General features: G+C 39.0%; 3 protein-coding genes across 3 annotated transcripts; 2 read left to right on the forward strand and 1 right to left on the reverse strand.

Annotated features, from left to right (window-relative positions):
- Window positions 1–3,165: 3,165 nt before the first annotated feature.
- On the forward strand, window positions 3,166–4,110 carry LOC116861296 (olfactory receptor 2H2-like). Its single transcript, XM_032847844.1, has one exon. It carries the CDS (start codon window positions 3,166–3,168, stop codon window positions 4,108–4,110), a length of 945 nt encoding a protein of 314 aa, XP_032703735.1.
- Window positions 4,111–18,467: 14,357 nt separating this feature from the next.
- Window positions 18,468–19,412, reverse strand: LOC116861297 (olfactory receptor 2B11-like). The gene has a single exon (XM_032847846.1). It carries the CDS (start codon window positions 19,410–19,412, stop codon window positions 18,468–18,470), a length of 945 nt encoding a protein of 314 aa, XP_032703737.1.
- A 3,248-nt stretch (window positions 19,413–22,660) lies between these two features.
- On the forward strand, window positions 22,661–41,267 carry LOC116861298 (olfactory receptor 10C1-like). Its single transcript, XM_032847847.1, has 2 exons — window positions 22,661–22,722; window positions 40,299–41,267. Exon 2 carries the CDS (start codon window positions 40,302–40,304, stop codon window positions 41,265–41,267), a length of 966 nt encoding a protein of 321 aa, XP_032703738.1. The 5' UTR covers window positions 22,661–22,722; window positions 40,299–40,301.
- The last annotated feature ends 30,822 nt before the right edge of the window (window positions 41,268–72,089 follow it).

A 72,089-nucleotide genomic window follows, 5' to 3' on the forward strand; every position in this document is an offset into this window, starting at 1 on the left:
TTTTTTCATGTGCCTGTTAGCCATTTGTGTGTCTTCATTGGAGAAGTGTCTGTTCATGTCTTTTGCCCATTTTTTGATGTGATTATCTGTTTTGTGGGTGTTGTGTTTGAAGAGTTCTTTATAGATCTTGGATATCAGCCCTTTGTCTGTATTGTCATTTGTGAATATCTTCTCCCATTCCATGAGTTGCCTCTTTGTTTTGTTGACTGTTTGCTTTGCTGTGCAGAAGCTTTTGATCTTGATGAGGTCCCAAAAGTTTATTTTGCTTTGGTTTCCTTTGCCTTCGGAGATGTGTCTTGAAAGAAGTTGCTGTGGCTGATGTCAAAGAGGTTAATGCCTGTGTTCTCCTTTAGGATTTTGATAGATTCCTGCCCCACACTGAGATCTTTCATCCATTTTGAGTTTGTCTTTGTGTATGGTGTGAGAGAATGGTTGAGTTTCATTCTCCTATACATAGCTGTCCAATTTTCCTAGCACCATTCATTGAAAAGACATTTTTCCATTGTATATTTTTTCCTGCTTTGTCAAAGATTATTTGACCACAGAGTTTGTAAGAAAGAAGTTAAACTCTCTCTCTTCACAGATGACATGATACTTTATATGGAAAACCCAAAAGACTCCACACCCAAACTACTAGAACTCATACAGCAATTCAGTAATGTGGCAGGATACAAAATCAATGTACAGAAATCAGTTGCTTTCTTATACACTAACAATGAAAATATAGAAAGGGAAATTAGGGAATTGATTCCATTTACTCTAACATCAGGAACCATAAGAAACCTTGGAATAAACTTAACCAAAGAGGTAAAGGATCTGTACTCAAGGAACTACAGAACACTCATGAAAGAAATTGAAGAAGACACAAAAAGATGGAAAAGGATTTCATGCTCATGGATCAGAAGAACAAACATTGCTATCAGACACATGAAAAAATGTTCATCATCACTAGCCATCAGGGAGATTCAAATTAAAACCACATTGAGATATCACCTTACACCAGTTAGAATGGCCAAAATTAGCAAGACAGGAAACAACATGTGTTGGAGGGGATGTGGAGAAAGGGGAACCCTCTTCCACTGTTGGTGGGAATGCAAGTTGGTGCAGCCACTTTGGAGAACAGTGTGGAGATTCCTCAAGAAATTAAAAATAGAGCTTCCCTATGACCCTGTAATTGCACTACTGGAGGAATTAAATGTGAAAACACAAAGAAAACAGAGAGAAAGAGAGAGAGATACAAGTAAGAGGTAAGAGAGGTAAGAGAGATACTTACCCCAAAGATACAGATGTAGTGAAAAGAAGGGCCATCTATACCCCAATGTTTATAGCAGCAATGGCCATGGTCACCAAACTGTGGAAAGAACCAAGATGCCCTTCAACAGACGAATGGATAAGGAAGATGTGGTCCATATACACTATGGAGTATGATGCCTCCATCAGAAAGGATGAATACCCAACTTTTGTAGCAACATGGACGGGACTGGAAGAGATTATTCTGAGTGAAATAAGTCAAGCAGAGACAGTCAATTATCATATGGTTTCACTTATTTGTGGAGCATAACAAATAGCATGAAGGACAAGGGGAGATGGAGAGGAGAAGGGAGTTGGGGGAAATTGGAAGGGGAGGTGAACCATGAGAGACTATGGACTCTGAAAAACAATCTGAAGGTTTTGAAGGGGTGGGGGGTGGGAGGTTAGGGGATCCAGGTGGTGGGTATTGGAGAGGGCACGGATTGCATGGAGCACTGGGTGTGGTGCAAAAACAAGGAATACTGTTATGCTGAAAAAATATATATATATATTTTATAATACATAAAAAACAATGAATACTGTTATGCTGAAAATAAATTTAAAAATTTTAAAAAAAGAAGAACAAACATTGTTAAAATGTCTATACTGCCCAGAGACATCTATACTTTCAATGCCATCCTAATCAAAATTCCACTGGCATTCTTCAAAGTGCTAGAACAAAGAATTCTAAAATTTGTATGGAACCAGAAAAGACCCTAAATTGCTAAGGAAATATTGAAAAAGAAAAACAAACTGGGGAATCATGTTGCCTGGATTTCAAGCTTTACTACAAAGCTCTGATCACCAAGACAGCATGGTACTGGCAAAAAAAACATATAGGCCAATGGAACAGAGTAGAGAGTACAGATATGGATCTTCAACAGTATGATTGCATTCCTAATTATTTTAAAAAGGAGATTATATAGACATATAATATTTCTTTTTTCTTAATGATGCCACTCATATTCTCTACAAAATGTTGCCTATCTATTTTGATTTTTTTTAATCTGGAACAAACATTTGAATAGTGTCATCATTATCATGGTGATAATTGTAGCTAACACACATCACATAGTTACCATGGGCCAGGCTCTCTCTCTCTCTCTCTCTACTTGTATCTCTCTCTCTTTCTCTCTGTTTTCTTTGTGTTTTCACATTTAATTCCTCCAACACCCATAGGTAGTTTCTATGATTGTACTCTGTTTTCCAAATAGAAAATCTAAGGAAAGAACTAAGGTAAGAAAAAAAAGTTTAAATAACTTTCCTAAGATCACATAGCATTAAGTAACTGAGGAGGAATTCAAGCTCAGAAATCAAGAGAAGGTGAGAAGGAATGAAGAAGAAGAAGGAGGAGATTGAAGGACAGGATGGGAAGACAATGGGAGGAGAATGTTCAGATAAATTGAGATATAAACATACAGAGAAACAAGACAACAAAATGAAGACATAAAGGCCAAAAGAAGATATGGTTAAACAGTATTTTTTATTAAAAACTGTATGATAAATGTTGTAAATGTACAACAAAGCAAAGATAGGATAGTCTCTTATTACTTAGCAAAGTGATTTTCACTAATAGCTGTTTAATATATCCTTTACATAATATTTATAATGAGAAATTCTAATTGGGCAAAATATGAAGAAGATGCAAAAGAGGAAAAGAAACAGAGACCTAATGAATGACATGTATCAAAGATTAGGACAAGTCACTGAAACTTTTATTTTTCCCTAAACTATAGGTAGCAGAATCTCATCTTTGAGTAGGAAGGAGTCAAATAAGTCATACTGCCCCTCTTTCTGCCTCTGTATCGGAACCATCACAGGCTTTTGAGCACTACTTTTGAACAATTTTCCAAAGAGGTGACTGCTCCAGAAGCTATGATCACAATTTGCAATGACAGCCACAGTGATTTCATCCTCCTGGGCTTTTCTGAGAAGCCACATTTGGAGAAGATACTTTTCTGGGTTGTTCTGATCTTTTATTGTTTGACTGTTGCAGGAAATACAGTCATAATTCTTGTTTCCTCAAAGGATCCCAAACTCCACATCCCCATGTATTTCTTTCTTTGCAACCTTTCCCTGCTAGATCTTTGTTTCACCAGCAGCTGCGTTCCACAGATGTTAGTTAATTTCTGGGGTCCAAAGAAGACCATCAGCTACATTGGCTGTGCCATTCAACTCTATGTCTTCTTATGGCTTGGGGCCACTGAATGTGTCCTTCTTGTGGTCATGGCTGTGGACCGCTATGTGGCAGTGTGTCATCCACTGCAATATATTGCTATCATGCACCCCAAACTCTTCCTGGAGCTGGCCATCCTTGCATGGGGGACTGGCCTAGTCCAGTCTCTGGTCCAGTCTCCCGCCACCCTCCAGTTGCCTTTCTGCTCCCATCACAAGGTGGATGACATTGTGTGTGAAGTCCCAGCCCTGATTCAGGCCTCTAGTGCAGACACCACCTACAATGAAATCCAGATGTCCATAGCCAGTATCATTCTCCTGGTGGTACCCCTAGTCATCATTCTTTCCTCATATGGGGCTGTTGCTAAGGCTGTGCTGAAAATAAAGTCAGCTGCAGGGCAGAAGAAGGCATTCAGCACCTGCATTTCTCACATTCTTGTGGTGTCCCTCTTCTATGGGACGGTCACAGCTGTTTACCTCCAACCCAAGAACCGCTATGCTCAGGAAGAGGACAAGTTCCTCACTCTTTTCTACACTGTTGCAACCCCATCCCTTAATCCACTCATCTACACCTTAAGGAACAAGGAGGTCAAGGGGGCGCTAATAAGATTGGGGAGGAGGACCTGGGATTCCCAGAATAACTGAAGTGGCTGACATATATTGGTCTCTAGCTTAACTTGTGAAGAGAGAAGAACCTCATTGCAAAAAGCTGAAGATTTACCATCTAGCCCCAAAGTAGGGGAGAGTTAGCTGTATTTTGTTCACCCTGAGACTTCAGCCCCATTCATCAGTGACTGATTAGGCCCTCACTTCCTTCAGGGTGCTGATTGAGGCACAGTATGATATAGAAATGACTACACTTAACATCGTTCTCTTAAAGAATGCTCAATACAATTGAAACACAGACCAAAATAAAAGACCAAGCAATATATTTTGTGTCTTGACATTTCTTTCTTTTTCCTTCTTTCTATTTTCCTCCAAGCTCAACCACAACTTTCATCCAAATGTCCAGCCCAAAAAGGGTCTGAAAGTTTTGAGACAGAAACGGGAGGCTACAGTTTTGGGCACAGACAGAAGTGGAGACTCTGTCCTGGAGAGTTTATTAAAGAGAACAGATTGTAACCTTTCTGCTCTGGGCCAGAGATTTGGGCACAGCCATTTTTGCCCTAATCCTCTGAAGGGGTGTGAAAAGCCTCCAGGGAGCAAAAGCCAGAGGACCAGTTTCCACTGAGCCCACACCCATGAGAGGGGGTGGGACAACTTTGCCCAGGCAGGGAGACCTGAGAAACAGCATGGCAGGCCCCTCTCCCCATGAAGACAGGTTGAAGAACAAGTGGACAACAAGCCTACAGATCCTATAAGACTGTAGAATTCCAACACCTGGGAAAATAGCATACTGAGCTCTAGCTCTTGCCACATGACTTATTTTTCAGATAAAATTCTCCTTTTCTGGGAACACTCTTAAACTGTTGGTGGGAATGCAAGTTGGTGCAGCCACTTTGGAAAACAGTGTGGAGTTTCCTCAAGAAATTAAAAATAGAGCTTCCCTATGACCCAGCAATTGCACTACTGGGTATTTACCCCAAAGATACAGATGTAGTGAAAAGAAGGGCCATCTGTACCCCAATGTTCATAGCAGCAATGGCCACGGTCGCCAAACTGTGGAAAGAACCAAGATGCCCTTCAACAGACGAATGGATAAGGAAGATGTGGTCCATATACACTATGGAGTATGATGCCTCCATCAGAAAGGATGAATACCCAACTTTTGTAGCAACATGGATGGGACTGGAAGAGATTATTCTGAGTGAAATAAGTCAAGCAGAGAGAGTCAATTATCATATGGTTTCACTTATTTGTGGAGCATAACAAATAACATGGAGGACATGGGGTGATGGAGAGGAGAAGGGAGATGAGGGAAATTGGAAGGGGAGATGAACCATGAGAGACTATGGACCCTGAAAAACAACCTGAGGGTTTGAAGGGGTGGGGGGTGGGAGGTTGGGGGAACCAGGTGGTGGGTATTGGGGAGGGCATGTATTGCATGGAGCACTGGGTGTGGTGCAAAAACAATGAATACTGTTACACTGAAAAGAAATTTTAAAAAATTAAAAAACAAAACAAAACAAGACAAAACAAACAAAAAACCAAGCAGACAAAGTTTTAATCTCAAAAAAGAATCAGGTAAATAAGAGCAGCAAGGCCTTGTAAAAAGCAGAGAAGATATTAGGGAATCCTTTTCTGGAGAAATAAAATCCCTTTCTGGAGAAATAAAAGAACTAAATCTAGCCAAGTTGAAATTAAAAAAAAAAAACTATTAGTGAGGTGCAATCAATAATGGAGGCTCTTACTGCTAGGATAAATGAGGCAGAAGAGAGAATTAGTGATGTAGAAGACCAACTGATAGAAAATAAAGAAGCCGAGCAAAAGAGAGACAATCAGCTACTGGACCACGAGGGGAGAATTTGAGTGATAAGTGATACCATAAGATGAAACAATATTAGAATAATTGGGATCCCAGAAGAAGAGGGGCAAAGGTATACTGGAGCAAATTATGGTGGAGAACTTCCCTAATTTGGGGAAGGAAACAAGTATCAAATTCCAGGAGGCACGGAGAACCCTCATCAAAATCAATAAAAATAGGTCAACACCCCATCATCTAATAGTAAAAGTTACAAGTCTAAGAGATAAAGAAAATCCTGAAAGCAGCTCCAGACGAGAGATCTGTAACCTACAATGGGAGAAATATTATTGGCAGCAGACCTATCCACAGAGAACTGGCAGGCCAGGAAGAACTGATATATTCAGAGCACTAAATGAGAAAAATATGCAGCCAGGAATACTATATCCAATTAAGCTGTCATTGAAAATAGAAGGAGAAATAAGAAGCTTCCAGGACAAACAAAAACTAAAAGAATTTGCAAACACCAAACCAGCCCCATAGAAAATACTGAAAGGGGTCCTCTAAGCAAAGAGAGAGCCTAAATTTCACTTATTTGTGGAACACAACAAATAACATGGAGGACAAGGGGAGATGGAGAGGAGAAGGGAGTTGAGGGAAATTGGAAGGGGAGGTGAACCATGAGAGACTATGGACTCTGAAAAACAATCTGAGGGTTTTGAAGGGGCAGGGGTTGGGAAGTTGGGGGAACCAGGTGGTGGGTATTATGGAGGGCACGTATTGCATGGAGCACTGGGTGTGGTGCAAAAACAATGAATACTGTTAAGCTGAAAAGAAAAAAAAAATTTAAAAAATATATTAAAAAAAAAGAGGGAGAGAGAGCCTAAAAGTCACATACGAGAAAAGAACAGACATTATACAGTAGCAGTCACCTTACAGGTAATACAGTGGCACTAAATTCATACCTTTCAATAGTTACCTTGAATGTAAGTGGGCTAAATGCCCCAATCAAAAGACACAGGATATCAGAATGGATAAAAAGACAAGACCTGGGGTGTCTGGGTGGCTCAGTGGGTTAAGCCTCTGCCTTCGGCCCAGATCATGATCTCAGGGTCCTGGGATCAAGCCCCGCATCAGGCTCTCTGCTCAGCAGGGAGCCTGCTTCCCCCTCTCTCTCTGCCTGCCTCTCTGCCTACTTGTGATCTCTCTCTCTCTCTGTGAAATAAATAAATAAAATTTAAAAAACAAACAAACAAACAAGACCCATTGAGATGCTGTCTGCAAGAAACTCATTTTAGACTCAAGGACACCTCCAGATTTAAAGTGAGGGAGTGGAAAACAATTTACCATGCTAATGGACATCAAAAGAAAGCTGGGGTGGCAATTCTTATATCAGACCAATTAGATTTTAAGCCAAAGACGATAATAACAGATGAGGAAGGACACTATATCATACTTAAATGATCTGTACAACAAGAATATCTAACAGTTTTAAATATCTATGCCCCTAACATGGGAGCAGCCAACTACATAAACCAATTAATAACAAAATCAAAGAAACACATCAACAATAATACAATAATAGTTGGGGATGTTAAAACCCCCCCTCACTGAAATGGACAGATCATCTAAGCAAAAGGTCAACAAGGAAATAAAGGCTTTAACTTGCACACTGGACCAGATGGACATCGCAGGTATATTCAAAACATCCAACAGATTTGAGCTACCGTGTATATCTTCATGAAATGTTATGATGCTGAACAGTTCATTCAATGTTAATTCTCAGTTTTATAATTTTACAAAGCAGATAAAGTATTTACAATGAAATAGGAAGACAATGTGTGCTATGCAAAAATATAATTTTAAAAAACTTTCAGTAGATGTCTAAAATTGAAGGGCTTCAGATATTTGGTATTTAAAATATATTGAACATTGCATATTACAAGATAATTACCATGAAGAATTAAATTTTTTACAGTATTTTTTCACTGAAGTATAGTTAACATACAATGTTATATTAGTTTTATAACATAGTGATTCAATATTTGTATACATTACAAAATGATCATAAGTCTAGTTATAATGTGTGACCGCAGAAAGTTATTACAATATTACTGACTGTATTCCCTATGCTGTACTTTACATCCTGACAACTTAATCATTTCATAACACAAAGTTTGTCCCTCTTAATTATCTTCATCTATTTCATCCACCCCCACCTCCCTCCCTTCTGGCAACCTTAAGTTTTTCCCCTGTATTTAAGAGTCTGTTTTGTTTTGTTTTGTTTTGTTTTAAAGATTTTATTTATTTGACAGAGAGAGATCACAAGTAGAAAGGCAGGCAGAGAGAGAGAGGGAAGCAGGCTCTCTGCTGAGCAGAGAGAACCCGATGAGGGGCTCGATCCCAGGACCCTGAGACCATGACCTGAGCCGAAGGCAGAGGCTTTAACCCACTGAGCCACCCAGGTGCCCCGTGTTTTGTTTTTCTTCTTAAGATTCCAACTATAAATGAAATCCTATGGTATTCATCTTTATTCATCAAACTTATTTCACCTCGCATAATACCTTGGCAGTCCTTCCATGTTGTCACAAATGGTAAGATTTCAATCTTTTTTATGGTTGAGTAATATTCCATTGTGTGTTTGTGTGTTTGTATTCTTTATTCATCTCTTGATAAACACCTTGCTTTAGTATTTTGGCTAACATAAATAATGCTGCAATGAATAGAGAATTGCCTATATATTTTCAAATTAGTGTTTCATTTCCTTTAGATAAAAACCTGAAAGTGGTATTGCCACAATGGTAGTTCTAGTTCTATGTTTAGTTTTTTCCATACTATTTTCCAGAGTGGCTGCACTGTTTGTATTTCCACCAACAGTGCAAGAGCATTCCCCTTTCTCTTCTTCCATACAAATACCTGTTATTTCTTGTCTCTTATACTAGTCATTCTGAGGCATGTGAGATGGTAGCTCACTGTGGTTTTGATTTGCATTTCCCTGATAATTAATGTTGAATATTGTTTCATGTATCTATGGCCATCTAGATGTCTTTTTAAAAATATGTCTATTGAAACTTTTTAACTTTTAAATCCTGTTGTTGTTTGTTGTTGATTCGTATGAGGTTTTTTGTTGTTGATGGTGGTGGTGGGGTTTTTTGTTTTCTGTTTTTTGTTTTTTGGGTTTTGGGGGGGTTGTGTTTTGTTTGGTAACACATCTTTTAAAAATATTTTATTTATTTATTTGGCAGACAGAGATCACAAGTAGGCAGAGAGGCAGGCAGGGGGTGGGGGAAACAGGCTCCCTGCTGAGCAGAGAGCCCAATGTGGGGCTTGATCCCAGAACCCTGGGATCATGACCTGAGCCAAAGGCAGAGGCTTTAACCCACTGAGCCCCCCCAGGTGCCCCATTGGTAACACATGTTTTTAATCTGAAATTTTTGTTTAAAGTAAATGCAGCCCTGAGGGTTTGGCTACTGCATATAACAACAGGGGGAAAATCAAGTATTTTGGGGTTGATTTTTATGAAGCCATGGATCTATCATAGAAGTCCAACGCACTTTTGGATTTCCATATTACAACAGAGGATTGATATTGTATAGGCTGGGTACGAATTTTTTTCCTTTTTGTCCTTGAGTATATTTTATGAATTCAGAACTCTCAAATGTAAAACTAATGTAATAATCACATTAGTTCCTTATATATCATGTATATTAATGTCTTGTCAGATATATCATTTGGAAATATCATCTATTCAGTAGGTTGCCTTTTCATTTTAAAAAAGTTTTTATTTAAATTTCAGTTAGGGGCATATAGATGGGTAAGTGTGGGTAAGTGTCTGACTCTTGATTTCGGCTCAAGTCATGATCTCATGGTGGTGAGATTGAGACCTGCATCATACTCCATGCTCAGTCTGGAGTCTACTTGAGATTCTCTCTCTCCTCCCTCTGCCCCTTCCCTGCTTGCACTTATAAATAAATAAATTCTAGTTAGTTAATGTCAGCAATTAATATTAGTAGTAATATTAGTTTTGGGTATACAATATAGTGACTCATCACTTCCACACAACACCTGTGCTCATCACCACAAGTGCATTCCTTCATCCCCATCACCTATTTACCCAACCCCAACCTATCTCCCACTGGTAGCAATCAGTTCATTCACTACAGTTAAGAGTCTGTTTCTTGGTTTGTCTGTCTCTCTCTTTTTACCACTTTGTTCATTTCTTTTGTTTTTTAAATTTTACACATGAGTGAAATCATATGAAATAATATTTGTCTGTCTTTGACTCACTTACTTCATTTAGCATAATACTCTCAAGCTCCATCCATGTTGTTGCAAATGGCAAGAGTTCATTCTTTTCTACAGCTGAGTTATGTTCCATTGCATATTCCAAGATATATAGCACATCTTTATCCATTCATCAGCCCATGGGCACCTGGACTATTTCCATAACTTGACTGTTGCTGATAATGCTGCTATAAATATCTGGGTGTGTGTATCTCTTTGAAATAGCATTTTTGTATATTTTAGGTAAATATACCTAGTGCAGTTCCCAGTTCATACGGCAGTTCTATTTTTAACTTTTTGAGAATGTCCATACCATTTTCCAGAGTGGCTGCACCAGTTTGCATTCCCAGCTGTCTGAGAGGGTACCCCTTTCTCCACATCCTCACCAACACCTATTGTTTCTTGTGTTTTTAATTTTAACCATTCTAACTTGTGTCAGATAATATCTCATTGTAGTTTTGATATGTACTTCCCTGATACTCAGTGATATTGAGTATCTCTTTTTTTTAACTTTTTTTTATTACTTTTTAAATTTTTTTCAGCATAACAGTATTCATTATTTTTGCACCACACCCAGTGCTCCATGCAATCCGTGCCCCCTCCAATACCCACCACCTGGATCCCCCAACCTCCCACCCCCCGCCCCTTCTCTTAATGTGTATGTTGGTCATCCCTATGTCTTCCTTGGAGAATGTCTGTTCATATCTCCTGCCCATTTTTGATTGGATTATTGGGGGATTTTGCATGTTGAGTTGTACATGTTCTTTTTTCTTCAAATACTCATTTAAATTCTAGTTGGTTAATATACGGTGCAATATTGATTTCTGGAATAGAATTCAGTGATTCATCACTCACTTACAACACCCAGTGCTCATCATAAAAAGTACCCTACTTAATATCCATCACCCATCTAGCCCATCCCCCAATAACCTCCCTCCATCACCCTCAGTTTGTTTTCTATCATTGAATCTCTTATGGTTTATTTCTCTCTCTCTTTTTCCCCATCCCATAGATTCATCTATTTTGTTTCTTAAATTCTACATATGAGTGAAATCATATGGTATTTCTCTTTCTCTGACTGACTTATTTCACTTAGCATAATACCCTCTAGCTCCATCCATATCATTGTAAATAGCAAGATTTCATTCTTTCTCGATGGATGAGTAATATTTCATTGTATATATACCACATCTTCTTTACCATTCATCAGTTGATGGTTATTTGGGCTCTCACCATAGTTTGGCTATTGTTGGTAATGGTTCTTTACCATTCATCAGTTGATGGTTATTTGGGCTCTCGCCATAGTTTGGCTATTGTTGGTTATGGTTCTTTACCATTCATCAGTTGATGGTTATTTGGGCTCTCGCCATAGTTTGGCTATTGTTGGTTATGGCTCTTTACCATTCATCAGTTGATGGTTATTTGGGTTCTTGCCATAGTTTGGCTATTGTTGGTAATGCTGCTACAAACATGGGGATACCTGTAAACCTTCATATCTGTATGTTTGTATCCTTTGGGTAAACACCTACTAGTGCAATTGCTGGATAATTGGTTAGTTCAATTTTTAATTTTGAGGAACCTCCACACTATTTTTCAGATTAGCTGCACCAGTTTGCATTCTCAGCAGCAGTGCAAGAAACAGTGCAACTCTTTCTTACATGTTGGCCAAGACCCATTGTTTCTTGTGTTGTTAATTTTAGCCATCCTGACAGGTATGAGGTGGTATCTCATCCTGGTATTTCCCTGACAATGAGTGATGTTGAGCATTTCCTCAGGTGTCTGTTAGCCAACTGGATGTCTTTTTTTTTTTTTTTAGATTTAAAATTTTTTTTTAATTTCTTTTTTAATTTCTTTTCAGTGTTCCAGAATTCATTGTTTATGCACCACACCCAGTGCTCCATGCAATATGTACCCTTCTTAATATCCACCACCAGGCTCACCTGACCTCCCACCCACTTTCCCTCCCAAACCCTCAGCTAGTTCCTCAGAGCCCACAGTTTCACATGGTTCATCTCCCCCCCACACACAATTTCCCCCAGCTCCCTTCTCCTTTCCATCTCCCCATGTCCTCCATGTTATTTCTTATGCTCCACAAATAAGTGAAACCATATGATAATTGACTCTCTCAGCATAATCTCTTCCAGTCCCATCCATGTTGCTACAAAAGTTGGGTATTCATCCTTTCTGATGGAGGCATCATACTCCATAGTGTATATGGACCACATCTTCCTTATCCATTCGTCTGTTGAAGGGCATCTTGGTTCTTTCCACGGTTTGGTGACCATGGCCATTGCTGCTATGAACATTGGGGTATAGATGGCCCTTCTTTTCACTACATCTGTATCTTTGGGGTAAATACCCAGTAGTGCAATGGCAGGGTCATAGGGAAGTTCTATTTTTAATTTCTTGAGGAATCTCCACACTGTTCTCCAAAGTGGCTGCACCAACTTGCATTGGTGAAAGGGTTCCCCTTTCTCCATATCCTCTCCAACACATGTTGTTTCCTGTCTTGCTAATTTTGGCCATTCTAACTGGTGTAAGGTGGTATCTCAAGGTGGTTTTAATTTGAATCTCCCTGATGGCTAGTGATGATGAACACTTTTTCATGTGTCTGATAGCCATTTGTCTGTCTTCATTGGAGAAGTGTCTGTTCATATCTTCTGCCCATTTTTTTATATGATTATCTGTTTTGTGTGTGTTGAGTTTCAGGAGTTCTTTGTAGATCCTGGATATCAACCTTTTGTCTGTACTGTCATTTGCAAATATCTTCTCCCATTCCGTGGGTTTCCTCTTTGTTTTTTTGACTGTTTCCTTTGCTGTGCAGAAGCTTTTGATCTTGATGAAGTCCCAAAAGTTCATCTTTGCTTTTGTTTCCTTTGCCTTTGGAGACATATCTTGAAAGAAGTTGCTGTGGCTGATATCGAAGAGGATACTTCCTATGTTCTCCTCTAGGATTCTGATGGATTCCTGTCTCACGTTGAGATCTTTTATCCATTTTGAGTTTATCTTTGTGTACGGTGTAAGAGAATGGTCAAGTTTCATTCTTCTGCATATAGCTGTCCAGTTTTCCCAGTACCATTTATTGAAGAGACTGTCTTTTTTCCACTGTATATTTTTTCCTGTTTTGTCGAAGATTAACTGGCCATAGAGTTGAGGGTCCATATCTGGGCTCTCTACTCTGTTCCACTGGTCTATGTGTCTGTTTTTATGCCAGTACCATGCTGTCTTGGTGATCATGGCTTTGTAGTAAAACTTGAAATCAGGTAACGTGATGCCCCCAGTTTTATTTTTGTTTTTCAACATTTCCTTAGCGATTCGGGGTCTCTTCTGATTCCATACAAATTTTTGGATTATTTGCTCCAGCTCTTTGAAAAATACCGGTGGTATTTTGATCGGAATGGCATTAAAAGTATAGAGGGGCGCCTGGGTGGCTCAGTGGGTTAAGCCTCTGCCTTTGGCTCAGGTCATGATCTCAGGGTCCTGGAATTGAGCCCCACATCTGGCTCTTTGGTCAGCAGGGAGCCTGCTTCCCCTCCCCCTCTGCCTGCCTCACAGCCTACTTGTGATCTCTCTCTCTCTCTGTTCAATAAATAAATAAATAAATAAATCTTAAAAAAAAAGTATAGATTGCTCGAGGCAGTATAGACATTTTAACAATGTTTATTCTTCCGATCCAAGAGCATGGAATGGTCTTCCATCTTTTTGTGTCTTCTTCAATTTCTTTCATGAGTGTTCTGTAGTTCCTCGAGTACAGTTCCTTTACCTCTTTGGTTAGATTTATTCCCAGGTATTTTATGGTTCTTGGTGCTATAGTAAATGGAATCGATTCTCTAATTTCCCTTTCTGTATTTTCATTGTTAGTGTATAGAAAGCCACTGATTTCTGTACATTGACTTTGTATCCTGCCACATTACTGAATTGCTCTATGAGTTCTAGTAGTTTGGGGATGGAGTCTTTTGGGTTTTCCATATAAAGAATCATGTCATCTGCGAAGAGAGAGAGTTTGACTTCTTTTTTGTAAGTTTGCAGCATATAGAATTCTTCATACCTATGGGAAGAATTATGTTCTATTTTTGTTTTGGGCTATACATCTCCCATTAGTTCAATCCTGTCTGACTTCTGTCTTCAGTGGGTATCCCAAATGTTTTACCTGCAGTGGCCTTCACTAACTCTGGGTGCACATAAATATCTACTGGAAAAAAAAAGATTCCAAACAGTTTTCTGGACATGCTTTCTCAAGATTCTGATACAGGAAGTCTGCAGTGAAGTCAAGTTCGTGATTTTTAAAAGCTTGATAAAGTTCCGATGTGTATCATGGTTGGGCAGCAGCCTTTCAGCAGGTTAAACTAGTCACATCACATGTGCCTGTAACAAGGAAATACATTTAAACATCCATCATAGAAATGTTTTTCAATATGATTACTGAAAACACTATATTTAGATATGAATATTAATATTTTTGTAGAATTCACCTAAAAGTATGCACCATCTGCTTTTTGATTATGATAGCTATATACGAAAGAGTTCCATTTTTAGGTGAAATGTATTCAGTAAAAAGGAACCATTCTTTATCTTAATGTTTAAATTACCGTGCAATTATCTAAATTATCATGTTCTATGTGGTAACCACTAATATACTTATACCATAAATAAGAGGAAACAATTAGCCTAGTGCATACTGATTTGAAGTTGCAAATGTAGTAATTGACTGCAAATATTATATCCTGAAGGAATAAACAGTATTGAGATATCAGACTCAAGGGAAGGTATAATGGAAATATAATGAGCAGCTTTATTTCAAAACGCCCAAACACTTTGTAAAAGGCTGTTTATTCACACAGCCCAACAGTGAGATTTTCTGCCTTCTTCAGCTCCTCTATAATTTCTGCTTCCACTCTGGGTATCAGTTTTCCAATGAGTTAATTCCCAAATTGTGATACATTATTTCCTCTCAAAAAGAAGCCAATAAAATCAGAAGAAAGGTGTTTGAGAAGTGGTAAACATTGTTAACAGCATACTTTGGAGCTATCAAACATTTACTATATTAACTTTCCTTCCCAAACTCCAGAACTCCAAGCATAATATATGGCTTATCCCAATTTTGTTTAAATATGGATTACTGTTTTTAAAACTGCTGTTAAGATCTACTGGAACAGTGCCAGAAGATAGTTTGAGAAACATTGCCTTAAGCATCGGCCAGTAACCACATTTGTTAAACTCATTGTTTAGTACAAGACACATTTTATTATATTTATTTTATTTTATTTTATTTTTTCAGTGTTCCAAGACTTATTGTTTATACACCACACCCAGTGCTCCATGTGCTATGACACATTTTACATGAACCTGTGATGTATGCTTTAACCATGAGTAATGAGGATGTAGGTAATACTTTTTATTCACTCATTCATCTAAAATATATTTATTCAGGGCCTAGCTGTTGGCTCCTATTGTGCAGATTCCTCATGTACCAAGTGAGATAAAAAGACTTCCTGGTTTAATGAGACGTGGTCATCCACAGGAATGTAAAGTTTCAAGTGGTCAGTACTATGAAAGAGGCCCACCAGTGAAATCAGAAGACCTTGTTTTGAACAGACACATGACCATGCCAGAGAATCATCTTGCCTCCAAAAGAGTGTATTTCCTTGTCTCCAGCAACAGCAGAATGGTAGTGTCCTTCCATTCAAGTCTACCAAGAAAACTATTTCAGTGCATAGAACATAAAGAGTGAACTAATTTATTTATTTATTTATTTATTTATTTATTTATTTATTTATTTTAATTTCTTTTCAGCGTAACAGTATTCATTGTTTTGGCACCACACCCAGTGCTCCATGCAATCCGAGTGAACTAATTTATTATGATTGATTGCAATCAACGTATTTCTGTGTTAGGGGCTTATACAATATGAGTCAGTGGGGTTTTTTTCTTGCCATTTGGAAGTGAATAGTGGAAACACACCATGGTGCCAGATGTATGAACACCTTACATAAATGTACTTAGGTGTTAGAAATATAATTGCATATTTTTTTCAAATATAATCTAAGGATGAGATTTTTTATAAGTGTGGGGAGTGAAGAAGTATGAGAAAATGACAGATTTATAATGAATTAATATTCCCCCCAAATTAATAGAATTCTCCCTCCTGCATCATCATAAATCTTCATACCTCATCACTCTGATCTCAGAATTGATGATATGACAGCCTATTTATTTTCCATCCCTTCCATGTTATCCTCCACTTTCCCCATTATCTTTCTTCCTACAATCTAATGCTCTGATTCCTAAATGATTGAACTAGCTCATCTTTGAGTAGCTACCAAATACACCTAATATTCTCAGGCTAAGTAAATTGTCTCCCAAGTGAAGGCTATGTGACTTGCAACACTGGGGGACTACACAGAAACCTCTTGGGATTTGAATCCTCAACATTTCCCTTTGGAAACCTAAAAATAGTTACTTCAGTCAAATAGCTCTGAAGGAATAAGTCCCATGGAGACAGGTAGGAAAGAGCCAGATATTATATTTGAATTATTTATAAAAGATCAGATAGTGAATGTATGGTTAAAAGAGTCAGTTATAGGATATGAGATATTATCCCATCTAGTCTTTTTGGTAATTGATAAAAGTAGTTGATTAGCACTGTTGGTGGCAATATAAATTGATGTGGGCACAGTGGACAATAGTGTGGAGATTCCTTTACAAATTAAAAGTAGAAATATGAGGACATTAGGAGAAGGAAAGGATAAGCGAATTGGGGGAAATTGGAGGAGAAGATGAACCATGAGAGACCGTGGACTCAGAAACAAACCAAGTGTTTTGGGGGAGGGTAAGGGGTTGGGTGAACCTGGTGGTGGGTACTAAGGAGGGCACGTATTGCATGGAGCACTGGGAGAGGTGCATAAATAATGAATCTTGGAACACTGAAAAAATAAAATAAAATAATAAAAAAGAGTAAAAAAAATAAAAATAGAAATACCATACAATGTAGTAATTCCATATCCAGTATTTACCCAAGAAACAAAAAACACTAATTCAAAAAGATATATGCATTCCTATATTATTAACATTATGTATTCCAACATTAATAACAATAGCCAAGATATGTAAGCAGCCCATATCCATCATAGATGAATAAAGAAGAAACACACTCTCACACACACACACACACACACACACACACACACACACTGAATGTTATGCAGCCATTTAAAAAAAAGGAAACCTTTTAATTTGCAACAAAATGGATGGATCTAGAAGATATAATGCTAAGTGAAATAAGTCTGGCAGGAAAAGGCAACATATTTCACTCATATGGGGGATCCAAAAAAATAAAACTAGTGAGCAAACAACAAGAACAAAAAACCCCAGAAATAGACTCATAAATACAGAAAACAAAGTGTTTGTTGCAAGAAGGGCAGGTGCAAGGGGTAAACAAATTAGGTGAAGGAAATTAAGAAGTAGAATTTTCGTGTTATAAAATAATTAAGTCACAGTAATGAAAAGTACAGCATAAGGAGTATTGTGAAAAATATTGTAATAACATTGTAGGGTGACAAATGGTAGCTACACTTATTGTGGTGAGCATTTGGTAAGGTGTATGATTGTTGAATCACTATGTTGCACACTTGAAGCTAATATAATGTTGTACATCTATTATACTTCAATAAAAAACAAAATCAGGGGTGCCTGTGTGGCTTAGTGGGTTAAAGCCTCTGCCTTCAGCTCAGGTCATGATGCCAGGGTCCTGGGATCAAGCCCCACATCAGGCTCTCTGCTTGGCAGGGAGCGTGTTTCCTCCTCTTTCTCTGCCTGCCTCTCTGCCTACTTGTGATCTCTGTCTGTCAAATAAATAAATAAAATCTTAAAAAAAATCAAATGTTGATTAGCAAATCATACCCATAATATCACATCTATCATAGCAAGAAGGTAAACCATAATCTATATTACCTGCATTCCTTCTGTAAAATTACACATAAAATGGTAGGCTTTCATTTGTTTGATTGATGATCAATGAGTCAGTCAATGAGCATTCATTTATTGCCTACTTTTCAGATTCCTATAGCAGAATCTCTCAATGGACTTAGAGGACATAATGACAGGGATTCACTCTCATGTAAATTGCAGGCAAGTGGGAATTAGGGTTCACGATGCAAAGTGAGGGCCAATAAATCATAGCAACGTGGTGAATATGTATGTGTAGAACAGATAATGACTGAAGGAAGCTAACAATTTTGGAGGAGGGTAAATCCAGAGGAAAATTAAGAGTAGGGGATCTTCAGAATCCTACATAAAGTGTGTGGTGTATACAAGCAGTTTATTCTCTTCCATGACAGATCAATGGGAAGACAAGCCTCCTTATTGCCCCCTTCATGTCCTTGTTCCTCAAAGTATAAATAAAAGGGTTAAGCAGAGGAGTCAGCAGACTGTAGAACAGAGCCATGAGTTTGTCCTTGTCCTGGGATTTAGTACCAGAAGGTTGCACGTACATGCATATTACTGGCCCATAGAAGAGAGAGACCACAATAACATGAGAGCCACAGGTGTTGAAGGCCTTCTTGTTTCCTGTTGATGACCGAATTCTGAGCACTGTAGCTACAATGAACCCATAGGAGAGAAGGGTAAGGGACAAGGGAACCAGGGTAAAGAAGATCACCACAAGAGAGAGCACAGTTACATTGAAAGTGGTGTCGACACAGGACATCTTGATCATCACTGGAATCTCACACAGGAAGTCATCCACCTTGTTATTACCACAAAGTGGCAGCTGGACAGTGAGAGACGACTGAAGCAAGGAATTAGCTAAACCACTTATCCATGCCACAGCCACCAGGGAGACACAAAGTCGTCGATCCATGATAGCCTGGTACCTCAAGGGCTTGCAGATGGCCATGAACCGGTCTAAGGACATGACCGCCAAGAGGATGCATTCTGTGGCCCCCAGGAAGTGAAACATATAGAACTGGGCCACACAGCCTCCATAACTGATGGACTTATCTGGTCCCCAGAGATTCCACAGCAGTTGAGGGATGGTGGTTGTGGTAAAACACAGGTCCAGGAAGGAGAGGTTGGAAAGGAAAAAGTACATAGGGCTGTCAAGATGAGGGTCTACCTTGGACACCACAATAATCAAGATATTGCCCACCAGTGTGCAGATGTAAGCCACAAGCACCAGTATGAAGAGTGGCATTTCCAACCAAGGATGGTCAGAGAAACCCAAGAGGATGAAGACCTTTGGAGTACTTCCATTGCCCAGACTCATGACCGTCATTCCTCTTGTTGGTGGATTCAAGTCAAAGTGAGGACTTTTACTTCAGTATTGGATTTTCCTGATTGTCCATTATAGTCATTTAAGTACAGTAAATTATTCAGGGAGTTCCTTTGTGGTGTCACTCCAGTGAAGTGATCTAATACTTATACTCATGAAAAAGTAGGAGTCTAAATGTCAAACATGATTATTTTGAAAGCACATCTAAAAGAAAGGCCAACAAATCTCTATAGTTTGCCTGGGAGATGCAACAGAACAAATGTTTATAGAAAAATGATTAGGGAAGGGGAAAGTCAGAATTGCTCTTGTGTCAGAGGAACCACCCATGCTGCTTTACCACATGGCTTCATTTCTTTCATCCACCAACTGCTGGCCCTGGGCCACTCTGCTTGAATTCATGACTTGGTTTAGGTAAGTTCAGGACTTTCTGAGCTCCAGCCAGATCAGTCTGAATGCATAGAAACAAGACATAGTGCTGTTCCTTGGGTCTATGCCTCAAGTCCTAAAATGAGTTTAGTAGCGTAAACATTTTGTCATAACAGGAAACATCAGCCAAAAGGAAATGATTCCTTACCACATGTTCAGTACTTGAGGAACAAATCAAACACTAAATCAAAGCCTGGTGATATGAGACTTTCAAGACATCAGTGTTTAAAAAATGATATGTCCTAGTGCTTGTCACATGAGGAGTTGTAATCTTTCGCAAACTTGACAGCTCTATGGTTCTTTATGGATTTGCTGTTTGCTTCCATTGCACCTGTGAGTGTATGTGTACATGTGTCACTTGGGTTATGATGTAAAATGTACATCTTGTGTTCGGAAGTGGTAAGAAGTTTCAAGCACTGTTGTAGTAGAAAAGAGAATGTGAAATCAGAGAACCTGGATCCAGTCGACTGCTAATAGTTAACACATAGACCTTTTCTACATTGCTTACTTACCAACTGTGGTTTTATTTTTTTGTAATTTTATTTTTTTTCAGTGTTCCAAGATTCATTGTTTATGCACCACACCCAGTCCTCCATGCAATATGTGCCCTCCTTAATATCCACCACCAGGCTCACCTATCTCCCACCCCCCACCCCTCTAAGACACTTAGTTTGTTTCTCAGAGTTCACAGTCTCTCATGGTTCATCTCCCCCTCTGATTTCCCCCAACTCACTTCTCCTTTCCTTCTCCCAATGTCTCCGTGTTATTCCTTATGCTCCACAAGTAAGTGAAACCATATAATTGACTCTCTCTGCTTGACTTATTTCACTCAGCATAATCTCCACCAGTCCAGTCCATGTTGATACAAAAGTTGAGTATTCATCCTTTCTGATGGAGGCATAATACTCCATTGTATATATGGACCACATCTTCTTTATCCATTCATCTGTTGAAGGGCATCTTGGCTCTTTCCACAGTTTGGTGACTGTGGCCATTGCTGCTATGAACAATGGCCATTCTTTTCACTACATCGGTATCATTGGGGTAAATATCCAGTAGTGCAATTGCAGGGTCATAGGGAAGCTCTATTTTCAATTTTATGAGGAAGTGCCACACTGTTTTCCAAAGTGGCTGTATCAGCTTGCATTCCCACCAACAGTGGAAGAGGGTTCCCCTTTCTCCACATCCTCTCCAATACACGTTGTTTACTGTCTTGTTAATTTTGGCCATTCTAACTGGTGTAAGATAGTATCTTAATGTGGTTTTGATTTGAGTCTCCCTGATGGCTAATGATGATAAATATTTTTTCATGTGTCTGTTAGCCATTTGTATGTCTTCTTTGGAGAAGTGTCTGTTCATATCTTCTGCCCATTTTTTTTGATGTGATTATCTGTTTTGTGTGTGTTGAGTTTGAGTAGTTCTTTATAGATCTTGGATTTCAGCCCTTTGCAGTGTCAGTTGTGAATACCAACTGTGTTTTGTGATTATTACTTAATCCAATATGTGTAACTATGCTTCATTGAGTGAAATACTTAATGTGTGGGTGATTACTTTTATGAGGTGTGGTGCCCAGTGGTGATTTAGAGTCTATATCAATTCATTAATCCTTGTTCCAGTTGCATCTAAATATTCACAGTGTACTTACCCCAGTGGAAGCCTCACAAAGATTACATTTTCTTCCCTTTCATTCCCCAAATCACTCCTATCACGTGGCTTGAATCCAGTGTTCATGATGTTAAGCTTTTTATGACAATACATAAATAATTTAATTCATAGAAATGCCCACTGATGCAATCAGTGAACCTACATTATTTTTCATTAAAAGAGACATGTTTTAATGTTTTAAGTTATAATGACATTGCATTATTAAAGGTGTCAATTTATTTCCACATTTCTTTTAGTATATGACTTTGCATAGAGAGGCGACAACACACATGGAGTTACAAAAAGATAAAACCAGTGAAGCTAAATAGATCACTCCCACCTGCATACAACACCCACCTTTTAAATCATCGCAGGTAACCAATGGTCATACTCCCTGCTTTTGCAAAATGACATTGATCTTTTATTTCCAACAGTATTAAGTGTTAGTTAGAGATAAGGATTGAATATTCTCTCTGTGTTCAGCAGCTTCACCTCTTCATATCTTAGTTCCATAATATTATTTATTTATTTGATTTGAAGGATCCCAAATATATTTTGATGTGACAAACAATTTTCCCCTAAAGTAATATTTGCTAAGGAAGGTTTCCTCCCTGTATATAAAGCTGGAGGAACATTTTCTTCATAGAGATAATAAATCTCACTGGACATTATTTGGCAAGAAATGCTGTAGAAATCCCCTCATGGGAATACTACCTTTTAATTTTCTTCCTGGCACAATAAAATTGAAAGATAAATTTTGAAATTTTTCTTGTTGTGAGAAATGGACTCAGGAGTAAAAGAATCTTGGAAAAATGCATCTACCTCAACAATTTCATAGAAAATTTCCTTACATATCAGTTAAAGTTTAACATAAATGTTTTTGATGTCAAGATAGAATTTTCTTTCATTTATAGTTTCCTCAGATTATTGTTTCTTGAGATTCTTCCTAAAATGAAGGCAAGAATATTCCTTAATCTATGCAGAGAAATCACCCAATTACCCCATCTTCCACCAACCTCCCCTCCAGCAACACCCAGTTTAATTCCAGAGTTAACCATCTCTCATAGTTTTCCTCAGTCTTTGATGACTTCCCCTTCAGTTTTCCTTCCCTTATCTTATGATCCTTTATGCTATTTCTTATATTCCATATATAGGTGAAACCATATGATAACTGTCTTTCTCTGACTGACATATTTTGCTGAGCATAATACCATCTTGATCCATCCATGTGAAGGTAAATGGTACGTATTCATCTTTTCTGATGGCTGAGTAAAATTCCATTGTATATATGAACTACATCTTCTGTATCCATTCATCTACTGAAGGGCATTTCAGCTCCTTCAACAGTTTGGCTATTGTGGACATTGCTGCTGTAAACATTGGGGCACAGATACAATTGCTGTGTCATAAGATAGTTCTATTTTCAATTTTTTTAAAAAAGATTTTATTTATTTATTTGAGAGAGAGTGAGAGAGAGCATGAGAGGGGAGAAGGTCAGAAGGAGAAGCAGACTCTCTATGGAGCTGAGAGCCTGATGCGGGACTCAATCCCAGGACTCTGGGATCATGACCTGAATGGAAGGCAGTTGCTTAACCAACTAAGCCACCCAGGCACGCTCTATTTTCAAATTTTTGAGGAATGTCCATACTGTTTTCCAAAGTGACTGTATGAACTTGCATTCCCACCAACAGTGTAAGTGTTTCCTATCTTTTTAATTTTTGCCATTTTACCTGGTGTAAGGTGGTATCCTATTGTGGCTTTGATTTGTATTTCCCTGATGTCGAGTGATCTTGAACATTTTTTCATGTGTCTGTTGGCCATTTGTTTGTCTTCTTTGGAGAAGTGTCTTTTCATGTCTTCTGCCTCTTTCTTGATGGGATTATTTGTTTTTTAGGTGTTGAGTTTGAGAAGTTCTTTATAGATCTTGGATATCAGCCTTTTATCTCTCATGTCATTTGCAAATATCTTTTCCCATTCTGGAGATTGTCTCTTAGTTTTGTTGACTGTTTCTTTTACTGCACAGAAGCTTTTTATCTTGATGAAGTCCCAGAAATTCACTTTTTGCTTTTATTTCCCTTACTTTTATAGACATGTCTTGAAAGAAGTTGCTGTGGCCCATGTCAAAGAGGTTACTGCCTATGTTCTCCTTTAGGGTTTTTTTTTCCCTAGAACAAAGTCTTATTTTTTAAATTAAAAAAAATTTTTATTAACATATAGTATATTATTAGCCCCAGGGGTACAGGTCTGTGAATCGCCAGGTTTACACTTCACAATACTCACCATAGCACATACCTTCCCCAATGTCCATAACCCAATCACCCTCTCCCTCCCCCCATCCTCCCCCAATAACCCCCAGTTTGTTTTGTGAGATTAAGAAGAGTCTCTTATGGTTTCTCTCCCTCCCGATCCCATCCTATTTCATTTATTCCTTTCCTACCCCCCAAACCCCCCACATTGCCTCTTAACTCCCTCATATCAGGGAGATCATATGATAATTGTCTTTCTCTAATTGACTTATTTCAGTCAGCATAATACCCTCTAGTTCCATCCATGTCATCACAAATGGCAAGCTTTCATTTCTTTTGATGGCTGCATAGTATTCCATTATATATATATATATATATCTGTGTGTGTATGTGTGTATATATATATATATATATATATATATATATATATATATATTGCCTCTTCTGTATCCATTCGTCTGTTGATGGACATCTAGGTTCTTTCCATAGTTTGGCTATTGTGGACATTGCTGCTATGAACATTGGGGTGCATGTGTCCCTTTGGATCACTACATTTGTATCTTTAGGATAAATACCCAGTAGTGCATTTGCTGGGTCGTAGGGTAGCTCTGTTTTCAACTTATTGAGAAACCTCCATGCTGTTTTCCAGATTGGCTGCACCAACTTGCATTTCCACCAACAGTGTAGGGTGGTTCCCCTTTCTCTGCATCCTTGCCAGCATCTGTCATTCCCTGACTTGTTAAATTTAGCCATTCGGACTGGTGTGAGGTGGGATCTCATTGTGGTTTTGCTTTGTATTTCCCTGATGCTGAGTGATGTGGAGCACTTTTTCATGTGTCTGTTGGCCATCTGGATGTCTTCTTTGCAGAAATGTCTGTTCATGTCCTCTGCCCATTTCTTGATTGGGTTATTTGTTCTTTGGGTGTTGAGTTTGATAAGTTCTTTATTGATTTTGGATACTAGCCCTTTATCTGATATGTCATTTGCAAATGTCTTCTCCCAATGTGTAGGTTCTCTTTTGGTTTTGTTGACTGGTTCCTTTGCTATGCAAAAGCTTTTGATCTTGATGAAGTCCCAGTGGTTCATTTTTGCCCTTGCTTCCCTTGCCTTTGGTGATGTTTCTAGGAAGAAGTTGCTGCGGCTGAGGTTGAAGAGTTGCTGCCCATGGTTTCCTCAAGGGTTTTGATGAATTCCTTTCCCACATTGAGGTCCTTCATCAATTTTGAGTCTATTTTTGTGTGTGGTGTAAGGAGATGGTCCAGTTTCATTTTTCTGCATGTGGCTGTCCAATTTTCCCAACACCATTTGTTGAAGAGACTGTCTTTTTTCCATTGGACATTCTTTCCTGCTTTGTCAAAGATTAGTTGACCATAGAGTTGAGGGTCTATTTCAGGGCTCTCTATTCTGTTCCATTGATCTATGTGTCTGTGCCAGTACCATACTGTGTTGATGATGACAGCTTTGTGATAGAGCTTGAAGTCTGGAATTGTGATGCCACCAACTTTGGCTTTCTTTTTCAACATTCCTCTGGGTATTCAAGGTCTTTTCTGGTTCCATATGAATTTTAGGATTATTTGTTCCCTCCTTTAGAGTTTTGATGAATTCCTATCTCACATTGAGGTCTTTCGTTCATTTTGAGTTTATCTTTGTGTATGGTATATGAGAATTTGGTTTCCTTCTTCTGCATGTGATTCTCCAGTTTTCCCAGCACAATTTATTGAAGAGACTTCCTTTTCCCATTGGATGTTTTTTCCTGATTTGTCAAAGATTAGTTGGCCAAAGTGTTGAGGGTCCATTCCGGGGTGGGGGGAGGGTCTCTATTTGGTCCATTGATCTCTGTATCTGTTTTTGTGCCAACCATAATGTCTTGATGACTACAGCTTTGTAATATAGCTTGAAGTCAAGCATTGTAATTCCCACAGCCTTGGTTTTCTTTCTCAACATACCCCTGGTGATTCAGGGTCTTTTCTGGTTCCATACAAATTTATGAACTGTTTGTTCCAGGTCTGTGAAAAAAAAAATGTGAGTGGTGTTTTGATAAGCGTTGCATTAAACGTCTTAACTGCTCTGGGGAACATAGACATATTAGCAATATTTATTCTTCCAATCCATGAGCATGGAATCTTTATCCTTCTCTTTGTGTCTTCCTCAATTATTTTCATAACTGTCTGTACATTCAGAGTATAGCTCCTTTTCCTCTTTGATTAGGTTTATTCCTAAGGATCTTATGGTTTTTGGAGATATTGTAAATTGAAATGCCTTAATTTCTCTTTCCTCAGTTATATTGTTTGTGTATAGAAATGCAACTGATTTTTTTTGTTTTATCTTTTTTTTTTTCAGCGTAACAGTATTCATTGTTTTTGCACCACACCCAGTGCTCCATGCAATACGTGACCTCTCCAATACCCACCACCTGGTTCCCCCAACCTCACACCCCCCACCCCTTCAAAACCCTCAGATTGTTTTTCAGAGTCCATAGTCTCTCATGGTTCACCTCCCCTTCCAATTTCCCTCAACTCCCTTCTCCTCTCCATCTCCCCTTGTCCTCCATGCTATTTCTTATGCTCCACAAATAAGTGAAACCATATGATAACTACTCTCTCTGCTTGACTTATTTCACTCAGCATAACCCCTTCCAGTCCCGTCCATGTTGCTACAAAAGTTGGGTATTCATCCTTTCTGATGGAGGCATAATACTCCATAGTATATATGGACCACATCTTCCTTATCCATTTGTCCGTTGAAAGACATCTTGGTTCTTTCCACAGTTTGGCGACTGTGGCCATTGCTTCTATAAACATTGGGGTACAGGTGGCCCTTCTTTTCACTACATCTGTATCTTTGGAGTAAATACCCAGTAGTGCAATGGCAGGGTCATAGGGAAGCTCTATTTTTAATTTCTTGAGGAATCTCCACACTGTTCTCCAAAGTGGCTGCACCAACTTGCATTCCCACCAACAGTGTAAGAGAGTTCCCCTTTCTCCACATCCTCTCCAACACACGTTGTTTCCTGTCTTGCTAATTTTGGCCGTTCTAACTGGTGTAAGGGGGTATCTCAATGTGGTTTTAATTTGAATCTCCCTGATGGCTAGTGATGATGAACATTTTTTCATGTGTCTGATAGCCTTTTGTCTGTCTTCATTGGAGAAGTGTCTGTTCATATCGTCTGCCCATTTTTTTATATGATTGTCTGTTTTGTGTGTGTTGAATTTCAGGAGTTCTCTATAGATCCTGGATATCAACCTTTTGTCTATACTGTCATTTGCAAATATCTTCTCCTATTCCATGGGTTGCCTCTTTGTTTTGTTGACTGTTTCCTTTGGTGTGCAGAAGCTTTGAGCTTGATGAAGTCCCAAAAGTTCATCTTCGCTTTTGTTTCCTTTGCCTTTGGAGACATATCTTGAAAGAAGTTGCTGGGCTGATATCAAAGAGGTTACTGCCTATGTTCTCCTCTAGGATTCTGATGGATTCCTGTCTCACGTTGAGGTCTTTTATCCATTTTGAGTTTATCTTTGTGTACGGTGTAAGAGAATGGTCGAGTTTCATTCTTCTACATATAGCTGTCCAGTTTTCCCAGTACCATTTATTGAAGAGACTGTCTTTTTTCCACTGTATATTTTTTCCTGTTTTGTCAAAGATTAATTGACCATAGAGTTGAGGGTCCCTATCTGGGTTCTCTACTCTGTTCCACTGGTCTATGTGTCTGTTTTTGTGACAGTACCATGCTGTCTTGGTGATCACAGCTTTGTAGTAAAGCTTGAAATCAGGTAACATGGTGCCCCCAGTTTTATTTTTGTTTTTCAACATTTCCTTAGTGATTCGGGGTCTCTTCTGATACATAGCCATCCAAGCCTCCCTCAAAAAAATTGAAAAATCCAGAACACACCAGCTGTCTCTACAACTTAAAGAACTGGAGAATCAACAACAAATCAAACCAACTCCACACATAAGAAGGGAAATAATCAAAGTTAGAGCAGAGATCAATGAAGTAGAAACCAGAGATACAGTAGAACGTATCAATGAAACTAGAAGCTGGTTTTTTGAAAGAATCAGTAAGATCGATAAACCATTGGCCACACTAATCCAAAAGAAAAGAGAGAAAGCCCAAATTAATATAATTATGAATGAACAGGGAGAGATCACAACTAACACCAAGGAAGTAGAAACAAACATCAGAAGTTATTATCAACAGTTATTGCCAATAAGCTAAGTAACCTAGATGAAATGGATGCATTCCTGGAAAAATATAAACTCCCAAAATTGAACCAGGAAGAAATTGACAACCTGAATAGACCGATATCTCGTAACGAGATTGAAGCAGTGGTTAAAAACCTCCCAAAAAACAAGAGCCCAGGACCTGATGGATTCCCTTGGGAATTCTACCAAACTTTCAAAGAAGAAATAACACCTATTCTCCTGAAGCTGTTTCAAAAAATTGAAGCAGAAGGAAAACTTCTAGACTCTTTCTATGAAGCCAGCATTACCCTGATCCCCAAACCAGGCAAAGACCCTACCAAAAAGGAGAATTTCAGACCAATATCACTGATGAATATGGATGCTAAGATTCTCACCAAGATCCTCGCAAACAGGATCCAACAGCACATTAAAAAGATTATCCACCACGACCAGGTTGGGTTCATTCCTGGGCTACAAGGATGGTTCAACATTTGCAAATCAATCAATGTGATAGAACAAATCAATAAGAGAAGAGAGAAGAACCACATGGTCCTCTCAATTGATGCAGAAAAAGCATTTGACAAAATCCAGCATCCATTCCTGATTAAAATGCTTCAAAGTATAGCAATAGAGGGAACATTCCTGAACTTCATAAAATCTATCTATGAAAAACCCACAGCAAATATCATCCTCAATGGGAAAAAGCTTGCAGCCTTCCTGTTGAGATCAGGAACACGACAAGGATGCCCACTCTCACCACTCTTGTTCAACATAGTATTAGAAGTCCTAGCAACAGCAATCAGACAACAAAGAGAAATAAAAGGTATCCAAATTGGCAATGAAGAAGTCAAACTCTCTCTCTTCGCAGATGACATGATTCTTTATATGGAAAACCCAAAAGACTCCACGCCCAAACTACTAGAACTCATACAACAATTCAGCAACGTGGCAGGATACAAAGTCAATGTACAGAAATCAGTGACTTTCTTATACACTACCAGTGAAAACACAGAAAGGGAAATTAGAGAATCGATTCATTTACTATAGCACCAAGAACCATAAGTTACGTGGGAATAAACCTAACCAAAGAGGTAAAGGAACTGTACTTGAGGAACCACAGAACACTCATGAAAGAAATTGAAGAAGACACAAAAAGTTGGAAGACCATTCCATGCTCTTGGATCAGAAGAATAAACATTGTTAAAATGTCTATACTGCCTAGAGCAATCTATACTTTTAGTGCCATTCCGATCAAAATTCCACTGGTATTTTTCAAAGAGCTGGAGCAAATAATCCTAAAATTTGTATGCAACTGATTTTTTTTAAGGTTTTATTTATTTATGTGACAGAGAGAGACACAGTAAGAAAGGGAACACAAGCAGGGGGAGTGGGAGAAGCAGGCTTTCCACCGAGCAGGGAGCTTGATGCTGGGCTCATTCCCAAGACCCTGGGATCACGACCTGAGTCCAAGGCAGATGATTAATGACTGAGCCACCCAGGCACCTGAAATGCAACTGATTTCTGTGCATCAATTTGTGTATCCTTCCACATTGCTGAATTGCTGTATGAGTTTTAATAACTTGAGTGTGGAGTCTTTTGGATTTTCCACATAAAGTATCATATCATCTGTGAAGAAAGAGAGATTGACTTCTTCTTTGACAACTTAAATGCTTTTTATTCTTTTTGTTGTCTGGTTGCTGATGCTAGGACTTTTAGTACCATGCTGAATGATAATGGTGAGAGTGGGCATCCTTGTCGTGTTCCTGATCTTAAGAATGATATCACTGCATGCTTTTCATAGATGGCTTTTATGATATTAAAGTATGTACACTCTACCTCTATACTTTGAAGAGTTTTAATCAGGAAAGAATGTTATATTTTGTCAAATGTTTTCTGTGCATTGATTGAGAGAATCATATGGTTCTTGTCTTTTCTTTTATTAATATGCTCTATCACATTGTTTGATTTGCAAATGTTGAACCACCTTGCATCCCAGGAATAAATCCAACTGGTAATGGTGAATAGTCCTTTTAATGTACTGTTGGATCCCATTTGGTAGAATCTTATTGAGTATTTTTACATCCATGTTCATCAATGATATTGGTCTGTAATCCTCTTTTTTTCTATTTCTTCAACTTTCTTTTTTTATTTAAATTCAATTAGCCACCAACATTAGTTTCAGATGTAGCATTCAGTAATTCATCTGTGGCATGTAACACCTACTGCTCATCATATCGCATGCCCTCCTTAATCTCCATCACCCAATTACCCCATTCTCCCACCCACCTCCCCTCTAGCAACCCTCAGTTTGTTTCCTATAGTAAAGAGTCTCTCATAGTTTCACTCCCTCTCTGTAATTCTCCTTTTCATGGGGTGTTTGTCTGGTTTGGGATCAGGGTAATGCTGGCCTCATAGAATGAGTTTGGAAGTTTTCCTCCTCTTTCTATTTTTTGAAGCAGCCTCAGTAGAATAGGTATTATTTCTTTAAACGTTTGGTAGCATTCCCCTGCTGTGAAGCCATCAGGCCCTGGACTTATTTGTTTTTTTTTTTTTATTTGTTTGCTTTTTATTTTATTTTTTCAGTGTTTCAAAAGTCATTGTTTATGCACCACACCCAGGACTTTTGTTTTCTGGAAGGTTTTTGATTACTGTTGCAATTTCGTTGCTGGTTATTCGTCTATTTAGATTGTCTATTTCTTCCTGTTTCAGTCTTGGTAGTTTATAAGTTTCCAGAAAGGCATCTATTTCTTCCAGTTTGCTTAATTTGTTGGCAAATAGTTGCTGGTAATAATTTCTAATAATTGTTTCTATTTCCTTGGTATTAGTTGTGATCTCTCCCCTTTCATTCATGATTTTATTAATTTGAGTCCTTTGTCCTTTCTTTTGGATAAGTCTGGCCGGGGGTTTATTGATCTCATTAATTCTTTCAAAGAACCAGCTTTTAGTTTCCTTGATCTCTTCTACTGTTTTTCTGGTTTCTGTTTCATTGATATCTGCTCTAATCTTTATTATTTCTCTTTTGCTTGGTTTAGGCCTTATTTATTGTACTTTCTCCAGGTCCTTTAGATGTAAGGTTAACTTGTGCATGGGATTTTTCTTATTTTTTTGAGAGAGACTTGGATGGCTATGTACTTCCCCCTTAGGATCACTTTTCTGTATCCCATAGGTTTTGAACTGATGTGTTTTCATTCTCATTAGTCTCAATGAATTGTTTAAGCTCTTCTTTAATTTCCTGGTTGACCCAATCATTCTTTTGCAGGATGCTCTTTAACTTCCAAGTGTTTGAGTTCCTTCCAAATTTCTTCTTCTGGTTTCATTCCAGTTTCACAGCACTATGGTCTGAAAATTTGCAAGGAATGACCCCAGTCTTTCAGTATTGATTGAGACTTGATTTGTGACCCAGTATGTGGTCTATTCTGGAGAATGTTCCATGTGCACTTGAGAAGAATGAATTTTCTGTTATTTTAGGATGAATTTTCTGTATATATCTACGAAGTACATCTGGTACAATGTTTCATTCAAAGCCCTTGTGTCTTTGTTGATCTTCTGCTTGGATGATCTGTCCATTGCTGTGAGTGGAGTGTTGAGGTCTCCTGCTATTAATGTATTATTATCAATATGTTTCTTTATTTTAGTTATTAATTGGTTTATATAATTTGCTGCTCCCATGTTGGGGCATAGATATTTAAAATTGTTAGAGCTTCTTGTTGGAGAAACACTTTATTTTTTTTAATTTTTAATTTTTTAAATTACTTTTCAGTGTACTAAAATTCATTATTTATGCACCACACCCAGTGCTCCATGCAATACGTGCCCTCCACAATACCCACCACCAGGCTGGCCCAAATTCCCACCCCCTGCCCCTTCTAAACCCTCAGACTGTTTTTCAGAGTCCACAGTCTCTCATGGTTCATCTCCCCCTCCAATTTCCCTCAACTCCCTTCTCCTCTCCATCTCCCCATGTCCTTTGTGTTATTTCTTATGCTCCACAAATAAGTGAAACCATATGATAATTGACTCTCTCTGCTTGACTTATTTCACTCAGCATAACCCCTTCCAGTCCCGTCCATGTTGCTACAAAAGTTGAGTATTCATCCTTTCTGATGGAGGCATCATACTCCATAGTGTATATGGACCACATCTTCCTTATCCATTCGTCCATTGAAGGGCATCTTGGTTCTTTCCACAGTTTGGCGACCGTGGCCATTGCTGCTATGAACATTGGGGTGCAGATGGCCCTTCTTTTCACTACATCTGTATCTTTGGGGTAAATACCCAGTAGTGCAATTGCAGGGTCATAGGAAAGCTCTATTTTTAATTTCTTAAGGAATCTCCACACTGTTGGAGAGACACTTGAAGTATGATATAGTGTCCCTCTACATCTACTACTGTCTTTGGCTTAAAATGCAATTTTTCTGATATGAGAATTTCTACCTTAGATTTCTTTTGAGGTCTGTTATCATGGTAAATGGTTCTCCATCCTGTCACTTTCAATCTGGAGGTGACTTTAGGTTCAAAATGAGTATCTTTGGGTGAGTCCTGCTTTTTTATCCAGTCTGAAACTCTGTGTCTTTTCATGGGAGCATTCAGCCCATTCACATTGAAAGTAACTATTGAAAGATATAATTTAGTGTCATTGTATTACCTGTAGAGTCCCCATTTCTGTAGATTTTCTGTTTCTTTTTGGTCTATGCCACTCTTGGGGTTTCTCTTCACTTACAGAATTCTCCTTAATACTTCTTATGAGGCCAGCTTGGTGATAACATATTCTTTAAGCTTCTGCCTATTCTGAAAGCTATTTATCTTTCCATCTGTTCCAAATGACAGCTTTGCTGGGTCAAGTATTCTTGGCTGCATGTTCTCATTTAATACCCTGAATGTGACTTGCCAGCACTTTCTGGGTTAACAGGACTATGTGGACATGTCTGATGTTATTCTGAAGTTCGTCCCTCCATACCTAAGAAATCTCTTACCCCCAGATGCTCTCAGGATAGCTTCCTTTGCTCTAAAGTTTGTAGGTATCATTGTTGCATGTCAGGATATTGATCTATTTTTATTGATTTTGGGAGGGGTCTTCTCTGCTTCTTGGACATGAATGTTTGTCTCCTTCCCCAGATTAGGGAAGTTCAGCTGTGATTTGCTCAAATATATCTTCTAGTCCTCTCTCTCCCACCCCCTCCCTCAAAGATCCCAATAATTCTGACATTAAAACATTCCACGGTGTTTTCCATCTCTCTAAGTCTATTTTCATGTGCTACTAGCTGCCTATCCCTACCTTCTTCAGCTTCCTTCCTCTCTATTAGCTTTTCTTCTAGCTCACTAATTCATTCTTTTGCTTCAGTTACCCTTGCTGTTATTCAGTTTAGACAGCATCTCATTCATAGCATTTTTAAGTTCAGCCTGATTAGATCTCATTTCTGCCCTTATAGAATCTATATTGTCACTAATACTTTTCTCAAGCCTTGCTATTGACTTCATGGTTGCTCTCCTGAAGTCTATATTTCTCATCTTCCTTAGGTTCATATGCATTTTTTCTGTTGCAGAGGACATTGTCTCTAGTTCTTTTCTTTATTTGGAGTTCCTCCTCCTAGTCATTCTATTGAGGGATGGATGAGCAAATGGATGGAGTCCAAAGTATCAACCATGACCCAAGATAGATGTACCCTAGCAAAATCCAGAGTGGTCAGTTGCCACCACCAAAAAGTCAAAGCTAAAACAAAACACAAGAGAAAAAAAAAAAAACACCACAGAAAAAAATTAAAAAAAAAAATGATCTCAAAAAAGAGGAGATGGGAAGGCAGGCCATAAACTCTCAGTGTGGACAAAGCAGGGTGTTTCAGTTTTCCCTGGGTGTATTTTAGTGTGTGTTTTAGAGGCCACTACATCCCAAAATTATGAGGAAAGTAAAACTTGTACATATAAAAAGGGAAAACAGAATAGAGTGAAACATGGGCTAAAAGATACATCTATAAAAAAAATAGGTGTGTAAAAATACAAGTTCAAAGACACTATGAATAGTGAGTTGGTGTAATAGACATCTAATTGAAATGAAGATAAGGTATGAAGGAAAATACAGCAGGGGGAAATGGCAGGAGAGAAGGAAAACAAAAGAAGGGGAAAAAAAAGAATTATATCTGAAAAATAAACAAGCCTTGAGGCAATGCCTGGAGTTCAATATACAATTTCCCCCTGGCAGTGGGATTTTACAGTCTTATGGGGTCCATAGGGTTGTTTCCACCTGTCCTTCCAGCCTGTGTTCTGGGAGAGGGGCCTGCCTCACTGTTTCTCAGGTATCCCTGCCTGGGCAGAGTTGCCCCACACCCTGTCAGGGGAATGGGCTCAGTGGAAACTGGACCTCTTTTTGGCTTTTGTTCCCTGGGGTCTTTCCACACCTCTTCAGGGGATCAGGGCCAATATGGCCACAGCCAAACCTCTGGGCCAGAGCAGAAAATTTGCATTCTGCCCTCTTTAATAAACCCTCTGGGACAAACAGTCTCCACTTCTGTAGGTGCCCCAAACCATAGCCTCCTGAGGTGCGTGCTCACTGCAATCTCTCAAAAGTGTTTTAAGGGGCCTGGGGGTGACTCTGCCTTTTGTGCTTCGAAAACTGCCAAGTGGCTGTGGGTCACACACACACCCAAAGCTCCAGAATCAGGTCTGTGTTCCACCCTAAAGTCCTTTCCCGGCCACTACTGCTCCATGATTTTTTGCCCAGTCCTATGTTCAGCTTTCACATCTTTTTCAGACTGTTCAAGGAAAGAGTGGATAGCGACCCACTGGGTTCAGTTTCTGGCAATCCAAGCTGAGGGTCTCTTCTTGGTCTTGCTGACCATAACCTCCCTCCTGGCTCCAATGCTATGGCAGTCTACCAGTTCAAGCTCCCCCTTTTCTCTGAGGTCCCTCGTATCCTAAGACTACAATGCTCTACCTAGAATTCTGCCTTTTCATTTCCAGAGCCCCTTTCAGAGAGGGATGTCTGTCCTAGAGCAGATTTCTATGGGTTCTGATTTTGCACTCTGGTGTTCTATCATCTTCCAGGAGCCAGCTTATGGAGGCTGCCTCCCTACTAGGTTTCTCTTCTTATATTACCCCGTGGATTCATGACTCCACACATCCAACCTTGCAAGAAGCAGTCACTTTTCTACTTGTAGAGATCTTGAAATATATTCTTACATCTCACAATGATTTCATAGGTGTTCAAAATCATCTGGCAGATATCCAGCTGAATTCAGGGGACCCCTTTTCAAGGGGTCTTGCCATCTTGCCTTCCTCCTCCAAGAGCTATTGGGACACTAAGTTCTTTACATGGAATTCCAAAGTATAAGCTATTCATTATATTTAACTATTGAGTTTTCTATCCTTTATGTTTATTTCTGTTCTCCTAAATGTTAGCATTCACCAACAGAGAGAGACGGACCTGCCCATGACAATTACTGAGAGACAGAATCAAGCATCTTCCTACACTCTCCAGTGGAAAAAAAAAATGTGCCTCCTGTGGGAGGGGGGAAGGATACAAATCCAGAACAAGAAGAATTGAAATATAACATGTTCAGACTTCAGGGTTTTTCAGGAAGGAGGAAGGCTCAACTGTATCACCCAGTGATTGGCACAGCCTTGCACGCTTCTGTGGTGGGGGGAGAAGGGAGCATGGCAGGCATGACTGGAGGTTACATGATGCTCTCCCATGAGACACACAGGCTTCCTGAGACAGGATGCAGCACTGACTACCACAAAAGCTTCTAGGTGCAGAGTCTAAGAGGACTCAGAGACTTACATCATCTGGAGTGTGAGAGGTTGTAAGGTAAGGGGACAGAGCAGAGAAAGTCAGGGAGTGGCTTATCAGAAGCAACAACTATCTAGTGTTTCCCTTAAATGTTAGGATTACAAGTACATGGTGCAAGAAATGTCTTAAGAAAAGAGGGCTGTGGAAGATGGTGAATTCCAATGTGAACATGGACAGCCAAGCCTGAAGCATTTTTCGATGCTGACCGTAACCATAATCAGCTGTTTTTTCCTTCTCCAAAGAGTATAACTTACTCAGTTTACCAGTATTCCTGTCATAAGTTTCCTGTGAATTGTTCTAAATTAATTATTTCATAGGAACTGTCTGTTACCGTTGGGGAAGGAAATGCCTGGATTCTCCTGCACACCTGAGTCCAGTCGAATGATAAAATAGTTTCCGCTGCATCATGATAAGGCATCACCTTGTTATCAGATCCTAGGTGCAGTGACTGGGGAGATTGTGGAAAGCAGTGGGTAACCATTTCTATAATCTGTAATAAGCCATTTACATAAAGACATTTCAGAAGTGAAAATTTCATAATAATGAGGATTAATATTTACTAAATGTTTCCTGTAGTGTTTCAGTTATAGTGTCCAATAACGTTTATCATGCTTTCCTTTGATTGATAGGAAAAATAAATATTTGTTATGAAAACAGAGATTAATAAGAGGCTGAGACACTCAAGCAACATATCTAATTGTGTGGAAATGACCCAAAATGAATCACTTGTGCTGGGTTATTTCCAAGCCAGAATCACATACTGAGTGCTTGTCTTGGCTCTTACGGTTGGGCGAGGAAGCCGATGAAGCTGAGCCTTTGACATTGCCTTATTTCTCTATTTCTCTCACATATCCAAATGACACTGAAAGTCCACCTCAATATGTAAACCTTCAGAATCTCACCAGCATTCAAAGGCCACTTAATCTTTATTACATGGAATAGGAATCTACAAATAGAATTTCTCATAGAGCATGAAACTCCTGTATCTTCAGATTATATGACAGTGCCATTTGCTTAATCAGGGACTCTTCATAGGACACTTTTATAGACTGATAATAATATATAGGACATTTGTATTAATAAGATACACCTTTATTTTGTATATAACATGTTATAACAATAGATACTGATAATAATAGAGAATATTTCATGCAGTGTCCTATGAATTCATTAACATGGTGTTTTAAAAAACAAGAGGTTTTGATGCTGATAAGTTGCATTTTAAGGCCATTTCTTACCTTATCTTCATGATTTGGCTCTACAGTTTGCATTTTTAACTCTAACCAACACAAGAAAGACAGGAAGGGCTTCTTCATCCTTCACTTACATGGAAATGATGAATCAGAAACTTTAAGTCAAGAAAATATGTCAGGTGAGGGACAGAAGCAATGTTCAAATCCAGTGGTTCTACTGGCTTAAGCTCCTTCTGGAGACACCTGGCACCTGCTTCAAGTATCTCTTTCCATAGCAGTGATTAAAATAAATTGTTCTTGGTATGTACATAAAGCTGGTCGCTACTACATGGACCCCAGGCCCCCCAGTCTAAGGTCAGTGGAGAGTAACTCATGAAAACAATAGCAAGTGTAATTTCAAAAAATCAGATTTTACCTATTTCCATGTCGAGCCAAATGACTCTAGGGAGGGAGAAGAGAATCTGACTACTGTAGAGTTAGGATGTTTAAGAAAATCTTTTGGGTCAAAAAAAAAAAGATAAGCAATCATGACCTGTTTTCTTTGCTTTAGCCTTGCCTGAATTACCTTACCTCATGGGAACCATACATATTAAAATCAACTACTATGTCAGGAAGATGCCTACAAATGCTTTAATATATGTATGGCTACTTTACTACGTGACATGTGAGCAGGGTTTCCAACAGTCACATGTATTGGAATCCCTGCCATTAGGCAGAGTTGTTACTTCGTATTTCGCAGTTTTGAATTGTTCCACTTGTTCCCCTCCTTTTTTTTTTGCCATATTTAAAACACTTTTAATTCCAACTTAATTGCAAATATTATTACAAGGCACAGGTATTTAAAGTTGCGAGCAATATTTGTTGGATAAGTGTTAGATCACATTATATTATGCTTATAGATACATAACCTTCATATGTCTGTGATTATTCCTTTTTTTTTTCTTTATTTTTTCAGTGTTCCCTTGTTCCCATCCTTAACTTTGGGTGCTTTTGCAAGGCTCAGTAGAGTAAATTACAGCAAAGCAGTAGATTCAAATGATCCATGACACCACCATCTTTTCCCAGGACATAATGTTTGGGTGGTATTTTTGTGCTTGTGTGTATGTATGTATATATGTATGTACGTATTTTCTGCTGTTCTTCTCTCCATCATGGCATGTGCATGGCAAAACATGAAGAGCGGATGAATGTCAAGAGGGATGATTAGGGACAGTGACGAAAAAGAAATTCCACAAGCGGGAATATATGGAGGTGAACCTATAGTAACATACACATGGATGCAGGCACAACAATGGCCGATACTTACTGAGTCCTGAACCGTTTTCCTAAGTGCTTTTATGGGAATTAACTTACTTAATCCTCACAGCAACCCCATGAGGAATATACCACTATAATCTCCTTTAATAAGTGGAAAAATTGAGGAAACAGATAGTTTAAGTAAATGTTAACTTTGGCCCAGCATTAGATGGCTGTGTTAGGATCTGAACCCAGATAGAATATCTCCAAAATACTCTTAATTCTGATACTCCTAAGTACGGATTTGAATCTGTGTGCTTTTGTGTGTGGGTGTATGGATGGATGTATACATGCAAAAAATGTATGTTTTTGTATGTATCTTTTGTGAATGCACCTAATATATTTGTCTTTTCATAGTAACTTGGAACCTCAAAAAGCACATTTTTGGGTTATATTTACCTGCATCAAATATTACTGTGGAATAAACAATGATGTGTTCTAAACAAATGTAGTGTAAACATGGTCTCACGTTATGCTGATGAACACATATAGTCCAGAGCAGTGGACGCAAAACCTCCTTCGTCATCTGCCCTTTTCATGGCAAACATTCCTTAGACTCGTGCTTGATGACATTTCAAAAGAAAAGCCAAATGGCAGTACACCCACAAAGAAGAATGAGGAATGTTTTGTCAGGAACTCATAGGTATTAGGTTGAGAGACAGCTGTCACATTGAGACATTTGAGGGAGATGAGCTTTATCTTAATTAACTTCAGAAAACACACTCGGCACCCATGGGCAGATGCATGGGCAGCCAGAGGAAAGCTTAGTGTTCCAGCTTTTCCTCATTACAGGAGAACCTATTCATTGCTAAGTGTAGTGGGTATAATGGTAAGTAAGGTGAGAAATGCAGTTCTGCTCTCCATGTCTGTGTCCAGGCTATGCTCAGGAAGAAATGAACAATTGGTTGTCCTTGAAGTGCTATGATGGTGCTCTCATGGAGGTCACTGAGTGGTGGGGACACATGGAGGGGTTTCCCTCCCGAGTATGGGGGTGAGGCAGTGCAGCAGTGGGGAAGAAGTTTCCAGAGAGGAGAAGACACTGTCCTGCAATCTGAGCACACTGAGCAGGAGACTAGGTGGATAGTCAAGGAAGCAGATGTCAAGCCCCTGCAAGAAAATGAGCACAAAGACAAGGAAATCAAGCAAGCAAGGCACACCCTAAAGGCTGCTAGTGTGTGTAGCTGGATATACTGTACTAAGAGGTCCTTTGGTTGCGGGGTAAGATCAAAGTTTCTATCAATAGGCAGCGAGCCAATCCATGGATTTGCAAGAATTACATGAAGACATTTGAATGTTAACTTGAAGGCAGTGGTAACTTCCATTTAGCAAAGAACCCTGTGATGGGGAAAGGCTGGCAGATGACAAGTGCGAAAGGTAGAGAAGTTTGTCGTCTTGAGCAGGGAGCTCAGCATGCAGGGTCGGTGTTGTGTGAGAGTGTGAGGGTCCTCACACCTGAGCTCCTGCTGCGCCATGCCCCAAGCCCCCTTCCAACACCAAGTCCCCAGGACACTGGCTTTAATGCTCTGAATTACAGCATTTCTTTATTCAGTGAATGCCCATTTAATTTCTGCTTTCCTTCACTAAATAAGTTCCATTTGGGAAGAAATGTTGAGTTGTGTTTTGTTTTTTTATTGTTAAATTTCAGGACCTGAAGTAGTAAGTGCAGAATACTTTGTGCTCAAAAAACACTTGCTGAATGAATGTGTGACGAATTCAGTGGCAAAAGAAACGGGGAGAAAATGACAGGTGTGAGAAAACCTTTGTCTGTCAGTATTTGACAACAGATTAATGGGAGAAATGAAGAAGGAATTGAGCTTAAGCTATTTTTCCCCCCAATTTTATGCTTGATGACTAGGTGTGTTTTTGTCTTTTTAAAAAAAATTTTTATTTTTAAAATTTCTTTTCAGTGTGACTCAGTATATTTTTGAACAGATAAACTGGCTTCATGAACACGGAACAGGATTTGGTTTGTAAACTTGTGAGAACGGGTATAATTTCCAAGCTTTTTGATTTTTGGAATTGCAGGTCAGAAATGCATCTCTCTGACTTACGAAAAGCAATATAGAGATTTGCACTTACAGCTGAATGACACTTTCCTTGTTGTCCTTTTCCCCAGGTCATGAACCTCAGCTGCTCCCTGTGGCAGGACAACAGCCTATCTGTCAAGCACTTTGTATTTGCCAAGTTCTCGGAGGTCACTGAACAGTGTTTCCTTTTATTCACCCTCGTCCTACTCATGTTTTTAGCATCCCTCACGGGCAATGCTCTCATAGCCCTTGCCATCTGGACCAACCCCGTCCTTCATATGCCCATGTACTTCTTCCTGACCAACCTGTCTCTCTTAGAGATTGGCTACACGTGCTCGGTCATACCCAGGATGCTGCAGAGCCTCGTGAGTGAGGCCCGGGGCATCTCCCGGGAGGGGTGTGCTACGCAGATGTTTTTCTTCACATTTTTTGGTATCAGTGAGTGCTGTCTTTTGGCAGCCATGGCTTTTGACCGCTACATGGCCATATGCTCCCCACTCCATTATGCAACGCGAATGAGCCGGGGGGTGTGCACCCAGCTGGCAGTCGCTTCCTGGGGAGTGGGTTGCATGGTAGGCTTGGGTCAGACCAACTACATTTTCTCCTTGAACTTCTGCGGCCCCTGTGAAATAGACCACTTCTTCTGTGACCTCCCCCCTATCCTGGCTCTTGCCTGTGGTGATACATCCCATAACGAGGCCGCCGTCTTTGTTGCGGCCATTCTTTGCATTTCCAGTCCATTTCTACTAATCATTGCTTCCTATGGCAGAATCCTGGCTGCCGTGCTGATCATGCCCTCCCCTGAAGGCCGCCATAAAGCTCTTTCCACCTGTTCTTCCCACCTGCTTGTCGTGACGCTCTTCTATGGCTCCGGGTCTGTCACCTACTTGAGACCCAAGGCCAGCCATTCACCAGGAACAGATAAACTCCTAGCTCTGTTCTACACCGTGGTGACGTCCATGCTCAATCCCATCATCTACAGTTTACGGAACAAGGAGGTGAAGGCAGCTCTCCAGAGAACCCTGGGTAAGAGAAAGGTTCTGACTCTGACTGGGTAGATACCAGAGGACCAGGAAAATCTGTTCTTTGAAAAAATGCACACACAACCCAAGAATAAAGAAAGAAACAAAGTCAAGGCTCTCTGCAAACTATTTTGTAAGGACCTTCTTTAACGATGGTAGAGTAATTTTGGAGACACCTCTGTACTCTCAGTCGAACTTCTGATCGCCAGATTCCGGAAGGGAGTTGGCTACCAAAGCATCTCAATAGGTGAGTCCAACACTAGACAGTTTTACAAAAAACGCCCATCTGGGCTTGCTGAACAGATTCTAGTTTATATCTCAGAAATCCGGACAATTCTCGTTCTGTACTCTTGGGCATTTTCTAGCCCTTAAGGATTCCATCCGACTCTGCCCTGGTCTCTGGTCCCACGTGACTCTCAATTCCCTAAAACTCCACGAAGCACATTATTTCCTTCCATAAAAAATATTTTAAACATTTCAACCTTAATTGTTGCTACATGATATAGAATTAATTCTTTCTGTGAGTCGCATGTACTATAAAAATACATAAACATGCCAAAAAAAGTAAACACGTGTCAGAGGTATTTGTTGCAGAATATTAAAAGAAAAAAGTGGGATATTCTTATCAAGAGTATCTATGGTGAAAACGTTTTTAAAAAGAAAATTTAAATTCAAAGGAAAAATTTAAATTCAAGGAAAATAATGAACTAAAAATGATTACCCTAAATAATTTAAGATTGTTATGTTTTTTACAAAATTTGCATGTGTGCAAATGAATTCTGACTCCACGTGTTTGGAAATCCACCACACACTTGCTCTCAAGAGAAATGAGCTGTAGGCATCTGAAGGGCATTGCCTGGGATGTGAGCGCCTGGTTCTCAGAGAGGTGCTGGCATGTAGGTTCTACTCATGTAGGAGCTGTAAAAGGACAGAGTGAAGGTCTGTGCCTTAATCACTGTGTATGGTGAAAAGTGCTGGGTGTGATGGGCAGCCTGGGCCCCTAGGGACCAATGCTGTATTGTACCCATGATTAATGCTGAGAGAGTAGACCTCAAGTGTTTTTGCCACACACACAATTGCTGTGAGGTGACACTGTGTGTTAATAACTTGTGCTAATCACCTCACAATACAAATGTGTATCACATCATCACATTATACACCTTAAAGATGTGCAGTTTTACTTGAGATATAAATCTCAATTAGCTCAAAAAGATCAAAGAATGTGATAATTTTATCAGAGGATAATAGTGATATTCACTAATGACCAAGATATGTGTTTTGCCAGATATCCATATTTTAGCAAAAACTTGATCTGTATTCTTCAAATAAAGCAGGTGCAAAACAAAACAAAAACTGGCCAACTCATTCAAGTAATTTATGTATAATACAAATATTAAAATATTTAATTGTGGACATTTTTACTAAAACAAATATAATAATGATTTTCAGGGCCAATTTATAAAATATATAAAAATGTAAAGATTAAAATTCATTTCATGTATATTCCTTCCATGCAGGGATAAACAATGTACCTATTTATTTTACTTTATTTAGCCTTTTGCTAAACACACACACACACACACACACACACACACACACACATCCACACACAGACTCAAGTCCCTTCTCGTGACAGATTATGTTGTCAAAACATATATACTATTTTGAAGGCAGTCGAAAATATAAAAAAAAAACCTAATGATGTACTGTATATTGGCTAATTGAACATAATAATAATAAAAATATGTAAAAAATACAAAAACGCATCTTCTTGAACGTTTAATATTTGTTTTAAATATCTATATTGTCATGAATTAACTTGTCCTCCATATCTTCTCTCTTTAATACTCCCGAGTGTTAATAAGGGAGAAATTCTTTGCTGACTTTGGTCCTCAAACCCTGTGCCATTTGGTTTCAAAGAGGCTTTGGACTTTGTTCTCCTCAGCACCAGCTCTGACAGTAGCACCAACCGTAGGATACCCACCATTTACCAGATTCTGAATATATAGAAAGGCAGCTCCAGATCCTTCAATGTTTGTCTAATGTCTGACCTTAGAAACTACCTGTGGACTATTGTCGTCGTTCTACCCACGTGGAGACCAAGGATCAGAGGCTGGAGCTGCTTGTCCCCAGACGTCAGCGAGGACCAGCGCTGGGTACGGATGGTCTGGTGCAGGAACAAATTCCAGGAAAGTTCATTCCATTAATTCTGATTCCCTGCAGCTTCTTTCCCCAAAATAAATAAGAGTGAAAAGACCAAAGGATATCTCTGCTGGGAAGAGACAACCCTGGTGCTCAGGCTTCTTTCTAATGTGTGAGATCTTTTCAGAGGGGTGATATGTCCATGTCTAAGCAGGCTGTAGAACTAAAGACAATAAGGATTTGATAATATTTTGTAAATCAATAACTACTGTGAAAGTAGGGAAAACAAATCCAATATTTTCAAATTTAAAAAATTACCAGCATTTTCAAGTATGTTACTAGAATGGGTAAAAACTTTATATTCAAAACAAAGAAAACAATTTTATAAATTCTATGCAGTTACAATATCAATCAAAGGGAATATTAAATATGACAAAGACAATCATTTTTATTTATAAATAAATCTGCTGACTTTTGTGAGATTTAAATATTCAGATTTAATGAGAGTACTTAAAATGTGTTTGCATATGTGTCTTAGATTCAGATACAGCATTAAAGGGTCGATCAAAGAAGATTGGGAGCGAGTCTGTGGTGACGAGACATGCATAACAGAGAATTCCTGAGTCTCATGGCCCCTTTTCCTTGGTGGCTTTCTCTGTGGGTGGGAGAGGTCAGACAAATCCCTGAGTGTACTTAACCCCAGATGCTCTTCTGTGAGCACAAGAATCAAGGACAGCCTGCCGAAGGCACACTGTCAGGCGGCTGTGGGTTTGCAGGGCCCTTGCACTCAGGCAAGCTGCAGAGGGAGAGCCTGCTGCAGAGCGGTGTCCTCAGGGAGACCCAGACTGACCCAGCTGTGACCAGAGCTTCCCGCTGAGAGCTGGAAGGTTGACTTTTGTGATGAGGCACTAGACTTACCATAATTGTTCAGGCATGGCATTAGTTAATTCGTAGAGCAAGAAATCCAGGATTTATGAAAGTGTAATTCAGATACCCATGTGCATTCCTATAAATATTTATTTATTTATTCAAAGAATCTTCACGAAATAACCAGAAAAAGAGGCATGACATTTTTGGCGTGGAGGATAAGAAGGATTTGGAGTTGTAACTTCAGGATGCCATGGAAAGGAAAATTCACAGCTATTTTATTTAGGAGATGAAGCTGTGATCCTTATAAATGCCGCGAGAAGCCATAATTAGATGATGTTGAAAATCCTCGGTCTCTGGGGGCTTGCGTGAGTGTATTTCACATTTCCCCGAAGGGGGTCTCTCCCCAGCAACCTTCTCAGAGCCCACTTAACCTCTTTGTGTCTCAAGGCGTAAATCAAAGGGTTAAGTGAGGGAGTCACTTAGTGGAGAAGAGGCTGAGGAAACTGCAGTGGTTCTGTGTGTACTTGCTCTTGGGCTGCATGGAGACAGAAATGGAAGTCCCAAAGAACAAAACGATGACAAGGAGAGGGAACCCGCAGATCCCAGATGCTTTCCTCCTGCCTTCGGTGGACTTCATCCTCACATACTCCTAGCGATGCAGCCTCGGGAGACCAGAATGAACCCCAGAGGTATAACTGAGCAGAGGACACCTGCTACAGAGAGCTTGTTTTCTGTAGGGAGGTGGTGTCCACACAGGCGATTTTAATCAGGGCAGGCACCTCGCACGTAAAATCATAAAATCATCCACTGTGTGGTGGCTGCAGAGAGTCAACTGGAAGATGAGTATGGTCTGAACCGTGGCCTCCACAAAACCACTGGTCCAGGCCACAGCATCCAGGCGCCGGAGAAGCTTCGGGTGCATGGCGACACGACAGCGGTTGGCAGATGGCACTGAAGCGGTCATAGGCCATCACAGTCAGGAGCACTCACTCCGTGGAGCCCAGCCCCAGGGCAGCGTAGAGGTGGATCACACAGCCGGGGTAGCTGATGGTCTTCTCAGGACCCTCGAGATTCCACAGCATGTGCAGAATGATGCTGGTGGCGAAGCAGAGGTCCAGGAAGGAGAGATTAGGGAAGGTGATGAAGGTGATGTTCTTCCCTTGACAGGAAGAAGTACATGGGCATGTGGAGCTTGGGGTTCAAGTTGGAGACCAGTATAATCGCTGCATTCCCCACCATTGTCAGAATGTATATGGTAGAGACAACCAGAAGGAGGACTGTCTCCAGCTGGGGCTGGTCAGAAAAGCCCAATAAGATCAAACCTGCCAGATTGCTAAAATCTGTCCCTTTCATTCCTTCTTAATTGTGAGTCACCCTTCTTTGTCATTCCTGTTATCTTCCTACAGGAAGAAAATCAGATATCATAACCAATAGAAAAATAATAAACGGAATAAAATGGGCACTCGGACACTGGACTTCTATAGAGAAAAACAACAGACAAGGACAAAATTATGCAAAATAAAAAATATAATGAGTTGTTAGGTAGACAGATAAAACCCATAGTCATGAAAACATTAAAGTCATTGAAAGGAAATATAGAAACATAGAATACACATTACAATCATACACCAAAACAGATTTGAACTGTACATCAAACTGTCCGAAGATAAAACACATAGGCCGTCAATGCATATGCTGTGAAAAAGCAAAGAAATTGTGAAAAGATGACTGTTTTATATATATGCAGATACATGATAGACAATAGATGTAACAGATAAATTAAAAGACACATCTGGTGAGCAAGGATCGGAGAGAGAAGGTGTACAGAATTAGACACAAGAGTAGTTAGAGTTTTTATACAGGAACAGCTAGGCATGATTACAGTTAATAATCATTGTTTTCCTATGAAGCAAATAATGACTGACATGATAAGAACATTAAGGAGAACTTCTATGATCTTCCTAGTTGAGTCATAGGTCTAGTGTCTCTATGAATATTTTCTTTAGAAAAATCTAATTCGTGGTCTCTCTCTGCAGTGACCCCGACGGTCTATGTGCTTCAATATGCTTTCATTACAAAAGCACATGAATTCGGCCATGTAAGACAGTCCGCTGACACTTCATAAAGTAAATTGTGTAAAACTCACCAGTATCCCTTAAACTATTCAGTTGCACAGATCAGGAAATGTTGTCATAAACATTTGCTCCTCTGAACCGTCGGTTTGGGGTTTCCAAATGACTGTGGTAGATGAATTACCTGTGGAGTCAAATCTGAACAACTTTCTTACAAATAAAAAACAAAGAAAAATCTTCAATGAAAATTTCTGACTTTCTCTTCAATACCTTGACTAAGAAATAAAAACATATTTCTTAGAGCCCTTAGCCCTTATACCTGATCTCACACAATCGTTACATAATCCAGTTTAAGCGGAATAAGTAGTTTATTTTCCTCAGCATCATGGCAACCATCAGTTGCATTTTGAACTTCTGTTGAGATGAAACCATTATCAACCCTTCTTCCAGAATTGTAGCAACAGGAGGAAACTGATACTGGTGGTCTCAGTGTTTAGCATTTGCCTCCCTGGCCATGCCCTTCGGTGCTAAAATCAAACCCTGAATGCCATGACGCCCCCGAAGTGACCGTGGATTTACCTGCTGGGCTCCCTTGTCCATACAGTCAGGAGGGAAAATTGGGGCTGCCCCATGTCTATGACAAAGATGGTGGGTAAGTGGCCTCACTTTGCTTGATGCAGCTCTCCATTACGATGATGTTTTCCTGGGGTATTTCTGTTCCAAGAATAATCATTATTTTCCAAGGAGACGCTGCACTGAAACAGACTCTGCTCTCACATTCCTCTTAACCAAGATGCTGACGAGATGATTTACATCTGCAAAGAGAAGGAGGTGATCACTTTCCTGTGGCCAAAAATACAGTAAATGTTGGACCACGTGCACACCTGATTCTGTTCACTGCTAAAGGGAACTAGCTCTGGAGTCCCTCAACTTTTAAAATAAATTTCCTTTATTTTTCCATACATGAGGAAAAAGTCCCCACCTTCTTGGAAGAATGACCATCCAGTGGTAGCAGCTATTGGTGGTCGTGATGCAAAGTTCAATCCCGCTCCCAGATCTGGGACAGGCAGTGGAGAAGCCACGCGAGGGCAGCCTGTCAGCTCAGCCTGTCCTGCGGGCAGCGGGGGGTTGGCTTGTCCACCCAGCAGCACCTCTGGAGCTCCTGCCCAGGCAGCTTCCCGTCTGTAGCAGAGGGAGAGGCAGGTCTCCGGAGAGAGAAGCGCCTCGGGTGCCTGCGCTTCTGTTTCACTGGAAGGCAATCGACTGGACGCCACCTTCTGAACACACACAGGGGTACCACACACACACACTTTGCTGTAAACGTACCCATAACAGGTGTCTCTGTTATCATAAGGGCTACCTCTGTCATCAGTGACAGGATGGCAGACGGAGGGACAGTCAGCACATTCTTCGGCTCTACTCACATGTACTGTGCAACGCCAGGAGAGCTGCTCACCTACTTTCTACAACACGGGTTGGTGTCTTCTTGCTGACACCAAGATCGCCAGACTCCTGGGATTCTACAGAATGGGAACCGGGGCTCTTTGGTTGTGAACAAGCTTTCTTCTCCAGGGAAAGTGACGAGTGACCTTAAAGACAACTTGGAGATCAGCAGCGCTGCCCACTCCCCCCTCACCCTGCCACAAGCCTGGAGGAGTGTCAAAGTGGGGGACCAGCTCTGTGCTGGACATTGCCCTGGCAGGGGGACAACATGGCAGACACAGGGGCCGCGCACGGACGCCCCCGCCAGCCTGGAGCCAGAGGGTCAGCACAAAGAGGACCATTCGAACCCTTAAAATCGAATGGATTTGTCTCTTGCTTTCTTGACATTCAGGCACTGCACATAGCGGTGTGTAAACCATCTTTGAAATCACAGGTAAAGCAATGAAGGTGGAAAACAGTTTCTGCTTTCTGGTTGCAATGGCGTTACTCCTGATGGCACCATTGCATTTGTATTTGCATTTTGGAATGTGTTGATCGCTCATGTCATGGTTCATGGACATGATTGCTATTAAAAAGAATGTATAAAGATTTGGCCAAAAAAAAAAAAAGTGTGTAAACTATGCTATTTTCTCGAGGTGATGGGAATAAGTTTTTTATACTTGTTTGATCTGAGTTTCTGTTCAAATGGCTGAAACAGGACCCCTAATCCCTAAAGCTGGAAACATCAGTCTGGCATAAATTAGTATTTTATGTTAAACACTGTTAAGAATATGCAGAATATGGGAATCTACATAGCATGATTTTCAGGTTTACCTTTGTTTTTTTTTTAATTTAATTTTATTTTTTCAGTGTTCCAAGATTCTTCATTTATGCACCACATCCAGTGCTCCACGCAATACGTGCCCTCCTTAATACCTACCCAGGGCAGTACAGACATTCTAACAATGTTTATTCTTCTGATCCAAGAGCATGGAATGGTCTTCCATCTTTTTGTGTCTTCTTCGATTTCTTTCATGAGTGTTCTGTAGTTCCTCAAGTACAGATCCTTTACCTCTTTGGTTAGGTTTATTCCCAGGTATCTTATGGTTCTTGGTGCTATAGTAAATGGAATCCATTCTCTAATTTCCCTTTCTGTGTTTTCATTGTTAGTGTATAAGAAAGCCATTCATTTCTGTACATTGACTCTGTATCCTGCCACATTACTGAATTGCTGTATGAGTTCTAATAGTTTGGGGGTGGAGTCTCTTGGATTTTCCATATAAAGTATCATGTCATCTGCAAAAAGAGAGAGTTTGACTTCTTCTTTGCCAATTTGGATACCTTTTATTTCTCTTTGTTGTCTGATTGCTGTTGCTAGGACTTCTAGTACTATGTTGAACAAGGGTGGTGAGAGTGGACATCCTTGTCATATTTCTGATCTCAACAGGAAGGCTGTCAGCTTTTCCCCACTGAGGATGATATTCGCTGTGGGTTTTTCATAGATTTCATGAAGTTGAGGGATGTTCCCTCTATCCCTATACTCTGAAGCGTTTTAATCAGGAACCAACGCTGGATTTTGTCAAATGCTTTTGCTGCATAATTTGAGAGGACGATGTGGTTCTTCTCTCTTCTCTTATTGATTTGTTCTATCACATTGATTGATTTGCCAATGTTGAACCATCCTTGCATCCCAGGGATGAATCCCACCTAGCTCACCGTGGATAATCTTGGAAATTAACAAACTGAATTAGCTTTCTTTTTCAGTGTGTATGTTGAGGACAACTTTTTCATCAAATCTTCGGAAGTTAGAGAGTTTAGTAGGAGGCAATCCTGAGCTACACTGATGCTATTGCTCCTGACTGTACTGTGTCTGTTTTGAGGTGTTTTTCCCCCAGTTTGGAGGCTCCTATTGAGATATTCCCAAAGGCAGAGCTTTTTTCCTCAGCTGTGTCCAGTCCTCTAACAAGCCCATCAAAGGTGTTCTTCATTTCCATCACACTGTGTTCCATGTCTGACATTTCTTTTGGGTCCCTAGGATTTCCATTTCTCACTCACACAGCCCACGTATTCTGGCATATTCCCTTAGAATATTAATTACGGTTGTTTTAAATTCCTGGTCTGATAATTCCAGTATCCTTACCATGTCTGTTTCTGATGCTTGCTCTCTCTTCAAATTGCTTTCTTTGCCCTTTTGGTCTGCTTTGTTTTTTCCTGATAGCCAGACATGATGTACTGGGTGAATGGACCAGTTATACATAGACTTTTGCAGGGTCCTGGGTGGCCCAGTTGGTTAAGCAGCTGCCTTAGGCGCAGGTCACGATGCCAGGGTCCTGGGATCCAGCCCCACATAGAGCTCCCTGCTCGGGGCGGGGAGGGGAGGTGCTTCTCCCTCTCCCTCTGTTTGCTATTCTGCCTGCTTGTATTTTCTCTCTTTGTGTTAAATAAATAAATAAAATCTTTTTAAAAATAAAAAAATAGACCTTTCGTGTTGCAGTATGAGGCGTGAGGAGAGGGGGATCCTTCTATAGTCCTATGGTTAAGCCTCATGACATTTTAGTGAGTCTTTTACTTAATGTATGTCTCTTCTGAGCTATGCACTTCATAAGCATTTCTCAGTTTTGTTTTGTTTGCTTTTTTCCCTTTCTTTTAGGCGGTACAGGATGGCTAGAGTGGTCTATATTTGGCTCTTTCCTGTCTTTGCCCGTGGACAATGAGACCAGCTGGACTTGGCTATTTCTCTTTCAGCAGGTGAGCTGGGTCTCCTAACCCCCCCACCCAGGTTCCACTCTGGTTACATAGTTTCCCTGGAGGGCAGGCTTTGTTTAGGGGAAAGCAGTTTGCTCCCCTTAGTTCTTTTTCTTTTCAGGTTTTGCTTGTTTGTTTATTTTAGCTTTCTATCATTGTTTTTATTACTGTGGAAAATTTCAAACTTTCCCTAAAGTAGAAGGAATAATATAATAAGTTCCAACACACCGAGCACTTCATCCTCAATACCTAACTACATTTACCAACTTCAAATTTGCCGGGGCCCTGCCCCGAACACCAGTGGGGGAGGTTTGCTCCATTCCTTATTGAGGAAACCTGGTGGCGCTCTGGGAGGTAAAGCTGGTGGGGGCCGCGCTCTGACTCTTCACCCGGGAGTTAAAACCTGGGAGCTGTTTGTGTGCAGCCCCTGGGAGCTCAGCAACCACACTCGGGGTTTTCTTACCCTGGTTCTCCCTCAGTGGTGGTTTCTGCTGGAGTCTCTGCTACGGTAAGTCCTAACTCCCCTGTCTCCCTGTGCTTGTCTCTCCGGTGCTGGGGGCAGCTGATTTGCAGGCCTGTGTCCTGTCTTGAGAGTCGTGGAGAGTTCCAGATTTTTCTTTCTGTTTAGTGTTTTTATTTGTTCTAACTTAGCAAGACATTCCAAGTTCTTTCCATGCGGTACTGGGACTGGACATTAGGGGCCTTTTAAATTAATAGATTGTATTTTAGACTAGTTTTGGGTTCTAGAAAAATGAAGCAGAAACGGCGAATTTGGTATATATCCTCCTCCTCCACATAGAGTTTCCCACGTTAGTGATTTCCCGCACTGGTGCGGTCCCTTTGTTAAAACCGAACCATTCCTGATATACTATCGTGTCCTGAGGTACCTGGTTTATGTTGGAGTCACTCTCCGTGCTGTACATTCTGGAAGTTGTGATAAATGCGTACTATTGTGTATCTGTCTTACTGCAGTGTGCCGCAGGGTATTTTCACTGCCCTGTAACTGCCTGTGCTTTATCCACACCCTCATCCCCAGCAGCCACTTGTCTTCTTACTCTCTCCGTGTGTTTGTCTTTGCAGAATGTCATTTAGCTGGAGTGACACTGTACGTCGTCTTTGTGGACGGGCTTCTCCGTGATAAATATTTAGCGTTTCTCTCTGTTTCTTCAAAACTTGATTGTTATTTATTGCTGAATAATTTTCTATTGTTACGATGCACCAATATATCTGTTCAGCTATTGTATGACATTTTGGTTTGGTTGTTTCCCATATTTTATGATTACGAATGAAGTGATAGAACCTTTATGTGCAGCTTTTTGTGTGAACGTTAAGTTTCCAACTCCTCTGAGTAAATATGTTTAGAGTAGTAACTGATGGAGATTGTGATAAGACTGTGACGAACTTTGTAAAAAAAACCTTCCACACTGTGTTCTAAATGTAAGTGGTCAGACCATTTTCTCTCGTGCAAGCAATGAATGAGAGTTTCGCTCCACATTCTCACCAGTATTTTGGTGTCGTCAGCGTTTGGGGTTTTAATCATTCTAGATGCACAGTGGTATCTTGTTTTAATTTGCAGTTCCCCAGTGCCCTAAGATATGGGCAGCTTCACATGTGCTTTCATTGGCCCTCTATTTTTTCTTCTCAACTTGTGTCCTTTTATGTACTTTTTTTTCTTACTATGTTAGCAAGGACTTCCAGTACAACGCTTCATAAGGGGAGTGGAAGGAGATCGCCTTGCCTTGTTCGTGATCTTAGGGGGAAAGTATCTGGTTTCTCGCCACTAAATAGGATATTAGTTTTAACTTAAATCAGCTTGATTTATTTCCCCTCTATGTCTAGTTGGAAGTTTTTGTTTTTTTAATCATTAATGGTATTGCATTTTTCAAATAATTCTTCTGTATCAATACGATTTTTCATGTCTAACATGTTGTGATGGATTATAATAATTTTAAAATATTGATACGGCCTTATATACCTGGAATCCATTCCAATTGTTCATGGTGTATAAATGTTTTCATACAAGGTTGAATTTTATTTACTAATGTTCTGTTGTAGGTTTTTATATCTCTGTTCATGAAACCTCTTGGTTTGTAGTTCTTTTTTTTTTCATGTTGCCGTCCAGTTTTGTTATTGGAGTAATACTGACCTCACAGAATGACTTAGGAAAGGTTTGCTAGCTATTTTTTGGGTAGATTGTAGAGAGCTGGTATTATTATTATTGAAATGTTTGTCAGAATTCACTAGTAAAACCATCTGCAATAGGTAATTTCATTCAGGAAGGTTGTTAATCACTGAATTGGTTGTTTTAATAGAGATCTATTCAGATTCTACATCTTGTGTGAGTTTCTTTAGATGATGACTTTGAGGGAATGTTCTATTTCATCAAGTTAGCGAATTTGTGGGCATAGAGTTGTTGATAATACTCATTTACTAATGTTGCAATGTTCATGGGATCAGTAGTGACGGGCACCTTCCAACTTCTGATATTTGCAATTTGTGTCTTCTCTTGTAATTTTTCTTTCCTTTGGTAACCTGACTGGAGGCTTATGGATTTTACTGTTAAAGAAAACTGAAAAAGTAGCAGTCCATAGTTTGTTTTGGCAAAGTTACAAGTGTTAGCCTGGTTAAAGCAGGAGGTAGAAAATACACCTAGCGAAGTTGCTTCGGGAGAACAAGTTTGAGACAGAATGTTAATACTGCAAGTGATATGTTACTAATTTCATCTTATTAATGCCTATAAGAAGTTGAATTCAAAAGGGAGTCTAACTGTTGGCAATCAGGGACTCACTGAAAGAAATAAAACACAGATTTTCTAGAACAATCAGCATGGACATTTGGGACTGTTTCTTTATAAAACCATAACAGATTACTTTGAGAAGGGCAATCAATAACATTTTGCTACTTACAGTGCTGTCTTGGGCAAAGAGAACATAAAAGGAAGCATGTTTATGAAATTCATTCCTAATATATGTGCATTAATTTAGTTCTTAGGGAATATTTTCATATGGACATCCCATTTCAAATTTCCTATAAACCGGTCAAATTAACAGAGCCTAGAAAGTTTGAACCAACTATCTGAGCTGCAACCATCCAGCAGACTTCACATAACATGAGTTAAAAATAAATATTATTTTTGTAATTCATGGAGAATTTGATGGTTTTTGCAGCAGAAAAGAAGTTGTGTAGTATAGGATGAGGGACAAAGAACTATTAAAACTATTATTTCTCTACAGAAATTCTAACCTTCCCAATATTTTATGTATACTGTGCATTTTTTTGTCATTAAAAAGTGCTATCACACTGGGCACATCTATCTTCATAATGTTGTGAGTTAGACCAAATTTCTAGACTCAAAATTTTAGAGTCTAGAAATAGGGGTAATTTTCAAGCTCCTACAAAAAATGAGGAAAGACCTAGGTCTTTTGATAATACAGCTAGTATTTTTATGACACTAACTTATTTTGAAATGTGTTATGCATTAACTATGTAATTTTCCTGGTTTATACCGATATTAGTCACTTAAATGGCAATATAAGAAATGAAAACATTCTTCAAGGAAATACTGTTATTATTAACTTCTTCATTGGTTTGAGAAGAGCATAAATCATCAGAAACCAGACTGTGTGTGGTCATAAAAAGCACATAGATCACCTTGATTTTTAGAAAATATCACTGCATCTGGCTTTCTGATTTGCATCATAAGTGACATTTAAGATACTAAGGAAATACTAGTGTTTTCTTCTGCTCTGCACCACACATTCTGACACTTGATTTTATTTTCCTTTGTTTTCACCTCCAAGATTTACATATCCTCTGATGTCCTTTTATAGATTAAAATCTTTTAAGGACAAAACCTTTTTTTCTTTTAATACATTCCCCATGACTTTAAGAACAAATGGTAGATGTTTAAAATTTTTAATTCATTAAGTGACCAAATAAATGTAACTTTCACTTTTCTTGCTAAAATTTGTGTTTAATTTTGTTAAAATGGTACTAGTCTATGCAGAGGCTAAACTTAAATTTATTTATTTCCATGCATGAGAATTTTTCTTCCAATTAAGGAGTAGTAAATGGATAGTCCTTCTTGTGTTCTACATTGACTTTGTTGGAGATGACCTATTACCATAATTCATATGTATCTGTCAGATGAAAATAAGAACATGGTTCTGACCTCAGAGTTGATACATTATAAAATAATTTTAGTAAAACGTGGGTATGTGGTCAGTTGGTATTATTAATTAAAACCTTTAAAGGAAATTTATAAAATTCATTAATTCTCCAAAAAGGAAATAATTGCACTCTACTTTATATTCATGAAATTTAATTTCATGGTTAACCAAAAAGTTCAAACGTGTCAGTGAAAAAATGTCTTCAGCCTAATTAATGTCAAATTTTGGAAGTGCACAGTCTATGCTTTGAATACTGATATTTCTGGTTAAGAATAACAAAATTAAGACTCGGTAGAATTTAAGAGGCAATGAAACCTGTTAGTTTTGAAAAAAATGTTGATCTATACCTGAAACCTGTATGTAAGTCTCCAGTGCTGAGTCACTGCTACTTATATCCATTTACAAGTTACTACCATTGCTCTCCTCTAAGAGGAGGCAGTTTGTCCCTATTCCCCATAATCCAAAATGTAATAGTTCACCGGAAGATTGTTGAGGGATGTCTGAGGGTTGACTCCTTGCAGTCTCAAAATGATCCTGCTTTCAACAGCAGAAGGAGACATCTATATAGATATTTAAGTCAAGTTTTTCCCAAATTTTTCATTAGAATGCATAATGGATTTATGTATATATAAATAATTGTCCCATGAAAGGTTAACATTGTTTTTTTTTTTATTCCTTTTCAGCGTAACTGTATTCATTGTTTTTTGCACCACACCCAGTGCTTCATGCAATCTGTGCCCTCCCTAATACCCACCACCTGGTTCCCCCAACCTCCCACCCCCATCCCCTTCAAGACCCTCAGGTTGTTTTTCAGAGTCCATAGTCTCTTATGGTTCACCTCCCCTTCCAGTTTCCCTCAACTCCCTTCTCTCCATCTCCCCGTGTCCTCCATGTTACTTGTTATGCTCCACAAATAAGTGAAACCATATGATAATTGACTGTCTCTGCTTGACTTATTTCACTCAGCATAATCTCTTCCAGTCCCGTCCATGTTGATACAAAAGTTGGGTATTCATTCTTTCTGATGGAGGCATCATACTCCATAGTGTATATGGACCACATCTTCCTTATCCATTCGTCCGTTGAAGGGCATCTTGGTTCTTTCCACAGTTTGGCGACCGTGGCCATTGCTGCTATAAACACTGGGGTACAGGTGGCCCTTCTTTTCACTACATCTGTATCTTTGGGGTAAATACCCAGTAGTGCAATTGCTGGGTCATAGGGAAGCTCTATTTTTAATTTCTTGAGGAATCTCCACACTGTTTTCCAAAGTGGCTGCACCAACTTGCATTCCCACCAACAGTGTAAGAGGGCTCCCCTTTCTCCACATCCTCTCCAACACATGTTGTTTCCTGTCTTGCTAATTTTGGCCATTCTAACTGGTGTAAGGTGGTATCTCAATGTGGTTTTAATTTGAATTTCTAGTGATGATGAACATTTTTTATGTGTCTGATAGCCATTTGTATGTCTTCATTGGAGAAGTGTAACTACTAAAATATTCCACTGTGCTGAACAAATTGTTTTTGTTTGTTTTCTTGTTTTCTGTAATTGGCTACTACAACGTTTTTCAGAGTTTTGTTGTTGTTGTTGTTTTTTAAACAGTCTCATGTCCAAATCCTCCTTGTGTGTTGGCTTTTCTAGTTGATCCATGTTTTTAACCTTTGATTCTAAGAGTCTTATTCTGCTCTCTCTAGAATTTAGGGATGTCTGCTTTATCCTTAAAATCCAATTTAATTAAATTCAGAACTGCTATATTGAGTTCGGAACTGTGTTCAGCTCTGAGGCCGAGTAGGATAGCAGTGCTCTATGAGTTTCCCTTGGAAATGGACAAAAGAATATGAAAGGAGGCTTGGAAACAAATAATTATTGTAAGTTAGAGATGTAACAGAGTTAGGAAAATACTTGCTTTATGTGACAAAAAGATGACAGTGCTACTTCTCTACATAAGAAAGGTTTCAGGCTTACGCGCTACCAAGAACCATCTGATTGTCTTGTATAAAGCCATAATCTATAAATCTATATATCTCCAAACTTAATTTCATTATGAGTTAAGTTGTTTCCTTATTTTCTCCAAGTATTACAGTTTGAACTATATCCTTTAATTTCTTAAGTGATTCCTAAGAGTACAACATACTTGAATAAATGAGTCAAGAACTATTTTTATGGTCCTCTCTGAAGCCAAGACTGTGAGATCACCTCTCTTGGTGACTCTGAAAGTTCTGAAAAAGCATTACAGATGAATTAGAAGTCCCACATACGTACCATAGTTTCCTGATAATAGAGAGATCACACTGAAAATGGAGATCAGCTACTACATTTAATTTTGGAAAACCTCAGATAATACTGACATTGACAAGAGTTGGCGATACAGGGTGTGTGTGTATGTGTGTGTGTGTGTGTATTTATCTCTGTATATGGAAAACATGAGCATGAGAGCCTTAAAATATTATTCCTTATGTGGTTTATTGTGGTGGTTGTTGTTCAGTCTGTAATATCTTATTTCCAAAATGCCATTCTGGTTCTTATTTTCTTAGCTATTAAAATGTTATTTTAGGTATGATTGGACTTCAGGACTCTTGATGTATTGAGCTAGCTATATGGTCTTGGATACACTGTTTAATTTCTCTGGTAAGACTGAAACATGTTGTCTTTCTCCTGATTATGGGTAAAGTGGTCTGTATTTCAGCATTATTTATGGGATCAGCTGTAGCTTTTGGTTTCAATTTTGTTTTTGATTTTGAGATTTAATTTATGAGGTTGAGAAAATTTACTAGTATTCTTAATTTACTGAGTAATTTTATCATGAATGTATGTTGCATTTTCTCAAGTGTATTCACCACATCTTTTGCAGTTAGCATATAATATTTCTCCTTTAATTTTAATGGAATAAATTAAATGTGTAAAAGGGTTTTTTTTTTTTTTCTTATGTTGACAGCTTTGACTTACTCCGGGATTATTTTGTTCAACTAGCTTCTTTAAGATTTTTTTTTTAAAGTCATCTCAGTACCCAGTGTGGGGTTTGCACGGGCGCACATCAGGAGTCACAGTCTCTACCCACTGAGCCAGCGAGGCATCCCTCAGCTGATGTGGAAGTTTATGTCCTAGATTGGACTCCTTTTTCCTTTTTTTAATTGCATTTAATGCCATAAATCTAAACACTGATTCGCTTCTGAGACAACTTCTAATACATTGTGTTTTTATCAGTTATTCTTGAGGGTTTTTATTTTTAGACTCATGATCTATTAGAGGTAGATTGTATGGTCTTCAAGCATGTGGAGATATCCTAAATTCATACTTAGTGACTTAGAGTTGGATCCTACTGTAGTACAGCACAAACTCTGTACGGATTCTCTTCTAATAAAATGTGTCCTGTTTTGTGGCTCAGTATATGGCTCCTCTCACTAAGTATTTCCAGTACATTTGAGAGAAATGTGTATTTTACCAGTATTCGGTGTGATGTTATATAACATCAATTAAGTCAAAATGGTACAGCTCTTCCAATCTTCTATATATTTACTGACTTTCTTTGCCTAATTAAAGACTGGAGGAGGGATACTAGAGAGGCCAAATACTAATTTATGAAGAGGTTTTTAGTTGTTTTTTTTATATTGTTGTATTTACCATGTATTTATTCTTCCAGGTATTGCTATCTATTCATAATTCATTTTCTATATGGCATCTCTTCTCTTCAGTCTAAAGAAATTCTTTTAGCAGACTTTATATAGCAGGTCTGCTGGAGATAAATTCTTCCACATTTTGTCTGAAATGTATGTATTCATTGATTTTTATCTGCTATTTACAGTTCTCTTGAAAGCCCCCAAAAATCAATCTTAATGCCTAATATGAGGGGTTTTTTTTATTATTATTGTAGCATTTCCATGCAGTGTTTTTGGAAATTTCTGTCTCTTTATTAAAAAGCATTATTTGTTCCCTCATGTTGCTTACTTTTGTAAATTATTTAGCACATTAATCATAATCACCTTAATCCATTTCTGATAATTGGAACATCTGGACATTTCTGGGTCTGATAGTATTATTATGAGAGTAATATGGTGTCACATTTCTTAAAATATTTCATTAAATGTGAGATACTTTGTATTAAAGAACTGATAAAAAGTGTTTCCCATAGAAATGAGACTGTTTCATCTGCCAAGTTACTCATCTGGGCTTGAAGGGTAGAGGGCCTGATGCCTTGTGTAAGGTTCAGCCACCTGTTAACTTTCTCCTGTTCCTCTACATACATCCTTACTCTGCCAGGCCCCTTGCTGTCCCTTGACAACAAGTGACCCTTACTTCTCCTGCCTCACCTCTGGGGATGGTCATTTCCCATGTTTAAATTTCACCTGTTTTCCTCTTCACAGCATGTGGGTTCTTCCTCCTCTCACTTCTCTGTTAGAGGTTAAATCCACCATGATCTCATCTAGCAGGGGACTTGCTACTTTTTTTATTCACAGAGTTCATATTCCCATATCTGTTTCCTAGTGGCATAAAATAACCATGATTTTGAGTATTATTTGTCTAAAATAATGACTGGGTCTTAAGTGGCATTCTTGAATGATTCTTTACTAGCCTGGTACTATTTTAAAATGGCACTTGGAGATCTGGTCTTAAATTAGTTGTCCTTGAAACTACTGTGAAAATCAGTGTATCTGTACTTGTGCTAAAATACCTGCTGTGGGTATTTTAGCCACCCCTAACTACATCCCCAAAAATATAGTTTCTGGGGTACCTGGGTGGCTCAATGGGTTAAAGCCTCTGCCTTCAGCTCAGGTCATGATCTCAGGGTCCTGGGATCAAGCCCCACATCAGGCTCTCTGCTCAGTAGGGAGTCTGCTTCCTCCTCTCTCTCTGCCTGCCTCTATGTCTACTTGTGATCTCCCTCTCTGTCAAATAAATAATTAAAATCTTAAAAAAATATATATAGTTTCCTTGCGCAAACTGTTGAGAATGTAAGAAGAAAAAGGAAAAGACCGTGTAACATGTATACTGAGAAATACAGGTTAATGTTTTCTAAGGAATCAGGCAATAAGGCTTCCCAGCTGAGTCTAATAGACACGGAAAAAAATACAGAGCAGATAAGTTTGGGGCCACTCCATATAAACATTCATTCCTGCTATTAGAGTAAAAATGAGAATGAGTCATCTGATAGGAGGTCACTGAGTGGACAGTTCTTACGTCTTTCCAAATACGTATTAATCAAATTATTCCAATTATATACTATGCAAATGAAAAAAGGGACAATCGCCAAAAAACAACAACAAACATATAAAGGACATTGGGGTGTATCTGCTTGACCAGTAAAAAGGCCTGTCAATCTCAAAAGAGGGAGGCAGGCCATACTTTACAAAAGATAGTTGATTAATAATCAGAAGACAACTTACTTTGGTCAAGTCCCATTGTTTTATTTTTACTTTTCTTTCCCTTGCCTCAAGAGACGTATCTAGAAAGAAGTAGCTATAGCCAATGTCAGAGTTTACTTCCTGAGTTCTCCTCTAGTACTTCTGCAGTTCTCCTATGCTTTTATGTCTCACATTTAGGTCTTCAACCCATTTCAAATTAATTTTGGTGTATGGGATGAGAAAATGGTCCATGTTCATTCTTTTGCATGTCATTATCAAGCACTTTGTCAAAATGAAAGCTTCTGCACAGTGAAGGAAACAACAAATGAAAGGCAAATGACAGAATAGGATAAGATGCTTGCAAGTGACATAGTTGATAAAGGGTTAGTATCCAAAATGTATAAAGAACTTAAGAGACTCAAAACCCCCAAAATGAATAATCTAATTAAAAAATGGGCAGGAGACATGAAGAGCCCTTCTTCCAAAGAAGACATACGAATGGCCAACAGGCACACAGAAAGACACTCAACATCACTGACCACTAGGGATATACAAAACTACGGTCAGCTGTCCACTCCAACCTGTCAGAGTGACTGACGTCAAGAACAGATGAAATAACCGGTGTTGGGGAAGATGTGGAGGAAGGGAAACTCTTGCCTCGTTGGTGGGAGTGTAGAGTGGTGAAGCCACTGTGGAAAACAGTATGGAGTTCGATCAAAGAGTTAAAAATAGAAATGCCATACAATTGAGCAATTTTACTACTAAGTATTAACACAAGGAATTCAAAAATACCAATTCAGAGGGATACATGGAGCATTATCTACAATAGCCAAATTATAGAAACAGTCCAACTCTGTCAGCTGATGAATGGATGAAGGGGTGGTGCGTGTGTGTGTAATTTCATTATTTTTATGGCTGAGTAATACACAGTGGGATATTACTCAGCCATAAAAAATGAAATCTTGCCACTCTCAGCGATGTGGATGGAGGTAGAATACGTAATGCTAAGTGAAATAAGCCAGTCAGAGTAAGACAAATATCCTATGATTTCAGTCATGTGTAGAACTTAAAAATGAATTTTCCCAGCACCATTAATTGAAGAGACTTTTTTCTGCTGGATATTTTTTCCTGCTTTGTCAAAGATTATTTGACCATAGAGTTGAGGGTCCTTATCTGGGCTCTATACTCTGTTCCACTGGTCTATGAGTCTGTTTTTGTGCCAGTACTATGCTGTCTTGGTGATCACAGCTTTGTAGTAATGCTTGAAATCAGGCAATGTGATGCCTCCAGTTATGTTTTTTTTTAATTTAATTTTATTTTCAGTGTTCCAAGATTGTTTATGCACCACACCCAGTGCTCCATGCAATATGTGCCCTCCTTAATACCCACCACCAGGCTCACCCAATCTCCCACCCCCCTACCCTTCAAAACCCTCAGTTTGTTTCTCAGAGTCCACAGTCTCTCATGGTTCATCTCCCCCTCCGATTTCTTCCAACTCCCTTCTCCTCTCCTTCTCCTAATGTCCTCCATGTTGTTCCTTATGCTCCACAAATAAGCAAAACCATATGATAATTGACTCTCTCTGCTTGACTTATTTCACTCAGCATAATCTCCTCCAGTCCTGTCCATGTTGATAAAAAAAAGGTTGGGTATTCATCCTTTCTGATGGAGGCATAATACTCCATTATATGTATGGACTATATCTTCTTGACCAATTTGTCTGTTAAAGGACATCTTGCCTCTTTCCACAGTTTGGCGACTGTGGCCATTGCTGCTGTGAACATCAAGGTACAGATGGCCCTTCTTTTCACTACATCTGTATCTTTGGGGTAAATACCCAGTAGTACAATTGCAGGGTCAAAGGAAAGCTCTATTTTTAATTTCTTAAGGAATCTTCACACTTCTTCAAAGTGGCTGCACCAACTTGCATTCCCACCAACAATGTAAGAGGGTTCCCCTTTCTCCACATCCTCTCCAACACATGTTGTTTCCTGTCTTGCTAATTTTGGCCATTCTAACTGGTATAAGGTGATATCTCAATATGGTTTTAATTTGAATCTCCCTGCTGGCTAATGATGAACATTTTTTCATGTGTCTGCTAGCCATTTGTCTGTCTTCTTTGAAGAAGTGTCTGCCCATTTTTTGATGTGATTATGTTTTGTGTGCATTGAGTTTGAGGAGTTCTTTATAGATCCTGGATATCAGCCCTTTGTCTGCAGTGTCATTTGTGAATATCTTCTCCCATTCCGTGGTTGCCTCTTTGTTTTGTTGACTGTTTGCTTTGCTGTGCAGAAGCTTTTGATCTTGATGAAGTCCCAAAAGTTCATTTTCCCTTTTGTTTCCTTCACCTTTGGATACATGTCTTGAAAGAAGTTGCTGTGGCTGATGTCGAAGAGGTTGCCGCCTATGTTCTCCTCTAGGATTTTGATGGATTCCTGCCTCATGTTGAGGTCTTTTATCTATTTCGAGTTTACCTTCATGTATGGTTTAAGAGAATGGTTGAGTTTCATTCTTCTATTCATAGCTGTCCAATTTACAGGAAAAAATTCGTACTCTTAGGTAAAATAAGATAGCCCATATATAGCACAGGCCACCATGTTTGGAACTTATGTTCCCGTATGTGTTTCAATAGTGATCAGAGTTCTGATCTTCAGAGAAACTTAGGTGAGATAACCTTAAAATCCTCAAATCCTAATTCCTGAATATAATTAAAATGTGACTTTGGGTATTGGTAATTTTTCAGTAGATACCATGATCAACTAATCAACTACTTTTGATTAATTAATCTGTTTTTTTGTTTGTTTTTGTTTTTGGGTTTTTACCAGAATTCTTGAAAGACAGAGGACACAGGGATCGTTTTCTCTCTCTTACCCATTGGGAGAGATAGCAAATTACCTCCTATACGTACCCTGGCCTTTGATCTTGGAACACTAGGACTAAATTAGTTTAGAAAAACATTTATAGTCTAGATAAAGCTAAGACTCTATTTTCCTAAGAGCAAAGGAATAATATAGCAAATTAATTTTAATACATTATTTCTAAAACCTATATGGCCAGACATTTGACATAATAAATCTATGTTTAAATTTTAAATTGGTTTTCAAAAGTCTTTTTAACAGAGCTAAAGCATGACACAGACACAAAAAAAAAGTCTCCATTTTTAATATCAGAGGAAACTATTTGTATGTGTATGTCTTCTAGACCTCACACCCATATCTGGGCTAAAGAAAATGTTGGATAATGACTTATTAAAATAAAAGAGAAAAAATATTTAAAAACTCTAGGAAAAAAATCAACTCTATATAAACTTTACTCTTCTAAAGTATATATTTTAAGTATTAAACTCAATCATTATTCATATTAATTTTGCTTTTGGACTATAGGGACCCAAGAAGAAAAAACTGTAGGAAAAAAATTTGGAGAAAATGTCAAGATTTTAGGAAAATAAAAATAGAGTAAGTCAGATTTTTCTTCCAGAAAGAAGTACTTGTGTTCTTTAAGTACACCATTTGTTGAAGGCCCTTATGCATCATTTGGAGGACCCAGTAGAAAATGAAAATGTAGGGCCTTGTGTTAAATGACTAGCATGTACAAGACAACCACAGCAGAGCATGAAACCAAGGGAGAGTTTCTCAGCATGGGGTTCTGTGTGACGGTCTAAGTTGCACACCCATGAAACCTACTACTTAGGTATTTTCCATGTAATTGCTTCTTATTGTAAAATGACTTGTTAATTCTTTGCCTTCTTCCATTTTATTTTTTTTAAATATTTATTTGAGAGAGAGATCACAAGAAGGCAGAGAGTTAGGCAGAGAGAGAAGGAAGCAGGCTCCCTGCTGAGCAGAGAGCTGGACGCAGGGCTTGATCCCAGGACCCTGAGATCATGATCTGAGCCAAAGGTAGAGGCTTAACTCACTGAGCTACCCAGGTACCCCTGCCTTCTTCAGTTTTAAAACCACACTAGTACTTATCAGAAAGTAGATGAATATTGATTAAAAACACTAAACATGTTTAGTGTTGGCAGATATATTCAAGAAAATTATCCTTGGTGAATTCATTATAAATACTGGCTGAAGTAAAGCCAATGATGAACTTCCTAGTTGAATTGATATCAGTTGCTCTGTAATTGATTTATTTAGAGAAAATCATTTAGACCTTGTCTATTACACTTAAAACAGTATTTTATCTAATATCGCTGCAATGTGGACTAAGTTTTGTTAAGTACCCACTGACAAATGGAGGCCATTTAAATGTAATAAAGAAATGAACACTATAATGTTTATATGCAAACTATTAAATTTGATTACAGGCAGAACGTGGGAGTAAATTAAGAGTGAGTAAAGGTCACTACTGAAAATTATGTTACATTTACTTTAAATTAACATAGGAAAACTATCAGTTTATGGCCCATAAAAATAAATTTTGCCTATATTTGATGTGTATAATGTTATTAATTTCATAATTAAAATTTCAAAAACAGACATGTATACAGTCACTGATTTGTTTTTTTCATATTTAATACACAATGGGGGTATTTGCGTGGCCCCAAAAAATGAGGGATCATAACTGAAAGCTGGAGTCCTAGCCCAGCCCAGTACTGCTTCTCACAGATCTGACCGTTACCTCCATATCACTGAATAACATGGCCTGTGTTCTTTATTTATCTGTAGAATTTATCTCATGACTCACTGGTAGGATGGCTAAGAGTGCAGATCAAATTCACCATCCTGTCACCACTCGTATCATTTTAACTTTTTTACTTCTGGGATATTTAAATGATACTTTGTATCTTCTATTTTTTGTCCTAAGTGGTTTACATGATGCCTCTTGATTTGCCTCTCAGATGATGAAAATTCTTCCTCCACAGTTGTTTCTCCTCCCATCAATCATTTTCTGGCAGTTATAATCTTTGCTTTCATATTGCCTAGGTTGAATAAAACTTACACTGATGAATATTGAAGTTTTTAGCAAAGATGAAAAACGATAAATGTTAAAATTCTATGACTTAGAACCCTGCTGCTTGCACAGGCAGTAGTAGACTGATGCAAACTTGTTTCCCTGTGAGTCAGTGTCATAGCTCTGAGCCGCTCAAGCATGCAGCCCATGCCTTGTTGAAATGGATTCTGTCTTCTTACTCATCATCAAGGTCTCAAAAGAGTGATTTCTTACAGTTATTTTAGATTTGAATCAGGTTTGTCTTTCTCCAGAATTTCTTTTTTTTTAATCTTTGAATCATCATTTTATTTTATTTTATTTTAATCATTTTTTAAATTTATTTTCAGCATAACAGTATTCATTGTTTTTGTACCACACCCAGTGCTCCATGCAATCTGTGCCCTCTCTAATACCCACCACCTGGTTCTCCCAACCTCCCACCCCCCCCACCTCTTCAGACCGTTCAGATTGTTTTTCAGAGTCCATAGTCTCTCATTGTTCACCTACCCTTCCAATTTCCCTCAACTCCCTTCTCCTAACTCCCCATGTCCTCCATGCTATTTGTTATGCTCCACAAATAAGTGAAACCATATGATAATTGACTCTCTCTGCTTGACTTATTTCACTCAGCATTTCTATTTCACCTTTACGCTGTCCTTATGGCATGAAGTAATGTGAGCCTTCTTTAGCGTGGACTATTTATTCCACACATATATTTTGGAATCTAATCAGTTCCTTTTCTTCAAGCTATTTTTTCTTTAGATGTCACTCAGCTTATGTTCTTAATTTCATGGATTTCAAGGTCTTCTTAGTGCACATATCAAGTTACCATTTCCGTTTTGCTGGAATTCTAGGTGAACTTCACTATTGTGGGTATAGCCTTCTTTTAACTTGTATTTCTCTTATTAATATGTTGAGACAACATCCTTAAAAAGAAATGAAGATAGGGAAAGAGGCAGGGAGGCAGGAAGATACACAGAGTGAGGAAGACACAGGAGGAAAGAAAACATAGGAGGTAAAATTTCTGTCTGGTGGTCTTGGTAGACAGAGAATTTTAGGTTCCAAATCCTATTTTACAATCACCATGTTAAAGATCCACCACAATTTTATTTGTCGATTCCACTCTGATGAAAATCTGATGCAGTTCTCCTACACTTTCTCTCTAGACACTTAATGCTCCGCATTTCAAAGTTATGTATCGAGGGGAAGATTTATTTAGTTATATTCTCCACCTATTCTCAAGGGCACTGAGCAGTCCCTTTTATTGTGAAATTTGTGTGGTTTTTCCCCCTCAGCTTTTATAAATGACTTCTCTTCCTGCTGTGGGTATTTCTCCTCCATTTCTTTCCCTCTTCTCCGCAGCTCAAATTCATGCTATTCATATACAGATGCTATTGGAATGCTGCATTGGGCTGCCTTTCTCTTAGAATCAATCTTTGAATCTTTTCTCAATGAGTCTTTTTTTTTAAACTCTGAATAAAATTTCCTTTTGAATGATTGAGAATGATTTTCTCAATCAATGAGTCTTTTTTTTAACTCTGAATAAAATTTCCTTTTTTTTGCATTTTTTTAATGCTTTAAAATTTTTTAACTTCCATACTGAGTATACCATTTTAAAAGTCTCTTCCCACCCCATCCTACTCTTTTTGTAGTTCATTTTATATAATATTCTGGCTTTATGGAACTAGTACATCCTTGAATCATTCTGAAAATGTGAATTTGAAATGTTTCAGTTTTCTCTTGAAGCCTGCAATTCTCATTGTTTTCATTCCTGTCACGCTGTTAGTTCTTCTTGGTCATTCCTTGCTCTGCTGCTGATGTGTAGCGCGTGTAGCAATAAGAAGGTAATTCAGATTCTGGAACCAGCAGCCACCATGGGATCTCTCATGCTTTCGGGGATGGTGATACATTTCTGTTGAGGCGTGTAGTTCTCCACTGACCTGGGTAACATCTGTGCCCCTTACTCCCCGTCCTCTGTGTCATCTGAAATGGCCAGATACAGGGTACAGGACCAAGAATGTGAGTGGAGGGGGGTCACCTAGTCCAAGTGTCCCATATATGGACTTCCTAGAAACTACTCTCAACCCCCAAGCTTTCTGCCTGTCTTGCTTTTTCCCAGAGCTGGATCTAGGAGTCTTTCCAGATTACCTGGCTGGCCACTTCCTCTTCTGCTTCACCAGTAAAGAAATGTCCACCATCTCGTATTCTCCCATAAATAGATTTAATTCTGTTAACCCACTGTGCTCTGCATCCCCAGCTCACTCATACATCCCCAGATTTCTGGGCTGTGGCAAGTACATTTAATGACCCTTGTTTTTCAATGTGTCTAAACATGGACATGGGTCAATATATGTGCTCAGACCCCTCTTCAGCAACTATCTTCCTATTTTATCCACTCCTCTTTGGAATTTTCATTTTCTATTTTTTTGATGCACTTTATTGTTTTAATGCTACTGCCTGTTTAGAAATAGCACAGTAATTTTCAATTAAATAATTTTTTAAAAAATGTATGACTTGTTCTGTCACCATTTCTTCTTAAATCTCTTGTTTTCATTCTAAGCTTAGTTTTGTCTTAACATAAATCAGGTGTAAGACTTTCTACCATAGTCTACGAGTAGTAGACTTCCTTGTGCATTCTTTTGTCTGGAAATGCTCTTTTTTCCCTTGGTCTTGAATGATACCTTAGTAGCATATGAACACCTAAATTGCTATCACTGAGCACACGGAAAATGTTCTCTAGGATCTGGTCTGTATTGTAAACATGAATCCTGGCACTGATCTAAATTTTTATCATGTCATGTTTAGAATTACTACCCTTTTTCTCTGCTTTGCTTTGATTTTTTCCCTTTTTTACTATAATGTGCACATATAAGGAGTTCACCTGTGTGTGTGTGTGTGTGTGTGTGTGTGCGCGCGCGCGCATGTGTGTGTATGGATAGAGAGAGAAAAAAAGACATGTATCTCCCTATCTATGTATTTATGGAGAGAATAACTTCAGCTTCCTTAATGGGAGGACTAATAGTTTTCAAAAGTTCTAGAAAATTATTAATTATTATTTCTTCTAATACTGCCTCTCAAAAATTTCTTATTTTATTGAATTTATACTTGAATTTTCCATTCTATTTTGGTGTCTCTTATCCCCTCTTTTCTATTTTTTATATCCTTTTAGAAATGATAGCTATTACATGTGATGGAACCACTAGCTAATAGTACAGTGGTAACTGCATTGCAATGCATAAGTAGATAAAAACATATATGCACCTTAAACTTATGCAGTGTTGTACGCTGACTAAATCTACATGAGTCCGGGGGAAAATCCATATGGGCTGTGTTGAGATCAGCTGATCCAGTGCTACTTCTTTACTTTCCAGACGTTATAAAGATAATCTTTTATTCTAAGTATTCTGCTGAATTTTTAACTTACAAGAGCTGTATTTTAACTTGCAGAAATTCTAACGGTTACAGTACCCATCTCCTCACCAATTTCCCTGGTGTCTAACTTTTTTTTTGTTGTTTTCAGCATAACAGTATTCCTTGTTTTTGCACCACACCCAGTGCTCCATGCAGTCCGTGCCCTCCCTAATACCCACCACCTGGTTCCCCCAACCTGCCACCACCCGCCCCTTCAAGACCCTCAGGTTGTTTTTCAGAGTCCATAGTCTCTCATGGTTCACCTCCCCTTCCAATTTCCCCCAACTCCCTTCTCTCCATCTCCCCATGTCCTCCATGCTATTTGTTATGCTCCACAAATAAGTGAAACCATATGATAATTGACTGTCTCTGCTTGACTTATTTCACTCAGCATAATCTCTTCCAGTCCCGTCCATGTTGCTACAAAAGTTGGGTATTCATTTTTTCTGATGGAGGCATAATACTCCATAGTATATATGGACCACATCTTCCTTATCCATTCGTCCGTTGAAGGGCATCTTGGTTCTTTCCACAGTTTGGTGACTGTGGCCATTGCTGCTATAAACATTGGGGTACAGATGGCCCTTCTTTTCACTACATCTGTATCTTTGGGGTAAATACCCAGTAGTGCAATTGCAGGGTCATAGGGAAGCTCTATTTTTAATTTCTTGAGGAATCTCCACACTGTTCTCCAAAGTGTCTTCACCAACTTGCATTTCCACCTTTTTAAATATATTTTCTTTTTTAGGTTTGTAAGCTAAGTCCTTGTAGGGTCTTTTCAGATTTTCTGTTATTTTTTTTCTCAGTGTTCCAAGAGTCATTGTTTGTGCACCATTGACTTTATAAAGTTTTTATTTTAAGTGCAGCATAGTTAGCACAGAGTGTTACATTAGGTTCAGGTACATGATACAGTGGGCAGGTCAACAATTCTGTGCATCCCTCAGTGCTCATCACGGGGAGGATGCTCTTTCATCCCGCCACCTACTTCCCCCTTCTCCCCCACCTGGCTCCACGCTGGTGACCATCAGCTGCTCTGTATAGGTAAGAGTTTGTTTCTTCTCATTGTTCATTTTGTTTTTTAATTCTACCTGTGGGACATCTGGGTGGCCCAGTCAGTTAAGCATCTGCCTTGGGCTCAGCTCGTGTTGCCTGGGTCCTGGGATCGAGTCCAGCATCGGGCTCCTTGCTCAGCAGGGAGCCTGCTTCTCCCTCTGCCCACTGCCCCTCTGCTTGTGCACATACTCTCTCTCCCTCTCTCTGACAAATAAAATCTTTTAAAAATAATAAAAATAATAAATTCTACCCGTTGGTAGTTACATGGTATTAATCTCTCTCCAGCTTCTTTCAGTTAACATATTCTCCAGCTGCATCCATGCTGTGCACGTGGCAAGACTGAGTTCTTTTTATGGCTGAATCCTAATGCACTGTGTGTAATATGTGCGTGCGTGCACACACACACACACACACACACACACACCTTCTTTATCCACTCATCTATCTGTGGACACTGGCTGCTTCCGTAACTTGGCTAGTGTAGATAATGCTACAACAACCATAGCAGTGCATGTGTCCCTTTGAGTTAGTGTGTTTGGATTTGGGGGTGAATGAATACCCAGCAGTGTGATGACCGGTTCACAAGGTAGTTCTGTCTCTAACTTTGTAGGAAATTCAGTACTGTTTTCCACAGTGGCTGCACCACGTCACATGCCTACCAACAGGCCACCAAGTACCCTTTTCCTCCATATTGTCAGCAACAATGTTGTTCCTTGATTTTTGTTTTTAGTCCTTCTAATGGGTGAGGTGGTATCTCATTGTGGTTTTGATCTGCATTTTTCCTGGTTGTGAGTGAGGTTGAGCATATTTTCATGTGTCTCTTGGCCCTCTAGACGTGTTCTTTGGAAAAAAGTTCATGTCTTCTGCCCATTTTTTTTTTTTTATCTGGATTCTTTGGTTTGGATGTTGAGTTGTGGAACTTTTCTTTAAAGATATATATATACATATATATATATTTGTGTAATATACTAATATAATAGTACATGTATTAGTAATAATATATGTAATATAATAGTATATCTAATAGTCTACTATAATATATATATATAAAATTATATATTAACCCTTTATCAGATCCGTCGTTTGCGTGTATCTTCTCCCATTCAGTACATTATTATTCAGTTTTGTGGGTGGCTTCCTTTGCTGTGCAGAGGCTATTTGATGAGTCCCACTAGCTTTTTTTGCTTTTATTTCCCTTGCCTCAGGAGGCAGATCTAGAAACAGGTTGCTACAGCCAGCATCAGAGGTCACTGTCACACTCTCTTCAAGGCTTTTTATATCTCGGGTCTCACACCTGGTTCTTAATTCATTTTGAGTTTGTTTCTGTGTGCACTGAGAGAGAGCGGTCCAGCTTCCTGCTTGGGCATGCTGCTGGCCAGTTTTCCCAATGCGTTTGTTGGAGAGACAGTTCTGCCGGTCACATATTCCTTCCTCCTTTACAAGATTAACTGACCGTATAATTGTGGGTTTATTTCTGGTCTATGTGCCTGTTTTTGTGCTATGACCATACTCTTCATTATTAAAGCTTTGTAAAATGATATAAAGTCTGTGACTGGGAGACCGCCAGTTTTTATCTTTTTCAAGATCACTTTGGCTATTTGCGGTCTTTTTTGGTTCCATCTAAATTTTAGAATTGTGTGTTCCAGTTCTGTGAGAAATGCTGTCATTTTGATGGGGATTGCATTAAATCTGTAGATTGCTTTTGGTGATATAGACATTTTAACTGTATTTGTTCTTCTGGAACACCTGGATGGCTCCATCTGTGAAGCGTCTGCCTTCAGCTCAGGTCACGGTCCTGGGGTCCTGGGATCCAGCCCCACATAGGGCTCCTGCTCAATGGGGAGCCTGCTTCTCCCTCTCCCTCTGCTGCTCCCCCTGCTTGTGCACACTCTTTCTATCAAATAAATAAAGAAAGAAAGAAAATCTTTAAGAAAATTAAAAAAAAAATCATTCTTCCTATTGAAGAGCATGGAGTGTTTTTCTGTTTCTTTGTGTTATCTTCAGTTTCTCTCATCAGAAATTTTCAGAGTATGGTTCTTTTACCTCTTTGGTTAAGTTTATTCCTAGATATGTTATTGTTTTTGGTGTACATTTTTCTATTAAGTTTCTGGGTGCTATTCCTCCTTTATGGGCTGTCTTTGATGCTATCTAATTGTGAATTCTTTTTTTAAAAATTTGGTTTGTAAACTGATTTTGAATGTAGCTTGGTTAATTTATGGCAGTTCTATGAAGGCTTGATTGTGGAAATACCTCTGTATAGCAGGTGGGTTTGATCATGTTAATATGTTGGCTTGGCAGTGTAAGTTCAGACTGACTTTTTTGTAGCATAGGCTAGTTTTTCTTTTTCCCCCCAGAGGTGACAATTTATTTTGTTTTTTATTCTCCTTTCCCTCCTAGAGAACCTTGACCCTGAGTGCATATTAGCCTCCCTCATGGCTTCTGGTCAGTGGCTGGAGCTCTGTCTCCTTCACCTGGGGAAGCCTCAGGAGAATCTGTGTAGGAACCTCACTTGCAGTGCCCTGGTCTGTGCAGAAATGAAACCTTATTTTATAATTTTCGCCCACATTATCCATCACTGTAGGGTCTTTTGGCAGATAATGGTCTTATTCAGTCCACCATGCTGTCAGAGCATTCTTTTTATTTTTTTAATTTATTTTTAAGAATAGGTTAAAGATTGAATTTTCTGTTTCCCTACACATA

This window comes from Lontra canadensis, unplaced genomic scaffold (genome assembly GCF_010015895.1).
Source record: "Lontra canadensis isolate GAN:19392208 unplaced genomic scaffold, GSC_riverotter_1.0 scaffold194, whole genome shotgun sequence".
NCBI lineage: Eukaryota > Metazoa > Chordata > Mammalia > Carnivora > Mustelidae > Lontra > Lontra canadensis.

Bases quoted from the DNA above. Each gene is read 5' to 3' on its own strand.
- LOC116861296 (XM_032847844.1), top strand. From the start codon at position 3,166: ATGATCACAATTTGCAATGACAGCCACAGTGATTTCATCCTCCTGGGC.
- LOC116861297 (XM_032847846.1), bottom strand. From the start codon at position 19,412: ATGAGTCTGGGCAATGGAAGTACTCCAAAGGTCTTCATCCTCTTGGGT.
- LOC116861298 (XM_032847847.1), top strand. From the start codon at position 40,302: ATGAACCTCAGCTGCTCCCTGTGGCAGGACAACAGCCTATCTGTCAAG.